Source organism: Coregonus lavaretus (assembly GCF_964263955.1).
Source record: "Coregonus lavaretus genome assembly, contig: HAP1_SCAFFOLD_967, whole genome shotgun sequence".
Classification (NCBI taxonomy): domain Eukaryota; kingdom Metazoa; phylum Chordata; class Actinopteri; order Salmoniformes; family Salmonidae; genus Coregonus; species Coregonus lavaretus.
Window position 1 is genome coordinate 85,850 of NW_028163984.1, and position 72,089 is coordinate 157,938.

At 45.7% G+C, this 72,089-nt stretch overlaps 2 protein-coding genes across 2 annotated transcripts in view; one reads left to right on the forward strand and one right to left on the reverse strand.

Moving 5' to 3' along the window:
• The first annotated feature begins 18,204 nt into the window (after positions 1-18,204).
• LOC311117600 (transcription termination factor 1-like) lies at positions 18,205-56,630 on the forward strand. The gene is made up of 11 exons (XM_084192538.1): positions 18,205-18,261; positions 22,636-23,675; positions 23,953-24,080; positions 27,064-27,249; positions 27,390-27,471; positions 28,650-28,780; positions 28,900-29,095; positions 32,761-32,853; positions 33,747-33,812; positions 54,959-55,044; positions 55,557-56,630. Exons 2-11 carry the CDS (start codon positions 22,831-22,833, stop codon positions 55,748-55,750), a joined length of 2,007 nt encoding a protein of 668 aa, XP_084048664.1. The 5' UTR covers positions 18,205-18,261; positions 22,636-22,830; the 3' UTR covers positions 55,751-56,630.
• A 14,493-nt stretch (positions 56,631-71,123) lies between these two features.
• LOC311117602 (gap junction Cx32.2 protein-like) overlaps positions 71,124-72,089 on the reverse strand; it is a gene marked incomplete at both ends in the record, with an annotated part of 1,224 nt that continues 258 nt past the window's right edge. The window contains one exon of the mRNA XM_084192540.1: positions 71,124-72,080. Coding sequence (XP_084048666.1) covers positions 71,124-72,080 — 957 coding nt within the window. The remainder of the gene's footprint in view (positions 72,081-72,089) is intronic.

Consider the following 72,089-nt stretch of genomic DNA (forward strand, 5'->3'; position numbering starts at 1 on the left):
CCAGCCCTGTCACCCACTGAGCACCGACCCACACCAGCTCTCACCCACTGAGCACCGACCCACACCAGCTCTCACCCACTGAGCACCGACCCACACCAGCCCTGTCACCCACTGAGCACCGACCCACACCAGCCCTGTCACCCACTGAGCACCGACCCACACCAGCCCTGTCACCCACTGAGCACCGACCCACACCAGCTCTCACCCACTGAGCACCGACCCACACCAGCCCTGTCACCCACTGAGCACCGACCCACACCAGCCCTGTCACCCACTGAGCACCGACCCACACCAGCCCTCTCACCCACTGAACACCGACCCACACCAGCCCTGTCACCCACTGAGCACCGACCCACACCAGCCCTCTCACCCACTGAGCACCGACCCACACCAGCTCTCACCCACTGAGCACCGACCCACACCAGCCCTCTCACCCACTGAGCACAGACCCACACCAGCTCTCACCCATTGAGCACCGACCCACACCAGCTTTCACCCACTGAGCACCGACCCACACCAGCCCTCTCACCCACTGAGCACCGACCCACACCAGCTCTCACCCACTGAGCACCGACCCACACCAGCTCTCACCCACTGAGCACCGACCCACACCAGCTCTCACCCACTGAGCACCGACCCACACCAGCTCTCACCCACTGAGCACCGACCCATACCAGCCCTGTCACCCACTGAGCACCGACCCATACCAGCCCTGTCACCCACTGAGCACCGACCCACACCAGCCCTGTCACCCACTGAGCACCGACCCACACCAGCCCTGTCACCCACTGAGCACCGACCCACACCAGCCCTGTCACCCACTGAGCACCGACCCACACCAGCTCTCACCCACTGAGCACCGACTATTTTGTTAACTGAATGCCTGCTCTTTAAGCAGACTCTATGGTAACGCTGTGAATTGCCAAAATATATATTTTTTGTGAATACATTTTGAAAACCTTTATGCGGTCTACTAGAAAGAAGTTTGCGATCGACCGGTCGGTCCTGGGCACCAATGCCCTAGACAATACAGAATACACTTGTATGACCTGCCAACTAACTTGCAAATCCAATTTATAGGCTAACGTTAGCTAGCCTGCGTCGCTAATATTATCAAATTATAACATTACATAACCAGCAGTATCTAGACAATACCCAATAAACTTGTATGAGCTATGACCTAACTAAGTTGTAATGATGTAGCTAGATAGTTATCTAGCTAGCTACGTTAACTTAGAAATGTCCTTGTTTTCCATGAAAAGATACATGAAATTAGTTTGAATAGGAAATATAGCAAAATGCATTGGAAATGTAGTCATTGACAAGGTTAGAAATAATGATTTTGTATTGAAAAAATAATTGTGTCCTTCAAACTTTGCTTTCGTCAAAGAATCCTCCATTTGCAGCAATTACATCCTTGCAGACCTTTGGCATTCTAGTTGTCAATTTGTTGAGGTAATCTGAAGAGATTTCACCCCATGTTTCCTGAAGCACCTCCCACAAATTGGATTGGCTTGATGGGCACTTCTTACGTACCATACGGTCAAGCTGCTCCCACAACAGCTCAATAGGGTTGAGATCTGGTGACTGTGCTGTTCACTCCATTATAGACAGAATACCAGCTGACTGCTTCTTCCCTGAATAGTTCTTGCATAGTTTGGAGAACTATGGGTCATTGTCCTGTTGTAGGAGGAAATTGGCTCCAATCAAGCGCCATCCACAGGGTATGGCATGGTGTTGCAAAATGGAGTGATAGCCTTCCTTCTTCAAGATCCCTTTTACCCTGTACACATCTCCCACTTTACCACCAAAGCACCCCCAGACCATCACATTGCCTCCACCATGCTTGACAGATGGCATCAAGCACTCCTCCAGCATCTTTTCATTTGGTCTGCGTCTCACAAATGTTCTTCTTTGTGATCGGAACACCTCAAACTTCGATTCGTCTGTCCATAAGACATTTTTCCAATCTTCCTCTGTCCAGTGTCTGTGTTCTTTTGCCCATCTTAATCTTTTCTTTTTATTGGCCAGTCTGAGATATGGCTTTTTCTTTGCAACTCTAGAAGGTCAGCATCCCGGAGTCGCCTCTTCACTGTTGACGTTGAGACTGGTGTTTTGTGGGTACTATTTAATGAAGCTGCCAGTTGAGGACCTGTGAGGCGTCTGTTTCTCAAACTAGACACTCTAATGTATTTGTCCTCTTGCTCAGTTGTGCACTGGGGGCCTCCCACTCCTCTTTCTATTCTGGTTAGAGCCAGTTTGCGCTCAACTAGTCTCAAGAAGGTCAGTTTTATTGCTTCTTTAATCAGCACAACAGTTTTCAGCTGTGCTAACATAATTGCGAAAGGGCTTTCTAATGATCAATTAGCCTTTTAAAATGATAAACTTGGATTAGCAAACACAACGTGCCATTGGAACACAGGACTGATGGTTGCTGATAATGGGCCTCTGTACGCCTATGTAGATATTCCATTAAAAATCAGCCATTTCCAGCTACAATAGACATTTACAACATTAACAATGTCTACACAGTATTTCTGATCAATTTGATGTCATTTTAATGGACAAAAAATGTGCTTTTCTTTCGAAAACAAGGACATTTCTAAGTGACCCCAAACATTTGAACGGTAGTGTATATATATATATATATAGTACCAGTCAAAAGTTTGGACAGAGCTACTCATTCTATTTTTTTTTACAACTATTTTCTACATTGTAGAATAATAGTGAAGACATCAAAATTATGAATTAAGACATATGGAATCATGTAGTAACCAAAAAAGTGTTAAACTAATCAAAAAATATTTTACATTTGAGATTCATCAAATTGCCACCCTTTACCTTGATGACAGCTTTGCACGCTCTTGGCATTCTCCAACTTCCCCTGGAATGCTTTTCCAACAGTCATATTCTGAGCACTTGTTGGCTGCTTTTCCTTCACCGCTATGATGAAACTGACTCTCATGAGGACCTCCACAGGAATGGAAGACCCAGAGTTACCTCTGCTGCTGAGGTTAAGTTTATTAGAGTTACCAGCCTCAGAAATTGCAGCCCAAATAAATGCTTCACAGAGTTCAAGTAACAGACACATCTCAACATCAACTGTTCCGAGGAGACTGTGTGGATCAGGCCTTCATGGTCGAATTGCTGCAAAGAAACCATTACTAAAGGATATCAATAATAAGAAGAGACTTGCTTGGGCCAAGAAACACGAGCAATGGACATTGGAAATTTGTCCTTTGGTCTGGAGTCCAAATTGGAGATTTTTGGTTCCAACCGCCATGTCTTTGTGAAACACATTGTGGGTGAGCGGATGATCTCCGCATGTGTAGTTCCCACCATAAAACATGGAGGAGGTGTTGTTATGGTGTGGGGGTGCTTTGCTGGTGTCACTGTCAATGATTTATTTAGAATTCACTCTTAACCAGCATGGCTACCACAGCATTCTGCAGCGATACGCCATCCCAACTGGTTTGCGCTTAGTGGGACTATAATTTGTTTTTCAACAGGACAATGACCCAACACACCTCCAGGCTGTGTAAGGGCTATTTGACCAAGAAGGAGAGTGATGGAGTGCTGCATCAGATGACCTGGCCTCCACAATCCCCCGACCTCAATCCAATTGAGATGGTTTGGGATGAGTCGGACCGCAGAGTGAAGGAAAAGCAGCCAACAAGTGCTCAGCATATGTGGGAACTCCTTCAAGACTGCTGGAAAAGCATTCCAGGTGAAGCTGGTTGAGAGAATGCCAAGAGTGTACAGAGCTGTCATCAAGGCAAAGGGTGGCTATTTGAAGAATCTCAAATTTAAAATATATTTTGATTTGTTTAACACTTTTTAAATTACTACATGATTCCATAAGTGTTATTTCATCGTTTTGATGTCTTCACTATTATTCTACAATGCATTCTACATATTTTGTTTTAAATAGAGAAACTTTATTATTATGAGAGGATGGAACTGTCAAGCCATGAGAGACGTTTCCTGAGAGATACAGCAGTCCCATAAGTGGGCATTCTACTCACACCAGAACAAAGTGGAATGGGGTTAAGTGTGATGATGATCTGTTGTAATGATAAACTATCCATCCGTTACATCTGTCTCAGAGACTTGCCAAGGACAACAAAAGGACTAGAATGCCCAAAACTATGTGCTTTCCTTTTTTCATTATTCAACATTGAGTGGTGCCATTAGTTTAATCTTTATTCAACTTGATTCAACTAATTATAACATATTCCACATGCTTGAGAAACAAATAAATTGACTTGACTTTATAGTGTTTAGCCTAATAATAATAATACACTGTTAGTGTAATAGATGACAGCAAACTGAACAGCTGTCATGGCCTTCTTCAAGTGTGTTCTCCTTTGTTCATTTCAAATGAATATGTATGAAAAATGTATGCACTCTGGATAAGAGCGTCTGCTAAATGACTAAAATGTAAAAATGAATATCAACATTTCCTTTCCCATTTCCTTTATTTCTCACTCAGGTTGAGATGGCAGACGTGCCTGCTGTGGACAGTCCACAAGGAATGGACTCCATGTCTGCTGGACTAACGTTCAGAACCAGAATAGAGGACAAGCCTCAGCCATTCCTGCTAATAATGTTTCCATATCTTGCACTACTCACCTCATATGTATATACTGCATTCTATTCTATAATATTCTACTGTATCTTAGTCCATGCCACTCTGTCATTGCTTGTCCATATATGTATATATTCTTAAATTCCATTCTTTACTAGTTTTGTGTGTATTGGGTATATGTTGTGAAACTGTTAGATATTACTGCACTGTCGGAGCTAGAAGCACAAGCATTTCGCTACACCCGCTATAACATCTGCTAAACACGTGTATGTGACAAATAAAATTGTATTTTATTTTATTTAAGTAGTCAAAATATGCCAGCAATGTTCTGGTTCACACTTCAGCACTTGTTCTGTCATATTGGGATGGTAATGCAGCCATTGGCCTGTCCAGACTGTCATATTGGGATGGTGATGCTGCCATTGGCCTGTCCAGACTGTCATATTGGGATGGAAATGCAGCCATTGGCCTGTCCAGACTGTCATATTGGGATGGTAATGCAGTCATTGGCCTGTCCAGACACATCTATTCTAACAAAAGGACAGGTAGCCTAATTGCCTCTCCAGGATAGTTTGGTTGACTTTGGAAAAGTGGGGGGTTTCTTTGGGGGAAGGTGCTCCCTTTCAAGTGTGCTCAGAGGAACCCTTTTTCTAGTGTGGGGCCTGACTATATCCACTGCACTAATCACTACACCACACTAATCTGACCAACTGCATCCAGCCTGAGTACAATGAGTGCATACATTTTTATTTTATTTTTTTCATACTGGCCCCCCGTGGAAATCGAACCCACAACCCTGGCGTTGCAAACACCATGCTCTACCAACTGAGCTACATCCCTGCCGGCCATTCCCTCCCCTACCCTGGACGACGCTGGGCCAATTGTGCACCGCCCCATGGGTCTCCCGGTCGCGGCCGGCTACGACAGAGCCTGGATTGGAACTGGTTTATCTCCTTCTATCCACTGCACTAATCACTACACCACACTGGTTTATCTCCTTCTCTTGTGTTTAGATTGTTGTTAGAACCCCGTGGCTCTAACCGTCTAGGGTGGATGGACAAGAGACCCGTCTAGGGTGGATGGACAAGAGACCCGTCTAGGGTGGATGGACAACAGACCCGTCTAGGGTGGATGGACAAGAGACCCGTCTAGGGTGGATGGACAAGAGACCCGTCTAGGGTGGATGGACAAGAGACCCGTCTAGGGTGAATGGACAAGAGACCCGTCTAGGGTGGATGGACAAGAGACCCGTCTAGGGTGGATGGACAAGAGACCCGTCTAGGGTGGATGGACAAGAGACCCGTCTAGGGTGGATGGACAAGAGACCCGTCTAGGGTGGATGGACAAGAGACCCGTCTAGGGTGGATGGACAAGAGACCCGTCTAGGGTGGATGGACAAGAGACCCGTAACATCATTCATGCAAATTAGAATGATGACATGGAACAGTGAGAACAAAAACTACACGACAACCATAAACTACCGTCAAACATAAAAGGTTTATTTTTGAACACACAGTAAAGGTTTGGGAAAAAGGGCTGAGCAGGACCAAAGAAATGAAACAATAGTGTAAAACACCCCTAAACTGATCTTGCCTGCCTCAAGAACCGCTAAGCTACTGCTAATCATACAAAAATTACAGTGGGTGGTCCGCTCAGGTCTAACTAGTGTTTTTAGACAATGTTCTTCCTACGGGTAATGTACGCCCAAGGGCAACTTGCTTAAATTCCCCTTTTCCCAGAAACACACAACAAAGTTACCAAACAGAGTAACCAGCAAATGAGTGCGTACACAAAACACAGGACACCACAGTATCCATACTCACATACGGAAATAGTCTCTAACAACAAACACAACTGACCGGCTTTTAAACAATGGGATGTGTGATTGAAAAACCAGAAACAGGTTATGCAATGCAGAGGAATGTCCACTGATTGGTCCACCTCAGCAATCAGCAGACGACACCCCAACGACCACCAATCAGGAACATAAAGGACACCTGTGATTAGGGCAGAAGGAGAGGAAAAACACAAAAAGACACAGGATCAAATCAAATCAAATCAAATTGTATTGGTCACATGCGCCGAATACAACAGGTGCAGACATCACAGTGAAATGCTTACTTACAGCCCTTAACCAACAGTGCATTTATTTTTAACAAAAAAGTAAAAATAAAACAACAACAAAAAAAGTGTTGAGAAAAAAAGAGCAGAAGTAAAATAAAATAACAGTAGGGAGGCTATATATACAGGGGGGTACCGGTGCAGAGTCAATGTGCGGGGGCACCGGCTAGTTGAGGTAATATGTACATGTGGGTAGAGTTAAAGTGACTATGCATAAATAATTAACAGAGTAGCAGCAGCGTAAAAAGGATGGGGTGGGGGGGCAGTGCAAATAGTCCGGGTAGCCATGATTAGCTGTTCAGGAGTCTTATGGCTTGGGGGTAGAAGCTGTTGAGAAGTCTTTTGGACCTAGACTTGGCACTCCGGTACCGCTTGCCGTGCGGTAGCAGAGAGAACAGTCTATGACTAGGGTGGCTGGAGTCCGTAACAATTGTATTGACTGGTTTAGATTGTATTGACTGGTTTAGATTGTATTGACTGGTTTAGATTGTATTGACTGGTTTAGATTGTATTGACTGGTTTATCTCCTCTTGTTGAGGGGACTGGAGGACTGGAGCGGGGCTGTTGAGGGGACTGGAGGACTGGAGCGGGGCTGTTTAGGGGACTGGAGGACTGGAGCGGGGCTGTTGAGGGGACTGGAGGACTGGAGCGGGGCTGTTGAGGGGACTGGAGGACTGGAGCGGGGCTGTTTAGGGGACTGGAGGACTGGAGCGGAGCTGTTGAGGGGACTGGAGGACTGGAGTGGGGAAACCCTGCCCTGTGTAGTGCACTACGTTTGACCAGAGCCCTATGGGCCCTAACTCTATGGGCCCTAACTCTATGGGCCCTAACTCTATGGGCCCTAACTCTATGGGCCCTAACTCTATGGGCCCTAACTCTATGGACCCTAACTCTATGGGCCCTAACTCTATGGGCCCTAACTCTATGGGCCCTAACTCTATGGACCCTAACTCTATGGGCCCTAACTCTATGGGCCCTGGTTAAAAGCAGTGCACTACACAGGAAATAGATTGCCATTTCGGACGCATTTTATGCTTCCAAAATGGCTGAGAAATTGAATAGTGTGGGAGAAAAATCACGTATTTCCCTTGTTTGTTTAATATTAATAGTTAACAATTAACATGCTTAATAATAGTAGAGACATTTCTTAACTACCAATGCTGTGCTTCTGAGAAAGGATGGTTCCCTCTAGCTCCCTGCAGCTGGTCTGGGCGTGTAGTCAAGGACATGGGATGGAGATAAACTGGAGGAACAGATAGACCTGTAATGTTTCAATTTCTCGTTGCTTCTGAGTAACCTGGTCACATGGTCAAGACAGAGAGCCTCAGAGTGACCACAGTTTTTCAGTTCATCCTGTCTTTTACTATCTTCCAAGGGCGCAGCTGTGTGGAGATATGGGCGGAGCTAACGTTATCACTTGTTTGTGTGCTATGACACGATACACATTGCCACAAGAACCAAATCAAATCACATTTTATTTACAACACGCGCCGAATACAACAGGTGTAGACCTTACAGTGAAATGCTTACTTACAAGCCCTTAACCAACAATGCAGTTTTAAGAAAAAAATTAAAATAAACTGTTAAGTTAAAAAAATAAAAAGTAAAATATAAAAATAGCTAATAATTAAAGAGCAGCAGTAAAATAAAATAACAGTAGGGAGGCTATATAGAGGGGGTACCGGTACAGAGTCAATGTGCGGGGGCACCGGTTAGTCGAGGTAATTGAGGTAATATGTACATGTGGGTAGAGTTAAAGTGACTATGCATAAATAATAAACAGAGTAGCAGCAGAGTAAAAGAGGGGGTGGTGGTGGGGTGGGTTAGGGGGGCAATGCAAATAGTCCGGGTAGCCATGATTAGCTGTTCATGAGTCTTATGGCTTGGGGGTAGAAGCTGTTAAGAAGCCTTTTGGACCTAGACTTGGTGCTCCGGTACTGCTTGCCGTGTAGAGAGAACAGTCTATGACTAGGGTGGCTGGGGTCTTTGACAATTTTTAGGGCCTTCCTCTGACACCGCCTGGTATATAGGTCCTGGATGGCAGGAAGCTTGGCCCCAGTGATGTACTGGGCCGTACACACTACCCTCTGTAGCGACTTGCGGTCGGAGTCCGAGCAGTTGCCATACCAGGCGGTGATGCAACCAGTCAGGATGCTCTCAATGGTGCAGCTGTATAACTTTTTGAGGATCTGAGGACCCATGCCAAATCTTTTCAGTCTCCTGAGGGGGAATAGACTTTGTCGTGCCCTCTTCACGACGGTCTTGATGTATTTGGACCATGATAATTTGTTGGTGATGTGGACACCAAGGAACTTGAAGCTCTCAACCTGTTCCACTACAGCCCTGTTGATGAGAATGGGGGCGTGCGCAGTCCTCTCCCCCCCCCCCCCCCCCCACCCCCCCGACCCCCTGTAGTCCACAATCATCTCCTTAGTCTTGATCATGTTGAGGAAGAGGTTGTTATCCTGGTACCACACGGCCAGGTCTCTGACCTCCTCCCTATAGGCTGTCTCGTCGTTCTCTGTGATCAGGCCTACTGCTGTTGTGTCATCGGCAAACTTAATGATGGTGTTGGAGTCGTGCCTGGCCATACAGTCATGGGTGAACAGGGAGTGCAGGAGGGGACTGAGCACGCACCCCTGAGGGGCCCCCGTGTTGAGGATCAGCGTGGCAGATGTGTTGTTACCTACCCTTACCACCTGGGGGCGGCCCGTCAGTAAGTCCAGGATCCAGTTGCAGAGGGAGGTGTTTAGTCCCAAGGTCCTTAGCTTAGTGATGAGCTTTGAAGGCACTATGGTGTTGAATGCTGAGCTGTAGTCAATGAATAGCATTCTCACGTAGGTGTTCCTCTTGTCCAGGTGGGAAAGGGCAGTGTGGAGTGCAATAGAGATTGCATCATCGGTGGGGCGGTATGCAAATTGTAATGGGTCTAGGGTTTCTGGGATAATGGTGTTGATGTGAGCCATGACCAGCCTTTCAAAGCACTTCATGGCTACAGACGTTAGTGCTACGCGTCGGTAGTCATTTAGGCAGGTTAACTTAGTGTTCTTGGGCACAGGGACTATGGTGGTCTGCTTGAAACATGTTGGTATCAACATATCAACAGTTGTACTCGCGCTGCCAAAATCCTCAACCATTGCTATTTGAACTTCCGGGATGGTTATAAGGCCCTCCCCGCCCTCCTTTCTGCAAATCTGACCTCGACTCCATTTTGCTCCTCCCTTCCTATAGGCAGAAACTCAAACAGGAAATACCCGTGCTAAGGACTATTCAACGCTGGTCTGACCAATTGGAATCCACGCTTCAAGATTGTTTTGATCATGCGGACTGGGATATGTTCCGGGTAGCTTCCGAAAATACTTTAGACGAATACAATGAAACGGTGACTGAGTTTATCAGGAAGTGTATAGGTGATGTTGTGCCCACTGTGAATATTAAAACCTACCCTGACAAAATGTGATTTGATTTATTACAGACTCAGTCAGGGACATGTTGAAAATGTCAGTGAAGACACTTGCCAGTTGGTCAGCGCATGCTCGGAGTACACATCCTGGTAATCCGTCTGGCGCTGCGGCCTTGTGAATGTTGACCTGCTTAAAAGTCTTACACACATCGGCTACGGAGAGTGTGATCACATAGTCATCCGGAACAGCTGATGCTCTCATGCATGCTTCAGTGTTGACTCTTTGCCTGTTTGATGGTTCGTCGGAGGGCATTGCGGGATTTCTTATAAGCGTCCGGGTTAGAGTCCTGCTCCTTGAAAGCGGCAGCTCTGCCCTTTAGCATCTGCGTCATCTGACCACTTCCTTATTAACCGAGTCACTGGTGCTTCCTCCTTTAGTTTTTTCTTATAAGTAGGAATCAGGAGGATACAGTTATGGTCAGATTTGCCAAATGGAGGGCGAGGGAGAGCTTTGTACGCGTCTCTGTGCGTGGAGTAAAGGTGGTCTAGAGTTTTTTTTCCTCTGGTTGCACATTTAACATGCTGGTAGAAATTAGGTAGAACGGATTTAAGTTTCCCTGCATTAAAGTCCCCGGCCACTAGGAGCGCTGCCTCTGGATGAGCGTTTTCCTGTTGACTTATGGCCTTATACAGCTCACTGAGTGCGGTCTTAATGCCAGCATTGGTTTGTGGTGGTAAATAGACAGCTATGAAATATATAGATGAAAACTCTCTTGGTAAATAGTGTGGCCTACAGCTTATCAAGAGATACTCTACCTCAGGCGAGCAAAACCTCGAGACTTCCTTAGTATTAGATTTTATGCATCTGCTGTTGTTTACAAATATACACCGCCACCCCTTGTCATACCGGAGTCAGCCGTTCTATCCTGCCGATGTAGCGTATATCCCGCCAGCTGTATGTTATCCATGTCGTCGTTCAGCCACGACTCGTGAAACATAAGATATTACAGTTTTTAATGTCCCGTTGGTAAGATAACCGTAATCTTAGGTCGTCCAATTTATTTTCAAATGATTGTACGTTGGCTAATAGGATTGATGGAAGAGGAAGCTTACTCGCTCGCCGTCGGATCCTTACAAGGCACCCCGACCTACGTCCACGATATCTCTGTCTCTTTCTCATGCGAATGATGGGGATTTGGGCCTTGTTGGGTGTCTGTAGAATATCCTTCGCGTCCGACTCGTTGAAGAAAGAATCTTCGTCCAATACGAGGTGAGTAATCGCTGTCCTGATATCCAGAAGCTCTTTTTGGTCATAAGAGACGGTGGCAGAAACATTATGTGGTCCTCTGTAGCTCAGCTGGTAGAGCACGGCGCTTGTAACGCCAAGGTAGTGGGTTCGATCCCCGGGACCACCCATACACAAAAATGTATGCACGCATGACTGTAAGTCGCTTTGGATAAAAGCGTCTGCTAAATGGCATATTATGTACAGAATAAATTACAAATAATGTGAAAAAACACACATAATAGTACAATTGGTTAGAGGGCTGTAAAACGGCAGCCAACTTCGCCGGCGCCATTTTACATAGAAAACAAGGTAGCTTCTGATCTGCCGGGGAGGGGTGGAACCAGCCATGACTAAGCATTTTTAGGTCCACTATATAAGACGTCAGCATTTCTTGTTCGTTGGGCTCTCAATGAATCACCTATGGGTGGGTCGATGACCAGCTTCGTTATTGCAATAATTAATCGATATCAAATAAAGATTGATTGTTTGAAGAAATGACAATCTCTCTCATGGATGGACATCATGAAAATGATCGGAGAGGTTGAGGGTAGAGGAAGTTCAGGAGTAAAAACAAACAAAATATTATTATTGTAAAATTGACTGTGTCCATAAAATGTATATAGTATGTATAAGCTGGAAGCAGAGGCCTGAGCGTTGTTGTTCACTAGTTTACTCCAATTAGGGAAGGGGTGGTGGGGTTGGAAAGTAACAAAGGGAAATATATATATTTTGAAGGATATGTATATATATGTATGTATATGTATTTATATGTATATATGTGTATGCATGTATATGTATATATATATAAAATCTAATGTAAAATGTATTAAATGTTCAATGTGTTTCCATCGCATTTTCAACTCTACCAATAGTTTTGTCACAAAAACTGTTGTGTTATAGCAAATGTGCCTATTCTGGTCTTGGCATGTGCTCTCTAGCCAACAGCTTTGAGATACAGTGTGGGAAGGCTAGTCTATATGATGAGATTATGTACAGTGCCTTGCAAAGGTATTAATCCCCCCTTGGCATTGTTCCTATTTTGTTGCATTACAACCTGTAATTAAAATAGATTTTTATTTGGATTTCATCTAAAGGACATAAACAAAATAGTCCAAATTGGTGAAGTGAAAAAAATAACTTGTTTCAAAAAATTCTAAAAAGTAAATAACAGAAAAGTGGTGCGCGCATATGTATTCACCCCTATGAAGCCCCTAAATAAAATCTGGTGCAACCAATTACCTTCAGAAGTCACATAATTAGTTAAATAAAGTCCACCTGTGTGCAATCTAAGCGTCACATGATATGTCACATGATCTCAGTATATATACACCTGTTCTGAAAGGCCCCAGAGTCTGCAACACCACTAAGCAAGGGGCACCACCAAGCAAGCGGCACCATGAAGACCAAGGAGCTCTCCAAACAGGTCAGGGACAAAGTTGTGGAGAAGTACAGATAAGGGTTGGGTTATAAAAAAATATCAGAAACTTTGAACATCCCACAGAGCACCATTAAATCCATTATTAAAAAATGGAAAGAATATGGCACCACAACAAACCTGCCAAGAGAGGGCCGCCCACCAAAATTAATGGACCAGGCAAGGAGGGCATTAATCAGAGGCAACAAAGAGACCAAAGATAACCCTGAAGGAGCTACAAAGCTCCACAGCGGAGATTGGAGTATCTGTCCATAGGACCACTTTAAGCCGTACACTCCACAGAGCTGGGCTTTACGGAAGAGTGGCCAGAAAAAATCCATTGCTTAAAGAAAAAAATAAGCAAACACGTTTGGTGTTCGCCAAAAGGCATGTGAGAGACTCCCCAAACATATGGAAGAAGGTACTCTGGTCAGATGAGACTAAAATTTAGCTTTTTGGCCATCAAGGAAAATGTCTGGCGCAAACCCAACACCTCTCATCACCCCGAGAACACCATGCCCAAGCATGGTGGTGGCAGCATCATGCTGTGGGGATGTTTTTCATCGGCAGGGACTGGGGAACTGGTCAGAATTGAAGGAATGATGGATGGCGCTAAATACAGGGAAATTCTTGAGGGAAACCTGTTTCAGTCTTCAGTCTCCCTAAGCATACTGCTAAAGCAACACTCGAGTGGTTTTGGAATGGCCAGTCAAAGCCCAGACCTCAATCCAATTGAGAATCTGTGGTATGACTTAAAGATTGCTGTACACCAGTGGAACCCATCCAACTTGAAGGAGCTGGAGCAGTTTTGCCTTGAAGAATGGGAAAAAATCCCAGTGGCTAGATGTGCCAAGCTTATAGAGACATACCCCAAGAGACTTGCAACTGTAATTGCTGCAAAAGGTGGCTCTACAAAGTATTGACTTTGGGGGGGGTGAATAGTTATGCACGCTGAAGTTTTCAGTTTTTTTGTCTTATTTCTTGTTTGTTTCACAAGAAAAAATATTTTGCATCTTCAATGTGGTAGGCATGTTGTGTAAATCAAATGATACAAACCCCCAAAAAATCAATTTTAATTCCAGGTTGTAAGGCAACAAAATAAGAAAATTGCCAAGGGGGTTGAATACTTTCGCAAGCCACTGTAATATGGGATCCAAGGGGGGTGAATACTTTGGCAAGCCACTGTAGTATGGGATCCAAGGGGGGTGAATACTTTGGCAAGCCACTGTATAAGAGCGAGAATCGTTTTATTTGTCAAAACAACAGTCAAGCATCGATCATCATGTCACCAGAATAAGACCCTCAACATTTATTGGAAAGGAGCATTACATTTACATTTACGTCATTTAGCAGACGCTCTTATCCAGAGCGACTTACAAATTGGTACATTCACCCTATAGCCAGTGGGTTAACCACTTTACAATTGTTTTTTTTTTTTTTATTGTTTTTTTTTGGGGGGGGTAGAAGGATTACTTTATCCTATCCCAGGTATTCCTTAAAGAGGTGGGGTTTCAAATGTCTCCGGAAGGTGGTGAGTGATTCCGCTGTCCTGGCGTCGTGAGGGAGCTTGTTCCACCATTGGGGTGCCAGAGCAGCGAACAGTTTTGACTGGGCTGAGCGGGAACTATGCTTCCGCAGAGGAAGGGGAGCCAGCAGGCCAGAGGTGGATGAACGCAATGCCCTCGTTTGGGTGTAGGGACTGATCAGAGCCTGAAGGTACGGAGGTGCCGTTCCCCTCACTGCTCCATAGGCAAGCACCATGGTCTTGTAACGGATGTGAGCTTCAACTGGAAGCCAGTGGAGTGTGCGGAGGAGGGGGGTGACGTGAGAGAACTTGGGAAGGTTGAACACCAGACGGGCTGCGGCATTCTGGATGAGTTGTAGGAGTTTAATGGCACAGGCAGGGAGCCCAGCCAACAGCGAGTTGCAGTAATCCAGACGGGAGATGACAAGTGCCTGGATTAGGACCTGTGCCGCTTCCTGTGTAAGGCAGTCAACGTGATGGCGAGATCATGGAACGGGCAGTCCTTCCCCGGGAGGAAGAGCAGCTCCGTCTTGCCAGGGTTCAGCTTGAGGTGGTGATCCGTCATCCATACTGATATGTCTGCCAGACATGCAGAGATGCGATTCGCCACCTGGTTATCAGAAGGGGGAAAAGAGAAGATTAGTTGTGTATCGTCAGCGTAGCAATGATAGGAGAGGCCATGTGAGGATATGATAGAGCCAAGTGACTTGGTGTATAGGGAGAAAAGGAGAGGGCCTAGAACTGAGCCCTGGGGGACACCAGTGGTGAGAGCACGTGGTGCGGAGACAGCTTCTCGCCACGCCACTTGGTAGGAGCGACCGGTCAGGTAGGACGCAATCCAGGAGTGAGCCGCGCCGGAGATGCCCAGCTCGGAGAGGGTGGAGAGGAGGATCTGATGGTTCACAGTATCAAAGGCAGCAGACAGGTCTAGAAGGACAAGAGCAGAGGAGAGAGAGTTAGCTTTAGCAGTGCGGAGAGCCTCCGTGACACAGAGAAGAGCAGTCTCAGTTGAATGACCAGTCCTGAAACCTGACTGGTTTGGATCAAGAAGGTAATTCTGAGAGAGATAGCAAGAGAGTTGGCTAAAGACGGCACGCTCAATAGTTTTGGAAAGAAAAGAAAGAAGGAATACTGGTCTGTAGTTGTTGACATCAGTGGGATCGAGTGTTGGTTTTTTGAGAAGGGGTGCAACTCTCGCTCTCTTGAAGACGGAAGGGACATAGCCAGCGGTCAAGGATGAGTTGATCAGCGAGGTGAGGTAGGGGAGAAGGTCACCGGAGATGGTCTGGAGAAGAGAGGAGGGGATAGGGTCAAGCGGGCAGGTTGTTGGGCGGCCTGCAGTCACAAGTCGCAAGATTTTATCTGGAGAGAGAGGGGATAAAGAAGTCAAAGCATAGGGTAGGGCAGTGTGAGTAGGACCAGCAGTGTCATTAGACTTAACAAACGAGGATCGGATGTCGTCAACCTTCTTTTCAAAGTGGTTGACGAAGTCATCCACAGAGAGGGAGGAGGGGGGGGGGGGGTGGGGGGGAGGATTCAGCAGTGAGGAGAATGTGGCAAAGAGCTTCCTAGGGTTAGAGGCAGATGCTTGGAATTTAGAGTAGAATTTGTCCAGCATCAAGCTCATAGATCATGTCATCACGTGATGATGGCTATATATCAATAAGGTGTTTCCACCGCCATTTCTAGCATGCAGTTATTAGGCTACAGATGAAATAAGTTATGATGAACTTCACAGGGTGGTGACAGTGTACAGTGATGCTAGATGCTCCTTTCCAATAAATATGGAGGGTCTTATTCTGGTGACATGATGATCCGTGCTTGACTGCTGTTCGACAAATACAAATAATCTCACTCTTTTGTCATATAAACGAAACATTTTTTGTGACAATATCATCAGTAGAGTTGAAAATGCGATGCAAACCCATTTAAATTGTACTTTTTTTTTTTGATACATGGGAATTGAATCGCAAAAGTTATTTTTATGTGCACTACGTAATCACGCACAGACTTTTATCAGCAAGTCAATTTGATGGCAACACGCATATTGTTTTTATGCAGATTTTAGAATATTAGCATTCAAATCTGTTCGCCAATTGGATGGAAACCTAGCTATTGTCTTGCTGGAAGATCCACTTGCGGTCAAGTTTCAGCCTCCTGGCAGAAGCAACCAGGTTTTTGGCTAAAATGTCCTGGTAGAGTTCATGATTCCGTTGACCTTAACAAGAGCCCCGGGACCAATGAAAGCAAAACAACCCCATAACATAAAATATTCACCACCATATTTTACAGTAGGCATGAGGTTCAAGGAACTGTAGGTCATTCATGCTGTGGGTTTCAAATAAATTGATGTGTGATGGATTTACTTTTGTAAAGTGTTTTATGTAAATACATGTTTTTATTTAATTTGAAAGATGATGTAATGATCAAACGGTACAGAGCATTATGGGAATCAGCAGGTCTGCTGTTCAAAGTCTTGTGATGTTTTCACATCATTAGAAACAATAATTATAAATGGTGTTGTTTTGGAATGTCTCCAAGGGTAATAGGAGAAGGCACTGACTGATGTTGTTGATAGATTAAAACATGTTTGCAGAAAATATCTCCATCAATTTGTCCAAGAACAAAAATATAAACGCCTACATGTAAAAATAAAAATCTTGATTTTACCGAGTTACAGTTCATATGAGGAAATCAGTCAATTGAAATAAATAAATTAGGCCCTAATCTATGGATTTCACGTGACTGGGAATACAGATATGCATAATATAATAATAATATAATACAGATACATTAATTAAAAAATGGGTCTCAGGATCTCGTCACGTTATTTTTGTGCATTCAAATTGCCATCGATAAAATGCAATTGCGTTCGTTGTCCGTAGATTATGCCTGCCCATACCATAACCCCACCGCCACCATGGGGCACTCTGTTCACAATGTTGACATCAGCAAACCGCTCGTCCACACAACGCCATACACATGGTCTGCGGTTGTGAGGCCGGTTGGACGTACTGCCAAATTCTCAAAAAACAACGTTGGATGCGACTTATGGTAGAGAAATTAACATTCAATTCTCTGGCAACAGCTACGGTGGACATTCCTGCAGTCAGCATGCCAATTGCACCCTCCCTCAAAACTTGAGACATCTGTGGCATTGTGTTATGTGACAAAAATGCACATTTTAGAGTGGCCTTTTATTGTCCCCAGCACAAGGTGCACCTGTGTAACGATCATGCCGTTTAATCAGCTTCTTGATATGCCACACCTGTCAGGTGGATGGATTATCTTGGCAAAGGTGAAATGCTCACTAACAGGAATGTAAACAAATTTGTGCACAACATTTTAGAGAAATAAGCTTTTTGTGCATAATGGAACATTTCTGGGATCTTTTATTTCAGCTCATGAAACGTGGGACCAACACTTTACATGTTACCTTTATATTTTTGTTCAGTGTAGTTAATTCATTTTGACCTAATGCTGCTCATTCATATTATTGTTTGAATCTTTTGGGAAGGAATGATTTACAGTTGACTCCTGATAAGCACACTTTATATTAGTGCAAACTCTGTTTTTCGGTCTCAATTCAATAACATTCTGTTTCCTGATGGCTGCATTCTCTGGTTCAGTGCACGCTGTCACATCAGTCCCAAGCCACTGCAGTTGTCAGGAGTCGCCTGTTTTACAATTTGTTGTCTATCAATTCAGTTCATGCAATACATGATCATCCTAGATCACCCTATTTCTTTCCTCACATTGTAGTCGTTCATTTATATTATTACTGGTGGGTCTGACTGTACGCTGTGGTAAAACCCCATCCACATGGGGGCGCTGTGATTTGTTGATGGACTCGCCACCCGCTAGTACATCAAACAGAAGAAGGCTACGGAGTGAAACTTAGTTTATTTTCCGGTTCAATCAGGTGTGTGCTTGTTTGTTTTTCTGTATGTGTTTTATCTCGGATTTACTTATTTAGCCAGCACTTGTGTTCGCTAGCAAGCTAGAGTCTTCGGATGAACTATCACGTGTAGCCAACCAGGCCAGCTAGCTAGGTAACTCCTCTGCTAGCTAACTCCTCTGCTAGGTAACTCCTCTGCTAGCTAGTTAGTTAGTTATCCTGATCACACGTGGCTGTGTGTTTGTGCATGTGCGAACAAGTGTTAGTGAACGTGTGTGCATGGGCGCCAGAATTCGTCTCAAAAGTGGGGGTGCAAAAATAATAATAATGTATTAATCCTTTTTATTTATTTTTTATGTAACCAAATTCTGCAATTCTACACTTTCTTCAGAATGAAAAAATATTTTTAGAACACATGTCCAGAAAACATTTATGCATTTATCTATATGCCAACAGTGGGCAACATGCCTACTTTATCATAACCATTACAGATAACAAGTCCTAATTGCGAGGCTGTAACCCCCCCCCCCCCCCCAAAAAAAACTGTTTTTGCATATTTCCAGAAACAAGATTAGGGGGGGTTACCAATTCTAAAGTAGCCAAAACTGCAGCTCGTTGTTGGAACATATATTTCAAACAACCAGTCAATTTTGAATGTCATAAAACTGATGTCATTTGGCAAGGAATGTAGCTTGTTGGAAAGGGCGGCAGGTAGCTTAGTGGTTAAGAGCGTTGTGCCAGTAACCGAAAGGTCGCTGGTTCTAATCCCCGAGCCGACTAGGTGAAAAATCTGTCGATGTGCCCTTGAGCAAGGCACTTAACCCTAATTGCTCCTGTAAGCTGCTCTGGATAAGAGCGTCTGCTAAATGACGTAAATGTGTATCCCATCAGTTAGATACAGTGCATTTGGAAAGTATTCAGACCCCTTGACTTTTTCCACATTTTGTTACATTACAGCCTTATTCTAAAATGGATTTTTTTTTTTTATCCCTCATCAATCTACACACAATACCCCATAATGAGAAAGCAAAAACTATTTTTTTAGAAATTTTTGCAAATGTATTACATTTTAAAAACGGATCACATTTACGTAAGTATTCAGACCCTTTACTCAGTACTTTGTTGAAGCACCTTTGGCAGCGATTACAGCCTTGAGTCTTCTTGGGTATGACGCTACAAGCTTGGCACACCTGTATTTGGGGAGTTTCTCCCATTCTTCTCTGCAGATCCTCTCAAGCTCTGTCAGGTTGGATGGGGAGCGTCGCTGCACAGCTATTTTTAGGTCTCTCCAGAGATGTTCAATTCCGGGCTCTGGCTGGGCCACTCAAGGACATTCAGAGACTTGTCCCGAAGCCACTCCTGCGTTGTTTTGGCTGTGTGCTTAGGGTCGTTGTCCTGTTGGAAGGTGAACCTTGGCTCCGGTCTGAGGTCCTGAGCGCTCAGGAGCAGGATTTCATCAAGGATCTCTCAGTACTTTGCTCCATTCATCTTTCCCTCTCGATCCTGACTAGTCTCCCAGTCCCTGCCCCTGAAAAACATTCCCACAGCATGATGCTGCCACCACCATGCTTCACTGTAGGGATGGTGCCAGGTTTCCTCCAGACGTGACGCTTGGCATTCAGGCCAAAGAGTTAAATCTTGGTTTCATCAGACCAGATAATTGTTTCTCATGGTCTGAGAGTCCTTTAGGTGCCTTTTGGCAAACTCCAAGCGGATTGTCATGTGCCTTTTACTGAGGAGTGGCTTCTGACCGGCCACTATATCATAAAGGCCAGAGATGGTTGTCCTTCTGGAAGGTTCTCCCATCGCCACAGAGGAACTCTGGAGCTCTGTCAGACTGACCATCGGGTTCTTGGTCACCTCCCTGACAAAGGCCTTTCTCCCCCGATTGCTCAGTTTGAGTCTTGGTGGTTCCAAACTTCTTCCATTTAAGAACGATGGAGGCCACTGTGTTTTTGGGGACCTTCAATGCTGCAGAATTTTTTTAGGTACTCTTCCCCAGATCTGTGTCTCGACGCAATCCTGTCTCAGAGCTCTGCAGACAATTCCTTCAACCTCATGGCTTGGTTTTTGCTCTGACATGCACTGTCAGCTGTGGGACCTTAAATAGACAGGTGTGTGCCTTTCCAAATCATGTCCAATCAATTGAATTTACCACAGGTGGACTCCAATCAAGTTGTAGAAACATCTCAAGGATGATCAATGGAAACAGGATGCACCTGAGCTCAATTTCAAGTCTCATAGCAAAGGGTCTTTATATAAATTAGGTATTTCCGTTTTTTAAAAATACATTTGCTACAATTTATACACCTGTTTTCTCTTTGTCATTATGGGGTATTGTTGGTAGATTGAGGGAAAATATAATTTCATAAATTTTAGAATAAGTCTGTAACGTAACAAAATGTGGAAAAAGTAAAAGGGTCTGAATACTTTCTGAATGCACTGTACATATTTATAGGCATTTATTTACGTAGGCCAAATGGGAACTTGTGTGCGCACTCAGGACACGTTTGTACCGGGAGCGGTCAGAACACAATTGAGTGTGGAACACAGGGAGAGGAACTGCGTGATGCTTGGCTTGGTTTCTTTTTTGTTTTGCCCCGCAAATGGAACAGTAGAGTCAAAGCAAATTACCGTCAAAAGACGACAAACTGTCAATATATTTCATGACAAAATGTCACTTGCCCATTCGGGCAGCCACAAAGTACATTCCACCAATTCGTTTTTTGTGATCTCTGGTTAAAGATCGAGTTGACGTCCGTCGAGACCCATAGCCATCCCTACCTCCGACATGAAAATGTTTCAAACTTGTCTGCTCTAGTCTCCTCTCAATATATATATATATATTTTTTATTTTTTTAAAAAATAAGACTAATAAAACAGCATAAAACCAGGTGTATCACAAAGCATGATCAAATTAATTAGCCAGCTACTGTAATTTTGAGAAATAGTTTGGTCGATTTTTATTTTATTTTGTATTTTTTTGTCAAATAAGAAGCTAGCTGGTAGCTTGCAAGCTAGTTAGCTCCCATGCCAATTTCAAGTCTTTCTAAACTAATATCTGACTAACTCGGAAATATGAATGTATTTCAGAATGAAGGTTACCTGGCTAGCGCATCATGTTTTGTGACATTATGTTAGCTAGCTATCCCCAGTTAGACAATGTGTTTTCACTTATTGCATCCGTGCTTGTTGTGTTCTCCCGGGTTTACGCTAGTTACCACAGCCACTAAGTCAATATATATATAAAAAATATTCTTCTTAATTTAAGGTTAGGCTAAGGCTTAGCAGTGTGGTTCATGTTAGGGTTAGGCTAAGGCTTAGCAGTGTGGTTCATGTTAGGCTAAGGCTTAGCAGTGTGGTTAATGTTAGGGTTAGGCTAAGGCTTAGCAGTGTGGTTAATATTAGGGTTAGTCTAAGGCTTAGCAGTGTGGTTAATGTTAGGGTTAGGCTAAGGCTTAGCAGTGTGGTTAATATTAGGGTTAGTCTAAGGCTTAGCAGTGTGGTTAATGTTAGGGTTAGGCTAAGGCTTAGCAGTGTGGTTCATGTTAGGCTAAGGCTTAACAGTGTGGTACATGTTAGGGTTAGGCTAAGGCTTAGCAGTGTGGTTAATGTTAGGGTTAGGCTTAGCAGTGTGGTTCATGTTAGGGTTAGGCTAAGGCTTAGCAGTGTGGTTAATGTTAGGGTTAGGCTAAGGCTTAGCAGTGTGGTTCATGTTAGGGTTAGGCTAAGGCTTAGCAGTGTGGTTCATGTTAGGGTTAGGCATAGCAGTGTGGTTCATGTTAGGGTTAGGCTAAGGCTTAGCAGTGTGGTTCATGTTAGGGTTTAAAATCACATTGTAAGAATAGGCATCCTTTATGACTTTGTAGCTGTGGTAACTAGTGACGACTGTTCTCCCTGATGCACTTGTTCGTTCATGAGCTGGCTGCTCGTTCTAAATAGTATAATCCAATCTGTTCAAAACAGTGGTGGGCGGGAGGGTAGCAAAACCTTCCAATGGGCATAACCATTCATATTGAGGAGACGGGGAGGTGGTGCTAAAATGCAATCTGTTAATTATTTACATAGATAAAGTGGACAATATCTATTTTAATACAGACTCAAAACATTACTAATCACTGAACATGACAAATTACCCAACGGATCATTTTCTCTTAGAAAAGTGGGGGTACAAAAACATATGTATGCACCCCTATTTTGAAAGTGGGGATACAACTGCTCCGTTTGCTCCATTGCTCAGGCGTGTGTGTTTTCAAATGAACATACATTAGAACAATGTCCTGTGTAATCGCGGGCTATTCTTTGGGTGCCGAAATCAGTAGTTTTTGATAATTTTATTTGACATCGAAGCTCCAGTCTGCCTGCAGGAAAAACATTGATATTGTCTTTGTGTTATAGATGGAGCAAATGGGTTATGCAGCTTCCACCATGTTCGGGACGACAACACCCGCAGAACGGGGAGAGTGAGATTCCCTTACTGCTTGATGTTTCCAACGTCCCCTCTTTTATTGAACTATTCTCATCAGTGGTACAGTCCAAAAGAAGAGGAGAGAGACTAAAGAACAGGAAGAACCTGCCGTTAAGGATGATCAAATGGAGAAGGATCTACCTGAACCTGAACACAAAGAGCAAACCGTGACGGAGTTGGAAATGGTGGACAACGAGAGGAAGAAATGTAAAAAGCAAAAGAAGAAAGAGAAGCGCGTGAATGTTCAAGCTGAAATGGAAAAACGAACTGAAGGGAAAACGAAGAAAAAGTCAAACGATCTTCAAACACAACGAGACGATGGAACGACTGTTGCTGAGGAGGCGATGAGTAGCTGGAGGAAAAAGACACACCATAATGACAGACGGACAGAAGACGGGATGGACAGTGGCCTCTCAGCGTCTGCAGTAGATGTCTCGGATGTAAGAGTGCCAGAGGAGGCCAGAAGGAGTAAGAAGAAGCACAAGAACAGACGAACGGAGCTTGGAGAGGGAGCGGAAAGCCGTCACACAGTTTTAAGATTAGCAGATGATCCTGAAATCATAGAACTATACACTGACACGGTTGAGGGAGGTGAAAATGTGGTAACGGAGCAACAGAACAATGTAAAGGAGAAGAGGAAACGAAAAAAGGAAAAAATTGGAGAGATTCAACTGAACGTTTGTCCAGATGAAACGGAGCTTCAGAGAAATGGAGCTGAGAGAAAATGGAAGACAATGAGGCTGACAACACAACCGGACGGAGGGTCTGCTGCTGTAGAGGGCAGCGGGAGGAAAAAGAGAAAACGCTGCAGAGAGTCCGACACGGGAATGGACCGTGTGCCCTCGACGTCTGATAACGGGACACCTGATGCTGGACCAGAACCTGAGACAGGGGAGGATGGCCCCCATACAACCATGGTTGAGACAAGGATCCAACACCGCAGACGCATCCTAAAGGAGAAACTCCTAAGGTCAGTAGAAAGGAACCTCGGACACTCGTTTAAGGGTGAATCTAGCATATTTTGAAGAGTGATTTCTCTTATTGGTGGTAGTGAACATAACCATTGACCGCAGGAAAACCAGACCTTTTGTGAATCATTGTGCGGTGTACCAGAGTTGAATCTGAAACCTCTTCCTGTGCAGAGAGGAAGCATTCCTGTCCTGCTCTGTCTACTCAGAGGTTTCAAAACACATGTTTTAGATTTAGATATTATGTTATTTAGATGTTCTCCCCTCCCTATGTTACAGTGAGAAAGAATGGAATGCTATGAATGAGCTCAAAGAGTTTATTCCCAATGTTGAGTCTCAGGCTGCTTGGAGGATCAGAGTGATGATAAAGTATGATCTTGATCGATTCAAGGAATTCCGAAGACAAGGTACGTTTATCACAGCGTGATGTAGCGAACATGTCCACATGGAAGCAATGTTATGTAACATGTTACTGTGTTGAGAGATGTTTGAGAAATTTGATTCAATTCTGAAAAAAAGGAAAATGTGATTTTCTCCCCCTTTAACACATGAATCCACATTCAGTGTTTTTCTTTGTTTTTGTTTTTTCAGCTGACTGAATGTATTATCATTTAGACCCAATGGGTTATGCCAGGCCTCCAGACTGACACCATTTAGTCACATTTTGCGGCCCTATAGGCGTCCGCGTACGGTAAAGCTTTAGACTTGGATGTGAGAGTTAAATGTTTTATTGGTTGCATTGGTGTGAGCTGCACCATCCACAGACAGTGGGGAGAACAAGTATTTGATACACTGCCGATTTTGCAGGTTTTCCTACTTACAAAGCATGTAGAGGTCTGTAATTTTTATCATAGGTACACTTCAACTGTGAGAGACGGAATCTAAACAAAAATCACATTGTATGATTTTTAAGTAATTAATTTGCATTTTATTGCATGACATAAGTGTTTGATACATCAGAAAAGCAGAACTTAATATTTGGTACAGAAACCTTTGTTTGCAATTACAGAGATCATACGTTTCCTGTAGGTCTTGACCAGGTTTGCACACACTGCAGCAGGGATTTTGGCCCACTCCTCCATACAGACCTTCTCCAGATCCTTCAGGTTTCGGGGCTGTCGCTGGGCAATACGGACTTTCAGCTCCCTCCAAAGATTATCTATTGGGTTCAGGTCTGGAGACTGGCTAGGCCACTCCAGGACCTTGAGATGCTTCTTACGGAGCCACTCCTTAGTTGCCCTGGCTGTGTGTTTCGGGTCGTTGTCATGCTGGAAGACCAGCCACGACCCATCTTCAATGCTCTTACTGAGGGAAGGAGGTTGTTGGCCAAGATCTCGCGATACATGGCCCCATCCATCCTCCCCTCAATACGGTGCAGTCGTCCTGTCCCCTTTGCAGAAAGCATCCCCAAAGAATGATGTTTCCACCTCCATGCTTCACGGTTGGGATGGTGTTCTTGGGGTTGTACTCATCCTTCTTCCTCCAAACACACGCGAGTGGAGTTTAGACCAAAAAGCTCTATTTTTGTCTCATCAGACCACATGACCTTCTCCCATTCCTCCTCTGGATCATCCAGATGGTCATTGGCAAACTTCAGACGGGCCTGGACATGCGCTGGCTTGAGCAGGGGGACCTTGCGTGCGCTGCAGGATTTTAATCCATGACGGCGTAGTGTGTTATTAATGGTTTTCTTTGAGACTGTGGTCCCAGCTCTCTTCAGGTCATTGACCAGGTCCTGCCGTGTAGTTCTGGGCTGATCCCTCACCTTCCTCATGATCATTGATGCCCCACGAGGTGAGATCTTGCATGGAGCCCCAGACTGAGGGTGATTGACCGTCATCTTGAACTTCTTCCATTTTCTAATAATTGTGCCAACAGTTGTTGCCTTCTCACCAAGCTGCTTGCCTATTGTCCTGTAGCCAATCCCAGCCTTGTGCAGGTCTACAATTTTATCCCTGATGTCCTTACACAGCTCTCTGGTCTTGGCCATTGTGGAGAGGTTGGAGTCTGTTTGATTGAGTGTGTGGACAGGTGTCTTTTATACAGGTAACAAGTTCAAACAGGTGCAGTTAATACTGGTAATGAGTGGAGAACAGGAGGGCTTCTTAAAGAAAAACTAACAGGTCTGTGAGAGCCGGAATTCTTACTGGTTGGTAGGTGATCAAATACTTATGTCATGCAATAAAATGCAAATTAATTACTTAAAAATCATACAATGTGATTTTCTGGATTTTTGTTTTAGATTCCGTCTCTCACAGTTGAAGTGTACCTATGATAAAAATTACAGACCTCTACATGCTTTGTAATTAGGAAAACCTGCTAAATCAGCAGTGTATCAAATCCTTGTTCTCCCCACTGTAGTCACCTTTACTCCTAATGTCCTGGTTTTGTAGGTATTTGGTAACAGTAATGTAATGAAAGCCTCTGGCCCTATACCTGTCACCTGCTGCTGGACAAAAAGCAGTGGCTATTATATTTAGAGACGATGTGTTTTGAGTTTCCTCTTACTCGGGTGGTGAATTAGCCACAAATAAATGTGCCTATGATATTAGATCACATAGAGATGTAGGCAAATTCATCTCTATTGAAAAAAAGAACATTCAGAACTTTCTGGAGCCCTATTTTAACAGTAAAATATAACTACTATAACCCAATTGTCAACCCACAATTCATCACTGGATTAGGTTGCACCTAATAACAAAATATCCTGAATCATGCATTTTTCTTGGTGTGTGACCAAATCATGGGCTGGTGCCACCAACTGAAAAAGTACCAGTGTTACAGGAGAACATGTGAGGGGCACCAGTGTTACAGGAGAACATGTTAGGGGCACCAGTGTTACAGGAGAACATGTTAGGGGCACCAGTGTTACCAGGAGAACATGTTAGGGGCACCAGTGTTACAGGAGAACATGTTAGGGGCACCAGTGTTACCAGGAGAACATGTTAGGGGCACCAGTGTTACAGGAGAACATGTTAGGGGCACCAGTGTTACCAGGAGAACATGTTAGGGGCACCAGTGTTACCAGGAGAACATGTTAGGGGCACCAGTGTTACAGGAGAACATGTTAGGGGCACCAGTGTTACAGGAGAACATGTTAGGGGCACCAATGTTACAGGAGAACATGTTAGGGGCACCAGTGTTACCAGGAGAACATGTTAGGGGCACCAGTGTTACAGGAGAACATGTTAGGGGCACCAGTGTTACCAGGAGAACATGTTAGGGGCACCAGTGTTACAGGAGAACATGTTAGGGGCACCAGTGTTACAGGAGAACATGTTAGGGGCACCAGTGTTACAGGAGAACATGTTAGGGGCACCAGTGTTACAGGAGAACATGTTAGTCTGGAGCCCTAGGTTAAGCCTCTGTGGAATCTTCTGTCTTTCTCAGGCATTTCCCTGCGAACTGGACGATTCAGTGCACAGGAGAACAAACAACTCATCAGGAACATAGACGACTTCCTGGCTCTCACAGGGATTGAGGATGCCTCTAAGCTCTTCCATACAAAGCGCTTCAAAGACGAAGCAAGAAATATCCAGAGGTTGAAGAGTCATCACAGTTTCCCTGAAAGAATAGGTGCGGTGTATTCCAGCCAGGTTCATAAGATAACTTGTTGTCAGATAAAGCTTCATCCCCACATTGTATCCCTGTTCTTTAGCGTTGTCTACAGTGATCTGTGAACTGATCTCCCTTCTCCCTAACCTGTGGTGTTCCAGCTGAAGGGATCCCAAGGCCTTGGCATAAGATCTATACTCGAGGTGGGAGGAAAATGTTTGATGGCAGCAGCTACAAGGGCAGGTAAGACGGGGCTGGTTACTTTAAGGGCAGGTAAGACGGGGCTGGTTACTTTAAGGGCAGGTAAGACGGGGCTAGTTACTTTAAGGCTAGGTAAGACGGGGCTGGTTACTTTAAGGCTAGGTAAGACGGGGCTGGTTACTTTAAGGCTAGGTAAGACGGGGCTGGTTACTTTAAGGCTAGGTAAGACGGGGCTAGTTACTTTAAGGCTAGGTAAGACGGGGCTAGTTACTTTAAGGCTAGGTAAGACGGGGCTGGTTACTTTAAGGCTAGGTAAGACGGGGCTAGTTACTTTAAGGCTAGGTAAGACGGGGCTAGTTACTTTAAGGCTAGGTAAGACGGGGCTGGTTACTTTAAGGCTAGGTAAGACGGGGCTGGTTACTTCAAGGGCAGGTAAGACGGGGCTTGTTACGTTAAGGCTAGGTAAGACGGGGCTGGTTACTTTAAGGCTAAGTAAGACTGGGCTGGTTACTTCAAGGGCAGGTAAGACGGGGCTAGTTACTTTAAGGCTAGGTAAGACGGGGCTGGTTACTTTAAGGGCAGGTAAGACGGGGCTAGTTACTTTAAGGCTAGGTAAGACTGGGCTGGTTACTTCAAGGGCAGGTAAGACGGGGCTAGTTACTTTAAGGCTAGGTAAGACGGGGCTAGTTACTTTAAGGCTAGGTAAGACGGGGCTAGTTACTTTAAGGCTAGGTAAGACGGGGCTGGTTACTTCAAGGTCAGGGAAGACGGGGCTTGTTACTTTAAGGCTAGGTAAGACGGGGCTTGTTACTTCAAGGGCAGGTAAGACGGGGCTTGTTACTTTAAGGCTAGGTAAGACGGGGCTTGTTACTTTAAGGCTAGGTAAGACGGGGCTGGTTACTTTAAGGGCAGGTAAGACGGGGCTAGTTACTTTAAGGGCAGGTAAGACGGGGCTAGTTACTTTAAGGGCAGGTAAGACGGGGCTAGTTACTTTAAGGGCAGGTAAGACGGGGCTAGTTACTTTAAGGCTAGGTAAGACGGGGCTAGTTACTTTAAGGCTAGGTAAGACGGGGCTAGTTACTTTAAGGGCAGGTAAGACGGGGCTAGTTACTTTAAGGCTAGGTAAGACGGGGCTTGACTGTGCTGTTTTTCTGACACTAAGCTCTTTATACTGAGCTAACATTTACGGACTTATTGCACCACTTGATTTGAATTCTTAGACGAAGGTTCAGCGAAGATGAACTTGACTCTTTGAAAAAACTGCAGAAGTTGTACGGCAACAAATGGGTGAAGATCTCGCAGTTGACTGGCCGAAGCGAAACGCCCCTTAGGAAGCGTTTTTCTCAGATGTGTAAGTCATTAGGAACTTGTGAATGAAATATAATGACTCTTGATCCACTTCTCCTTGGGACATTTGTTACCAGCGTTGTCTGAACAATGCTCCCTCTTTGTTTGGTGTGTGTTTTTCAGTCGCAAACTTAGGTTCTTGGAGCGAGGAAGAACTGAAGAGACTAATGGAGGCTGTTCGAGACCACCTGCTGGGACAGGCAGTGCCTGGCAGTGGACCTGCCACCATCAGGAAAGACAAGCTGTACAACCACATCCCCTGGTCAGATGTGTGCCGGAGGGTTAAGACACGCCACCGGGACCAGTGTAGAATGAAATGGTGTGTAGTTTTCATTGGTTACGGGGTTTCAGGGGTAACTGAAAGTGCAGAAATTACCATAAAATTCATTATGATCTGGGAGGGTGATTTAATTATTCACTTTTCTTCAACAATGTGACTATTGGATTTGTCAGAGTTTCAAGTTCTTTGGTGTCCACATCACCAACAAACTGGTCCAAACACACCAAGACAGTCGTGAAGAGGGCATGACAAAACCTATTCCCCCTCAGGAGACTGAAAAGATTTGGCATGGGTCCCCAGATCCTCAAAAAAGTTCTACAGCTGCACCATCGAGGGCAGCGTTGTCAGAGGAAGGCCCAAAAAATGGTCAAAGACTCCAGTCACCCAAGTCATAGACTGTTCTCTCTGCTACCGCACGGCAAGCGGTACCGGAGCGCCAAGTCTAGGTCCACCCGGACTATTTGCATTGACCCCCCCCCCCTCCCCCCCCCGTGTTTTAACACTGCTGCAACTCTCTGTTTATTATCTATGCGTAATCACTGTACCCCTACCTACATGTACATATTACCTCTATTAACCTGTACCCCCGCACAATGACTCGGTACCGGTACCCCCTGTATATAGCCTGTGTAGCCCAGTTGGTAGAGCATGGTGTTTGCAACGCCAGGGTTGTGGGTTCGATTCCCACGGGGGGCCAGTATGAAAATGTATGCACTCACTAACTGTAAGTGGCTCTGGATAAGAGCGTCTGCTAAATGACTAAAATGTAAAATGTAATTGTTTTTGTGTTACTTTTTATTTTGTTTTTTACTTTAGTTTATTTAGTAAATATTTTATTATAAACTCTTTCTTGAACTGCATTTTTGGTTAAGGGCTTGTAAGTAAGCATTTCACGATAAGGTCTACACCTGTTGAATCCGGTGCATGTGACAAATAACATTGGATTTGATAACGAGCAAATCAGATTTCAAATTCAATTTTGATTTTCACATGCTTGTAGACTAACGGTGAAATGCTTACAGGTCCTTTTCCAACAATGCAGAGTTAAAGATCAAATAAAAAATATTGACACGAGGAATAATGAGTAGAAAATAACATGGCTATATACAGGAAGTAGAAAATAACATGGCTATATACAGGAAGTAGAAAATAACATGGCTATATATAGGAAGTAGAAAATAACATGGCTATATATAGGAAGTAGAAAATAACATGGCTATATACAGGAAGTAGAAAATAACATGGCTATATACAGGAAGTAGAAAATAACATGGCTATATACAGGAAGTAGAAAAAAACATGGCTATATACAGGAAGTAGAAAATAACATGGCTATATACAGGGCGTAGAAAATAACATGGCTATATATAGGAAGTAGAAAATAACATGGCTATATACAGGAAGTAGAAAATAACATGGCTATATACAGGGAGTAGAATATAACATGGCTATATACAGGAAGTAGAAAATAACATGGCTATATACAGGAAGTAGAAAATAACATGGCTATATACAGGAAGTAGAAAATAACATGGCTATATACAGGAAGTAGAAAATAACATGGCTATATACAGTGGGGAGAACAAGTATTTGATACACTGCCGATTTTGCAGGTTTTCCTAATTACAAAGCATGTAGAGGTCTGTAATTTTTATCATAGGTACACTTCAACTGTGAGAGACGGAATCTAAAACCAAAATCCAGAAAATCACATTGTATGATTTTTAAGTAATTAATTTTCATTTTATTGCATGACGTAAGTATTTGATCACCAACCTGATTCTAAAATGGATTAAATAAAAATAAAATCGTCAATCTACCAACAATACCCCATAATGACAAAGAGAAAACAGGTGTATAAATTGTAGCAAATGTATTTTTAAAAAACGGAAATACCTTATTTCCATAAGTATTCAGACCCTTTGCTATGAGACTTGAAATTGAGCTCAGGTGCATCCTGTTTCAATTGATCATCCTTGAGATGTTTCTACAACTTGATTGGAGTCCACCTGTGGTAAATTCAATTGATTGGACATGATTTGGAAAGGCACACACCTGTCTATATAAGGTCCCACAGTTGACAGTGCACGTTAGAGCAAAAACCAAGCCATGAGGTTGAAGGAATTGTCCATAGAGCTCCGAGACAGGATTGTGTCGAGGCACAGATCTGGGGAAGGGTACCCAAAACCTTCTGCAGTATTGAAGGACCCCAAGAACACAGCGGCCTCCATCATTCTTAAATGGAAGAAGTTTGGAACCACCAAGACTCTTCCTAGAGCTGGCCGCCCGGCCAAACTGAGCAATCGGGGGAGAAGGGCCTTGGTCAGGGAGGTGACCAAGAACCCAATGGTCACTCTGACAGAGCTCTAGAGTTCCTCTGTGGAGATTGGAGAACCTTCCAGAAGGACAACTATCTCTGCAGCACTCCACCAATCAGGCCTTTATGGTAGAGTGGCCAGACCGAAGCCACTCCTCAGTAAAAGGCACATGACAGCCCGCTTTTGGAGTTTGCCAAAAGGCACCTAAAGGACTCTCAGACCATGAGAAACAAGATTCTCTGGTCTGATGAAACCAAGATTGAACTCTTTGGCCTGAATGCCAAGCGTCATGTCTGGAGGAAACCTGGCACCATCCCTACGGTGAAGCATGGTGGCGGCAGCATCATGATGTGGGGATGTTTTTCAGGGGCAGGGACTGGGAGACTAGTCAGGATCGAGGGAAAGATGAATGGAGCAAAGTACAGAGAGATCCTTGATGAAAACCTGCTCCTGAGCGCTCAGGACCTCAGACTTGGGCAAAGGTTCACCTTCCAACAGGTCAACGAACCTAAGCACACAGCCAAGACAACGCAGGAGTGGCTTCGGGACAAGTCTCTGAATGTCCTTGAGTGGCCCAGCCAGAGCCCGGACTTGAACCCGATCGAACATCTCTGGAGAGACCTGAAAATAGCTGTTGAGCGATGCTCCCCATCCAACCTGACAGAGCATAAAATTATTTGCAGAGAAGAATGGGAGAAACTCCCCAAATACAGGTGTGCCAAGCTTGTAGCTTCATACCCAAGAAGACTCGAGGCTGTAATTGCTGCCAAAGGTGCTTAAACAAAGTACTGAGTAAAGGGTCTGAATACTTATGTAAATGTAATATTTCCTTTTTTTTTTTTTTTTTTTATACATTTGCAACATTTCTAAAAACCTGTTTTTGCTTTGTCACTATGGGGTATTGTGTGTAGCTTGACAATGGGAAAAAATACATTTGTGGGAAAAAGTCAAGGGGTCTGAATACTTTTTGAAAGCATAGCCAAACTTCTGCCATAGCCAGTTGGCAAATATGCTAAAATGTCTCTCTTGCCAGTCAACCTTTTTAAGGGCAACTGTTGCAGTGGCTTTAATGAATGGATGGACTGCTAAGATTCTATGTTACGGATGTTAAACAGGGAAAGTATCAGAAATTATTAATATATGTAACACGATTTCCGTTCTGGGTTGACCCAGATGAATTGCTTGCTAAACTCTAGTTAAATAGTCGCCTCCTTATAACTCACCTTGTTTAAGGAAACTAAATAATTAGGTTGACTGTTTTTTTGCACGTTAAACAATTCTTGCACCATGAAAATGTCAGCCCTGTTTTGTTTCCACAAACGTTCAGATTCAGAACATGGTCCACCTTTTGAGGCGGAGGCTGCATCTTTTCTCCTACTTTTCCAGGTTGGGTATTCTGGCACACAAAATGACATATGGACGACCAGTATTCAGTGGAGGTGTGAAAACCATAAAGGCCAAAGTGGTTTTGATCAAAGCGTGAGTTTTGAGTTTTGTGATGATTTTCATTCAATAAATGCTATTGTAGATTTGTGTTTAGCTGATTTTCTTTTGAAGATTTATTAGCCCAGTTTAGTGACTTAGTAATGTGTAATAATATGATTTATTAGCCCAGTCTTGTGACTTAGTAATGTGTAATAATATGATTTATTAGCCCAGTCTAGTGACTTAGTAATATGTAATAATATGATTTATTAGCCCAGTCTAGTGACTTAGTAATATGTAATAATATGATTTATTAGCCCAGTTTAGTGACTTAGTAATGTGTAATAACATGATTTATTAGCCCAGTTTAGTGACTTAGTAATGTGTAATAATATGATTTATTAGCCCAGTTTAGTGACTTAGTAATGTGTAATAATATGATTTATTAGCCCAGTTTAGTGACTTAGTAATGTGTAATAATATGATTTATTAGCCCAGTCTAGTGACTTAGTAATGTGTAATAATATGATTTATTAGCCCAGTCTAGTGACTTAGTAATATGTAATAATATGATTTATTAGCCCAGTTTAGTGACTTAGTAATGTGTAATAATATGATTTATTAGCCCAGTTTAGTGACTTAGTAATGTGTAATAATATGATTTATTAGCCCAGTTTAGTGACTTAGTAATGTGTAATAATATGATTTATTAGCCCAGTTTAGTGACTTAGTAATGTGTAATAATATGATTTATTAGCCCAGTCTAGTGACTTAGTAATGTGTAATAATAATATTAGTAGTATATGCCATGTACTTTACCTTTCTGCGTAGTCCTGATTTACAGGGCCAACGGTAGTCTTGTTCTTGGTATAATGGCATATGAAACTGGCATGGTCAACAATTTTTATTTTGCGAATGTTGATTCAATGTCATTTCGACCTTTTCAGGTTGAACGCAATGCAGGTGGAAGATGCTTCAGATGTTGACTGGGAAGAAATTGCTCACACAATTGGGTAAGAGGTTATTATACACAGATTAAACTTTTGTTTTAGACCATGTTGCATTTGTTTTATTCACTGACAGAGGTTTATATTGCGTTAATATTACATTTAGATTCTCAAGTTTCTTAATACAACACTGAGATGTTGTAATTCAATACTAACTTGGTCAATAATCGTCAAAAGAACGGGGATCTGTACAGTACAAAGCAAAGCCTTTGTAGATGTTTGCTATCGTCTAGGAGTGGAGTACAACAGCACGTGGCAGGGTTAGATGTTTGCTATCGTCTAGGAGTGGAGTACAACAGCACGTGGCAGGGTTAGATGTTTGCTATCGTCTAGGAGTGGAGTACAACAGCACGTGGCAGGGTTAGATGTTTGCTATCGTCTAGGAGTGGAGTACAACAGCACGTGGCAGGGTTAGATGTTTGCTATCGTCTAGGAGTAGAGTACAACAGCACGTGGCAGGGTTAGATGTTTGCTTATCGTCTAGGAGTGGAGTACAACAGCACCTGGCAGGGTTAGATGTTTGCTATCGTCTAGGAGTGGAGTACAACAGCACGTGGCAGGGTTAGATGTTTGCTTATCGTCTAGGAGTGGAGTACAACAGCACCTGGCAGGGTTAGATGTTTGCTATCGTCTAGGAGTGGAGTACAACAGCACGTGGCAGGGTTAGATGTTTGCTATCGTCTAGGAGTGGAGTACAACAGCACGTGGCAGGGTTAGATGTTTGCTATCGTCTAGGAGTGGAGTACAACAGCACGTGGCAGGGTTAGATGTTTGCTATCGTCTAGGAGTGGAGTACAACAGCACGTGGCAGGGTTAGATGTTTGCTATCGTCTAGGAGTGGAGTACAACAGCACGTGGCAGGGTTAGATGTTTGCTATCGTCTAGGAGTGGAGTACAACAGCACGTGGCAGGGTTAGATGTTTGCTATCGTCTAGGAGTGAGGAGTACAACAGGACGTGGCAGGGTTAGATGTTTGCTATCGTCTAGGAGTGGAGTACAACAGCACGTGGCAGGGTTAGATGTTTGCTATCGTCTAGGAGTGAGGAGTACAACAGGACGTGGCAGGGTTAGATGTTTGCTATCGTCTAGGAGTGGAGTACAACAGCACGTGGCAGGGTTAGATGTTTGCTATCGTCTAGGAGTGGAGTACAACAGCACGTGGCAGGGTTAGATGTTTGCTATCGTCTAGGAGTGGAGTACAACAGCACGTGGCAGGGTTAGATGTTTGCTTATCATCTAGGAGTGGAGTACAACAGCACGTGGCAGGGTTAGATGTTTGCTATCGTCTAGGAGTGGAGTACAACAGCACGTGGCAGGGTTAGATGTTTGCTATCGTCTAGGAGTGAGGAGTACAACAGCACCTGGCAGGGTTAGATGTTTGCTATCGTCTAGGAGTGGAGTACAACAGCACGTGGCAGGGTTAGATGTTTGCTATCGTCTAGGAGTGTGGAGTACAACAGCACCTGGCAGGGTTAGATGTTTGCTATCGTCTAGGAGTGGAGTACAACAGCACCTGGCAGGGTTAGATGTTTGCTATCGTCTAGGAGTGAGGAGTACAACAGCACCTGGCAGGGTTAGATGTTTGCTATCGTCTAGGAGTGGAGTACAACAGCACCTGGCAGGGTTAGATGTTTGCTATCGTCTAGGAGTGGAGTACAACAGCACCTGGCAGGGTTAGATGTTTGCTATCGTCTAGGAGTGAGGAGTACAACAGCACGTGGCAGGGTTAGATGTTTGCTATCGTCTAGGAGTGGAGTACAACAGCACGTGGCAGGGTTAGATGTTTGCTATCGTCTAGGAGTGAGGAGTACAACAGCACGTGGCAGGGTTAGATGTTTGCTATCGTCTAGGAGTGAGGAGTACAACAGCACGTGGCAGGGTTAGATGTTTGCTATCGTCTAGGAGTGGAGTACAACAGCACCTGGCAGGGTTAGATGTTTGCTATCGTCTAGGAGTGGAGTACAACAGCACGTGGCAGGGTTAGATGTTTGCTATCGTCTAGGAGTGGAGTACAACAGCACGTGGCAGGGTTAGATGTTTGCTATCGTCTAGGAGTGGAGTACAACAGCACGTGGCAGGGTTAGATGTTTGCTATCGTCTAGGAGTGAGGAGTACAACAGCACGTGGCAGGGTTAGATGTTTGCTTATCGTCTAGGAGTGGAGTACAACAGCACCTGGCAGGGTTAGATGTTTGCTTATCGTCTAGGAGTGAGGAGTACAACAGCACGTGGCAGGGTTAGATGTTTGCTATCGTCTAGGAGTGGAGTACAACAGCACGTGGCAGGGTTAGATGTTTGCTATCGTCTAGGAGTGAGGAGTACAACAGCACGTGGCAGGGTTAGATGTTTGCTATCGTCTAGGAGTGAGGAGTACAACAGCACGTGGCAGGGTTAGATGTTTGCTATCGTCTAGGAGTGGAGTACAACAGCACCTGGCAGGGTTAGATGTTTGCTATCGTCTAGGAGTGAGGAGTACAACAGCACGTGGCAGGGTTAGATGTTTGCTATCGTCTAGGAGTGGAGTACAACAGCACGTGGCAGGGTTAGATGTTTGCTATCGTCTAGGAGTGGAGTACAACAGCACCTGGCAGGGTTAGATGTTTGCTATCGTCTAGGAGTGAGGAGTACAACAGCACGTGGCAGGGTTAGATGTTTGCTATCGTCTAGGAGTGAGGAGTACAACAGCACCTGGCAGGGTAGATGTTTGCTATCGTCTAGGAGTGAGGAGTACAACAGCACGTGGCAGGGTTAGATGTTTGCTATCGTCTAGGAGTGGAGTACAACAGCACCTGGCAGGGTTAGATGTTTGCTATCGTCTAGGAGTGGAGTACAACAGCACCTGGCAGGGTTAGATGTTTGCTATCGTCTAGGAGTGGAGTACAACAGCACGTGGCAGGGTTAGATGTTTGCTTATCGTCTAGGAGTGAGGAGTACAACAGCACGTGGCAGGGTTAGATGTTTGCTATCGTCTAGGAGTGAGGAGTACAACAGCACGTGGCAGGGTTAGATGTTTGCTATCGTCTAGGAGTGAGGAGTACAACAGCACCTGGCAGGGTTAGATGTTTGCTTATCATCTAGGAGTGAGGAGTACAACAGCACCTGGCAGGGTTAGATGTTTGCTTATCATCTAGGAGTGAGGAGTACAACAGCACCTGGCAGGGTTAGATGTTTGCTATCGTCTAGGAGTGAGGAGTACAACAGCACGTGGCAGGGTTAGATGTTTGCTATCGTCTAGGAGTGGAGTACAACAGCACGTGGCAGGGTTAGATGTTTGCTATCGTCTAGGAGTGAGGAGTACAACAGCACCTGGCAGGGTTAGATGTTTGCTATCGTCTAGGAGTGAGGAGTACAACAGCACCTGGCAGGGTTAGATGTTTGCTTATCATCTAGGAGTGAGGAGTACAACAGCACCTGGCAGGGTTAGATGTTTGCTTATCATCTAGGAGTGGAGTACAACAGCACGTGGCAGGGTTAGATGTTTGCTATCGTCTAGGAGTGAGGAGTACAACAGCACCTGGCAGGGTTAGATGTTTGCTATCGTCTAGGAGTGGAGTACAACAGCACGTGGCAGGGTTAGATGTTTGCTATCGTCTAGGAGTGAGGAGTACAACAGCACCTGGCAGGGTTAGATGTTTGCTATCGTCTAGGAGTGAGGAGTACAACAGCACGTGGCAGGGTTAGATGTTTGCTATCGTCTAGGAGTGAGGAGTACAACAGCACCTGGCAGGGTTAGATGTTTGCTATCGTCTAGGAGTGAGGAGTACAACAGCACGTGGCAGGGTTAGATGTTTGCTATCGTCTAGGAGTGAGGAGTACAACAGCACCTGGCAGGGTTAGATGTTTGCTTATCATCTAGGAGTGAGGAGTACAACAGGACGTGGCAGGGTTAGATGTTTGCTATCGTCTAGGAGTGGAGTACAACAGCACCTGGCAGGGTTAGATGTTTGCTATCGTCTAGGAGTGGAGTACAACAGCACGTGGCAGGGTTAGATGTTTGCTATCGTCTAGGAGTGAGGAGTACAACAGCACGTGGCAGGGTTAGATGTTTGCTATCGTCTAGGAGTGGAGTACAACAGCACCTGGCAGGGTTAGATGTTTGCTATCGTCTAGGAGTGAGGAGTACAACAGCACCTGGCAGGGTTAGATGTTTGCTATCGTCTAGGAGTGAGGAGTACAACAGCACGTGGCAGGGTTAGATGTTTGCTATCGTCTAGGAGTGGAGTACAACAGCACGTGGCAGGGTTAGATGTTTGCTATCGTCTAGGAGTGGAGTACAACAGCACCTGGCAGGGTTAGATGTTTGCTATCGTCTAGGAGTGGAGTACAACAGCACCTGGCAGGGTTAGATGTTTGCTATCGTCTAGGAGTGAGGAGTACAACAGCACGTGGCAGGGTTAGATGTTTGCTATCGTCTAGGAGTGGAGTACAACAGCACGTGGCAGGGTTAGATGTTTGCTATCGTCTAGGAGTGGAGTACAACAGCACCTGGCAGGGTTAGATGTTTGCTATCGTCTAGGAGTGGAGTACAACAGCACGTGGCAGGGTTAGATGTTTGCTATCGTCTAGGAGTGGAGTACAACAGCACGTGGCAGGGTTAGATGTTTGCTATCGTCTAGGAGTGGAGTACAACAGCACGTGGCAGGGTTAGATGTTTGCTATCGTCTAGGAGTGAGGAGTACAACAGCACGTGGCAGGGTTAGATGTTTGCTATCGTCTAGGAGTGAGGAGTACAACAGCACGTGGCAGGGTTAGATGTTTGCTATCGTCTAGGAGTGAGGAGTACAACAGCACGTGGCAGGGTTAGATGTTTGCTTATCATCTAGGAGTGGAGTACAACAGCACGTGGCAGGGTTAGATGTTTGCTATCGTCTAGGAGTGAGGAGTACAACAGCACCTGGCAGGGTTAGATGTTAGCTATCGTCTAGGAGTGGAGTACAACAGCACGTGGCAGGGTTAGATGTTTGCTATCGTCTAGGAGTGGAGTACAACAGCACCTGGCAGGGTTAGATGTTTGCTATCGTCTAGGAGTGAGGAGTACAACAGCACCTGGCAGGGTTAGATGTTTGCTATCGTCTAGGAGTGAGGAGTACAACAGCACCTGGCAGGGTTAGATGTTTGCTATCGTCTAGGAGTGAGGAGTACAACAGCACGTGGCAGGGTTAGATGTTTGCTATCGTCTAGGAGTGGAGTACAACAGCACGTGGCAGGGTTAGATGTTTGCTATCGTCTAGGAGTGAGGAGTACAACAGCACGTGGCAGGGTTAGATGTTTGCTATCGTCTAGGAGTGGAGTACAACAGCACGTGGCAGGGTTAGATGTTTGCTATCGTCTAGGAGTGAGGAGTACAACAGCACGTGGCAGGGTTAGATGTTTGCTTATCATCTAGGAGTGAGGAGTATAACAGCACGTGGCAGGGTTAGATGTTTGCTATCGTCTAGGAATGAGGAGTACAACAGCACCTGGCAGGGTTAGATGTTTGCTATCGTCTAGGAGTGGAGTACAACAGCACCTGGCAGGGTTAGATGTTTGCTTATCATCTTGGAGTGAGGAGTACAACAGCACGTGGCAGGGTTAGATGTTTGCTATCGTCTAGGAGTGAGGAGTACAACAGCACCTGGCAGGGTTAGATGTTTGCTATCGTCTAGGCGTGAGGAGTACAACAGCACCTGGCAGGGTTAGATGTTTGCTTATCATCTAGGAGTGAGGAGTACAACAGCACCTGGCAGGGTTAGATGTTTGCTATCGTCTAGGAGTGGAGTACAACAGCACGTGGCAGGGTTAGATGTTTGCTTATCGTCTAGGAGTGGAGTACAACAGCACGTGGCAGGGTTAGATGTTTGCTATCGTCTAGGAGTGGAGTACAACAGCACGTGGCAGGGTTAGATGTTTGCTATCGTCTAGGAGTGGAGTACAACAGCACCTGGCAGGGTTAGATGTTTGCTATCGTCTAGGAGTGGAGTACAACAGCACGTGGCAGGGTTAGATGTTTGCTTATCGTCTAGGAGTGGAGTACAACAGCACGTGGCAGGGTTAGATGTTTGCTATCGTCTAGGAGTGAGGAGTACAACAGCACGTGGCAGGGTTAGATGTTTGCTATCGTCTAGGAGTGGAGTACAACAGCACGTGGCAGGGTTAGATGTTTGCTATCGTCTAGGAGTGGAGTACAACAGCACGTGGCAGGGTTAGATGTTTGCTATCGTCTAGGAGTGGAGTACAACAGCACGTGGCAGGGTTAGATGTTTGCTTATCATCTAGGAGTGGAGTACAACAGCACGTGGCAGGGTTAGATGTTTGCTTATCGTCTAGGAGTGGAGTACAACAGCACGTGGCAGGGTTAGATGTTTGCTATCGTCTAGGAGTGGAGTACAACAGCACGTGGCAGGGTTAGATGTTTGCTATCGTCTAGGAGTGGAGTACAACAGCACGTGGCAGGGTTAGATGTTTGCTATCGTCTAGGAGTGAGGAGTACAACAGCACGTGGCAGGGTTAGATGTTTGCTTATCGTCTAGGAGTGAGGAGTACAACAGCACCTGGCAGGGTTAGATGTTTGCTATCGTCTAGGAGTGGAGTACAACAGCACGTGGCAGGGTTAGATGTTTGCTATCGTCTAGGAGTGGAGTACAACAGCACGTGGCAGGGTTAGATGTTTGCTATCGTCTAGGAGTGGAGTACAACAGCACCTGGCAGGGTTAGATGTTTGCTATCGTCTAGGAGTGGAGTACAACAGCACCTGGCAGGGTTAGATGTTTGCTATCGTCTAGGAGTGGAGTACAACAGCACCTGGCAGGGTTAGATGTTAGCTTATCGTCTAGGAGTGAGGAGTACAACAGCACCTGGCAGGGTTAGATGTTTGCTTATCATCTAGGAGTGAGGAGTACAACAGCACCTGGCAGGGCTAGATGTTTGCTATCGTCTAGGAGTGAGGAGTACAACAGCACGTGGCAGGGTTAGATGTTTGCTATCGTCTAGGAGTGAGGAGTACAACAGCACCTGGCAGGGTTAGATGTTTGCTATCGTCTAGGAGTGAGGAGTACAACAGCACGTGGCAGGGTTAGATGTTTGCTATCGTCTAGGAGTGGAGTACAACAGCACCTGGCAGGGTTAGATGTTTGCTATCGTCTAGGAGTGGAGTACAACAGCACGTGGCAGGGTTAGATGTTTGCTATCGTCTAGGAGTGAGGAGTACAACAGCACGTGGCAGGGTTAGATGTTTGCTTATCGTCTAGGAGTGGAGTACAACAGCACCTGGCAGGGTTAGATGTTTGCTTATCGTCTAGGAGTGAGGAGTACAACAGCACCTGGCAGGGTTAGATGTTTGCTTATCATCTAGGAGTGAGGAGTACAACAGCACGTGGCAGGGTTAGATGTTTGCTATCGTCTAGGAGTGAGGAGTACAACAGCACGTGGCAGGGTTAGATGTTTGCTATCGTCTAGGAATGAGGAGTACAACAGCACGTGGCAGGGTTAGATGTTTGCTATCGTCTAGGAGTGGAGTACAACAGCACGTGGCAGGGTTAGATGTTTGCTATCGTCTAGGAGTGAGGAGTACAACAGCACGTGGCAGGGTTAGATGTTTGCTATCGTCTAGGAGTGGAGTACAACAGCACCTGGCAGGGTTAGATGTTTGCTATCGTCTAGGAGTGGAGTACAACAGCACGTGGCAGGGTTAGATGTTTGCTATCGTCTAGGAGTGAGGAGTACAACAGCACGTGGCAGGGTTAGATGTTTGCTATCGTCTAGGAGTGGAGTACAACAGCACGTGGCAGGGTTAGATGTTTGCTATCGTCTAGGAGTGGAGTACAACAGCACCTGGCAGGGTTAGATGTTTGCTATCGTCTAGGAGTGAGGAGTACAACAGCACCTGGCAGGGTAGATGTTTGCTATCGTCTAGGAGTGAGGAGTACAACAGCACCTGGCAGGGTTAGATGTTTGCTATCGTCTAGGAGTGGAGTACAACAGCACGTGGCAGGGTTAGATGTTTGCTTATCGTCTAGGAGTGAGGAGTACAACAGCACGTGGCAGGGTTAGATGTTTGCTATCGTCTAGGAGTGAGGAGTACAACAACACGTGGCAGGGTTAGATGTTTGCTATCGTCTAGGAGTGAGGAGTACAACACCACCTGGCAGGGTTAGATGTTTTCTATCGTCTAGGAGTGGAGTACAACAGCACGTGGCAGGGTTAGATGTTTGCTATCGTCTAGGAGTGAGGAGTACAACAGCACCTGGCAGGGTTAGATGTTTGCTATCGTCTAGGAGTGAGGAGTACAACAGCACGTGGCAGGGTTAGATGTTTGCTATCATCTAGGAGTGAGGAGTACAACAGCACCTGGCAGGGTTAGATGTTTGCTTATCATCTAGGAGTGAGGAGTACAACAGCACCTGGCAGGGTTAGATGTTTGCTTATCATCTAGGAGTGAGGAGTACAACAGCACCTGGCAGGGTTAGATGTTTGCTATCGTCTAGGAGTGAGGAGTACAACAGCACCTGGCAGGGTTAGATGTTTGCTTATCATCTAGGAGTGAGGAGTACAACAGCACGTGGCAGGGTTAGATGTTTGCTTATCATCTAGGAGTGAGGAGTACAACAGCACCTGGCAGGGTTAGATGTTTGCTATCGTCTAGGAGTGAGGAGTACAACAGCACGTGGCAGGGTTAGATGTTTGCTATCGTCTAGGAGTGGAGTACAACAGCACCTGGCAGGGTTAGATGTTTGCTATCGTCTAGGAGTGAGGAGTACAACAGCACCTGGCAGGGTTAGATGTTTGCTATCGTCTAGGAGTGGAGTACAACAGCACGTGGCAGGGTTAGATGTTTGCTATCGTCTAGGAGTGAGGAGTACAACAGCACGTGGCAGGGTTAGATGTTTGCTTATCATCTAGGAGTGAGGAGTACAACAGCACCTGGCAGGGTTAGATGTTTGCTTATCATCTAGGAGTGAGGAGTACAACAGCACCTGGCAGGGTTAGATGTTTGCTATCGTCTAGGAGTGGAGTACAACAGCACGTGGCAGGGTTAGATGTTTGCTATCGTCTAGGAGTGAGGAGTACAACAGCACCTGGCAGGGTTAGATGTTTGCTATCGTCTAGGAGTGAGGAGTACAACAGCACGTGGCAGGGTTAGATGTTTGCTATCGTCTAGGAGTGAGGAGTACAACAGCACGTGGCAGGGTTAGATGTTTGCTATCGTCTAGGAGTGAGGAGTACAACAGCACGTGGCAGGGTTAGATGTTTGCTATCGTCTAGGAGTGTGGAGTACAACAGCACGTGGCAGGGTTAGATGTTTGCTATCGTCTAGGAGTGGAGTACAACAGCACGTGGCAGGGTTAGATGTTTGCTTATCGTCTAGGAGTGAGGAGTACAACAGCACGTGGCAGGGTTAGATGTTTGCTATCGTCTAGGAGTGGAGTACAACAGCACGTGGCAGGGTTAGATGTTTGCTATCGTCTAGGAGTGAGGAGTACAACAGCACGTGGCAGGGTTAGATGTTTGCTTATCATCTAGGAGTGAGGAGTACAACAGGACGTGGCAGGGTTAGATGTTTGCTATCGTCTAGGAGTGGAGTACAACAGCACCTGGCAGGGTTAGATGTTTGCTATCGTCTAGGAGTGGAGTACAACAGCACCTGGCAGGGTTAGATGTTTGCTATCGTCTAGGAGTGAGGAGTACAACAGCACGTGGCAGGGTTAGATGTTTGCTATCGTCTAGGAGTGGAGTACAACAGCACGTGGCAGGGTTAGATGTTTGCTATCGTCTAGGAGTGGAGTACAACAGCACGTGGCAGGGTTAGATGTTTGCTATCGTCTAGGAGTGAGGAGTACAACAGCACCTGGCAGGGTTAGATGTTAGCTATCGTCTAGGAGTGGAGTACAACAGCACGTGGCAGGGTTAGATGTTTGCTATCGTCTAGGAGTGAGGAGTACAACAGCACCTGGCAGGGTTAGATGTTAGCTATCGTCTAGGAGTGGAGTACAACAGCACGTGGCAGGGTTAGATGTTTGCTATCGTCTAGGAGTGAGGAGTACAACAGCACGTGGCAGGGTTAGATGTTTGCTATCGTCTAGGAGTGGAGTACAACAGCACGTGGCAGGGTTAGATGTTTGCTATCGTCTAGGAGTGAGGAGTACAACAGCACCTGGCAGGGTTAGATGTTAGCTATCGTCTAGGAGTGGAGTACAACAGCACGTGGCAGGGTTAGATGTTTGCTATCGTCTAGGAGTGAGGAGTACAACAGCACGTGGCAGGGTTAGATGTTTGCTTATCATCTAGGAGTGAGGAGTACAACAGCACGTGGCAGGGTTAGATGTTTGCTATCGTCTAGGAATGAGGAGTACAACAGCACGTGGCAGGGTTAGATGTTTGCTATCGTCTAGGAGTGGAGTACAACAGCACGTGGCAGGGTTAGATGTTTGCTATCGTCTAGGAGTGGAGTACAACAGCACCTGGCAGGGTTAGATGTTTGCTATCGTCTAGGAGTGAGGAGTACAACAGCACCTGGCAGGGTTAGATGTTTGCTATCGTCTAGGAGTGAGGAGTACAACAGCACCTGGCAGGGTTAGATGTTTGCTATCGTCTAGGAGTGAGGAGTACAACAGCACCTGGCAGGGTTAGATGTTTGCTTATCATCTAGGAGTGAGGAGTACAACAGCACCTGGCAGGGTTAGATGTTTGCTTATCATCTAGGAGTGAGGAGTACAACAGCACCTGGCAGGGTTAGATGTTTGCTTATCATCTAGGAGTGAGGAGTACAACAGCACCTGGCAGGGTTAGATGTTTGCTTATCATCTAGGAGTGAGGAGTACAACAGCACGTGGCAGGGTTAGATGTTTGCTATCGTCTAGGAGTGGAGTACAACAGCACGTGGCAGGGTTAGATGTTTGCTATCGTCTAGGAATGAGGAGTACAACAGCACGTGGCAGGGTTAGATGTTTGCTATCGTCTAGGAGTGAGGAGTACAACAGCACCTGGCAGGGTTAGATGTTTGCTTATCATCTAGGAGTGGAGTACAACAGCACGTGGCAGGGTTAGATGTTTGCTTATCGTCTAGGAGTGGAGTACAACAGCACGTGGCAGGGTTAGATGTTTGCTTATCGTCTAGGAGTGGAGTACAACAGCACGTGGCAGGGTTAGATGTTTGCTATCGTCTAGGAGTGGAGTACAACAGCACGTGGCAGGGTTAGATGTTTGCTATCGTCTAGGAGTGGAGTACAACAGCACCTGGCAGGGTTAGATGTTTGCTATCGTCTAGGAGTGGAGTACAACAGCACGTGGCAGGGTTAGATGTTTGCTTATCGTCTAGGAGTGGAGTACAACAGCACGTGGCAGGGTTAGATGTTTGCTATCGTCTAGGAGTGAGGAGTACAACAGCACGTGGCAGGGTTAGATGTTTGCTATCGTCTAGGAGTGGAGTACAACAGCACGTGGCAGGGTTAGATGTTTGCTATCGTCTAGGAGTGGAGTACAACAGCACGTGGCAGGGTTAGATGTTTGCTTATCGTCTAGGAGTGGAGTACAACAGCACGTGGCAGGGTTAGATGTTTGCTATCGTCTAGGAGTGAGGAGTACAACAGCACGTGGCAGGGTTAGATGTTTGCTTATCATCTAGGAGTGAGGAGTACAACAGCACCTGGCAGGGTTAGATGTTTGCTTATCATCTAGGAGTGAGGAGTACAACAGCACCTGGCAGGGCTAGATGTTTGCTATCGTCTAGGAGTGAGGAGTACAACAGCACGTGGCAGGGTTAGATGTTTGCTATCGTCTAGGAGTGAGGAGTACAACAGCACGTGGCAGGGTTAGATGTTTGCTATCGTCTAGGAGTGAGGAGTACAACAGCACCTGGCAGGGTTAGATGTTTGCTATCGTCTAGGAGTGAGGAGTACAACAGCACGTGGCAGGGTTAGATGTTTGCTATCGTCTAGGAGTGAGGAGTACAACAGCACCTGGCAGGGTTAGATGTTTGCTATCGTCTAGGAGTGAGGAGTACAACAGCACGTGGCAGGGTTAGATGTTTGCTATCGTCTAGGAGTGGAGTACAACAGCACCTGGCAGGGTTAGATGTTTGCTATCGTCTAGGAGTGGAGTACAACAGCACGTGGCAGGGTTAGATGTTTGCTATCGTCTAGGAGTGAGGAGTACAACAGCACGTGGCAGGGTTAGATGTTTGCTATCGTCTAGGAGTGGAGTACAACAGCAACGTGGCAGGGTTAGATGTTTGCTATCGTCTAGGAGTGGAGTACAACAGCACGTGGCAGGGTTAGATGTTTGCTATCGTCTAGGAGTGGAGTACAACAGCACCTGGCAGGGTTAGATGTTTGCTATCGTCTAGGAGTGAGGAGTACAACAGCACCTGGCAGGGTTAGATGTTTGCTATCGTCTAGGAGTGGAGTACAACAGCACCTGGCAGGGTTAGATGTTTGCTATCGTCTAGGAGTGGAGTACAACAGCACCTGGCAGGGTTAGATGTTTGCTATCGTCTAGGAGTGGAGTACAACAGCACGTGGCAGGGTTAGATGTTTGCTATCGTCTAGGAGTGGAGTACAACAGCACCTGGCAGGGTTAGATGTTTGCTATCGTCTAGGAGTTGAGGAGTACAACAGCACCTGGCAGGGTTAGATGTTTGCTATCGTCTAGGAGTGGAGTACAACAGCACTGGCAGGGTTATATGTTTGCTATCGTCTAGGAGTGGAGTACAACAGCACCTGGCAGGGTTAGATGTTTGCTATCGTCTAGGAGTGGAGTACAACAGCACCCTGGCAGGGTTAGATGTTTGCTATCGTCTAGGAGTGAGGAGTACAACAGCACGTGGCAGGGTTAGATGTTTGCTATCGTCTAGGAGTGAGGAGTACAACAGCACCTGGCAGGGTTAGATGTTTGCTATCGTCTAGGAGTGAGGAGTACAACAGCACGTGGCAGGGTTAGATGTTTGCTATCGTCTAGGAGTGGAGTACAACAGCACCTGGCAGGGTTAGATGTTTGCTATCGTCTAGGAGTGGAGTACAACAGCACGTGGCAGGGTTAGATGTTTGCTATCGTCTAGGAGTGAGGAGTACAACAGCACGTGGCAGGGTTAGATGTTTGCTATCGTCTAGGAGTGAGGAGTACAACAGCACGTGGCAGGGTTAGATGTTTGCTATCGTCTAGGAGTGGAGTACAACAGCACGTGGCAGGGTTAGATGTTTGCTATCGTCTAGGAGTGAGGAGTACAACAGCACCTGGCAGGGTTAGATGTTTGCTATCGTCTAGGAGTGGAGTACAACAGCACGTGGCAGGGTTAGATGTTTGCTATCGTCTAGGAGTGAGGAGTACAACAGCACGTGGCAGGGTTAGATGTTTGCTATCGTCTAGGAGTGAGGAGTACAACAGCACGTGGCAGGGTTAGATGTTTGCTATCGTCTAGGAGTGGAGTACAACAGCACGTGGCAGGGTTAGATGTTTGCTATCATCTAGGAGTGAGGAGTACAACAGCACGTGGCAGGGTTAGATGTTTGCTATCGTCTAGGAGTGAGGAGTACAACAGCACGTGGCAGGGTTAGATGTTTGCTTATCGTCTAGGATTGAGGAGTACAACAGCACGTGGCAGGGTTAGATGTTTGCTATCGTCTAGGAGTGGAGTACAACAGCACGTGGCAGGGTTAGATGTTTGCTATCGTCTAGGAGTGGAGTACAACAGCACCTGGCAGGGTTAGATGTTTGCTATCGTCTAGGAGTGGAGTACAACAGCACGTGGCAGGGTTAGATGTTTGCTATCGTCTAGGAGTGGAGTACAACAGCACGTGGCAGGGTTAGATGTTTGCTATCGTCTAGGAGTGAGGAGTACAACAGCACGTGGCAGGGTTAGATGTTTGCTATCGTCTAGGAGTGGAGTACAACAGCACGTGGCAGGGTTAGATGTTTGCTATCGTCTAGGAGTGTGGAGTACAACAGCACCTGGCAGGGTTAGATGTTTGCTATCGTCTAGGAGTGAGGAGTACAACAGCACCTGGCAGGGTTAGATGTTTGCTATCGTCTAGGAGTGGAGTACAACAGCACGTGGCAGGGTTAGATGTTTGCTATCGTCTAGGAGTGAGGAGTACAACAGCACGTGGCAGGGTTAGATGTTTGCTATCGTCTAGGAGTGAGGAGTACAACAGCACGTGGCAGGGTTAGATGTTTGCTATCGTCTAGGAGTGGAGTACAACAGCACGTGGCAGGGTTAGATGTTTGCTATCGTCTAGGAGTGAGGAGTACAACAGCACGTGGCAGGGTTAGATGTTTGCTATCATCTAGGAGTGAGGAGTACAACAGCACGTGGCAGGGTTAGATGTTTGCTATCGTCTAGGAGTGAGGAGTACAACAGCACGTGGCAGGGTTAGATGTTTGCTATCGTCTAGGAGTGAGGAGTACAACAGCACGTGGCAGGGTTAGATGTTTGCTTATCATCTAGGAGTGAGGAGTACAACAGCACGTGGCAGGGTTAGATGTTTGCTATCGTCTAGGAGTGAGGAGTACAACAGCACGTGGCAGGGTTAGATGTTTGCTTATCATCTAGGAGTGAGGAGTACAACAGCACCTGGCAGGGTTAGATGTTTGCTATCGTCTAGGAGTGAGGAGTACAACAGCACGTGGCAGGGTTAGATGTTTGCTATCGTCAAGGAGTGGAGTACAACAGCACCTGGCAGGGCTAGATGTTTGCTATCGTCTAGGAGTGGAGTACAACAGCACGTGGCAGGGTTAGATGTTTGCTATCGTCTAGGAGTGGAGTACAACAGCACCTGGCAGGGTTAGATGTTTGCTATCGTCTAGGAGTGAGGAGTACAACAGCACGTGGCAGGGTTAGATGTTTGCTATCGTCTAGGAGTGGAGTACAACAGCACCTGGCAGGGTTAGATGTTTGCTATCGTCTAGGAGTGGAGTACAACAGCACGTGGCAGGGTTAGATGTTTGCTATCGTCTAGGAGTGAGGAGTACAACAGCACGTGGCAGGGTTAGATGTTTGCTATCGTCTAGGAGTGAGGAGTACAACAGCACCTGGCAGGGTTAGATGTTTGCTTATCATCTAGGAGTGGAGTACAACAGCACGTGGCAGGGTTAGATGTTTGCTATCGTCTAGGAGTGAGGAGTACAACAGCACGTGGCAGGGTTAGATGTTTGCTATCGTCTAGGAGTGAGGAGTACAACAGCACGTGGCAGGGTTAGATGTTTGCTATCGTCTAGGAGTGAGGAGTACAACAGCACCTGGCAGGGTTAGATGTTTGCTATCGTCTAGGAGTGGAGTACAACAGCACGTGGCAGGGTTAGATGTTTGCTATCGTCTAGGAGTGAGGAGTACAACAGCACCTGGCAGGGTTAGATGTTTGCTATCGTCTAGGAGTGGAGTACAACAGCACGTGGCAGGGTTAGATGTTTGCTATCGTCTAGGAGTGGAGTACAACAGCACGTGGCAGGGTTAGATGTTTGCTATCGTCTAGGAGTTAGGAGTACAACAGCACCTGGCAGGGTTAGATGTTTGCTTATCATCTAGGAGTGAGGAGTACAACAGCACGTGGCAGGGTTAGATGTTTGCTATCGTCTAGGAGTGAGGAGTACAACAGCACCTGGCAGGGTTAGATGTTTGCTATCGTCTAGGAGTGGAGTACAACAGCACGTGGCAGGGTTAGATGTTTGCTATCGTCTAGGAGTGGAGTACAACAGCACGTGGCAGGGTTAGATGTTTGCTATCGTCTAGGAGTGGAGTACAACAGCACCTGGCAGGGTTAGATGTTTGCTATCGTCTAGGAGTGGAGTACAACAGCACGTGGCAGGGTTAGATGTTTGCTATCGTCTAGGAGTGGAGTACAACAGCACCTGGCAGGGTTAGATGTTTGCTATCGTCTAGGAGTGGAGTACAACAGCACGTGGCAGGGTTAGATGTTTGCTATCGTCTAGGAGTGAGGAGTACAACAGCACGTGGCAGGGTTAGATGTTTGCTATCGTCTAGGAGTGAGGAGTACAACAGCACGTGGCAGGGTTAGATGTTTGCTATCGTCTAGGAGTGGAGTACAACAGCACGTGGCAGGGTTAGATGTTTGCTATCGTCTAGGAGTGTGGAGTACAACAGCACGTGGCAGGGTTAGATGTTTGCTATCGTCTAGGAGTGAGGAGTACAACAGCACCTGGCAGGGTTAGATGTTTGCTATCGTCTAGGAGTGAGGAGTACAACAGCACGTGGCAGGGTTAGATGTTTGCTATCGTCTAGGAGTGGAGTACAACAGCACGTGGCAGGGTTAGATGTTTGCTATCGTCTAGGAGTGAGGAGTACAACAGCACGTGGCAGGGTTAGATGTTTGCTATCGTCTAGGAGTGGAGTACAACAGCACGTGGCAGGGTTAGATGTTTGCTATCGTCTAGGAGTGGAGTACAACAGCACGTGGCAGGGTTAGATGTTTGCTATCGTCTAGGAGTGGAGTACAACAGCACGTGGCAGGGTTAGATGTTTGCTATCGTCTAGGAGTGAGGAGTACAACAGCACGTGGCAGGGTTAGATGTTTGCTTATCATCTAGGAGTGAGGAGTACAACAGCACCTGGCAGGGTTAGATGTTTGCTATCGTCTAGGAGTGAGGAGTACAACAGCACGTGGCAGGGTTAGATGTTTGCTATCGTCTAGGAGTGGAGTACAACAGCACCTGGCAGGGTTAGATGTTTGCTATCGTCTAGGAGTGAGGAGTACAACAGCACCTGGCAGGGTTAGATGTTTGCTATCGTCTAGGAGTGGAGTACAACAGCACGTGGCAGGGTTAGATGTTTGCTATCGTCTAGGAGTGAGGAGTACAACAGCACGTGGCAGGGTTAGATGTTTGCTATCGTCTAGGAGTGAGGAGTACAACAGCACGTGGCAGGGTTAGATGTTTGCTATCGTCTAGGAGTGGAGTACAACAGCACGTGGCAGGGTTAGATGTTTGCTATCGTCTAGGAGTGGAGTACAACAGCACGTGGCAGGGTTAGATGTTTGCTATCGTCTAGGAGTGGAGTACAACAGCACCTGGCAGGGTTAGATGTTTGCTATCGTCTAGGAGTGGAGTACAACAGCACGTGGCAGGGTTAGATGTTTGCTATCGTCTAGGAGTGAGGAGTACAACAGCACGTGGCAGGGTTAGATGTTTGCTTATCGTCTAGGAGTGAGGAGTACAACAGCACGTGGCAGGGTTAGATGTTTGCTATCGTCTAGGAGTGGAGTACAACAGCACGTGGCAGGGTTAGATGTTTGCTATCGTCTAGGAGTGGAGTACAACAGCACCTGGCAGGGTTAGATGTTTGCTATCGTCTAGGAGTGGAGTACAACAGCACGTGGCAGGGTTAGATGTTTGCTATCGTCTAGGAGTGGAGTACAACAGCACGTGGCAGGGTTAGATGTTTGCTATCGTCTAGGAGTGAGGAGTACAACAGCACGTGGCAGGGTTAGATGTTTGCTATCGTCTAGGAGTGGAGTACAACAGCACGTGGCAGGGTTAGATGTTTGCTATCGTCTAGGAGTGTGGAGTACAACAGCACCTGGCAGGGTTAGATGTTTGCTATCGTCTAGGAGTGAGGAGTACAACAGCACCTGGCAGGGTTAGATGTTTGCTATCGTCTAGGAGTGGAGTACAACAGCACGTGGCAGGGTTAGATGTTTGCTATCGTCTAGGAGTGAGGAGTACAACAGCACGTGGCAGGGTTAGATGTTTGCTATCGTCTAGGAGTGAGGAGTACAACAGCACGTGGCAGGGTTAGATGTTTGCTATCGTCTAGGAGTGGAGTACAACAGCACGTGGCAGGGTTAGATGTTTGCTATCGTCTAGGAGTGAGGAGTACAACAGCACGTGGCAGGGTTAGATGTTTGCTTATCATCTAGGAGTGAGGAGTACAACAGCACGTGGCAGGGTTAGATGTTTGCTATCGTCTAGGAGTGAGGAGTACAACAGCACGTGGCAGGGTTAGATGTTTGCTATCGTCTAGGAGTGAGGAGTACAACAGCACGTGGCAGGGTTAGATGTTTGCTTATCATCTAGGAGTGAGGAGTACAACAGCACGTGGCAGGGTTAGATGTTTGCTATCGTCTAGGAGTGAGGAGTACAACAGCACGTGGCAGGGTTAGATGTTTGCTTATCATCTAGGAGTGAGGAGTACAACAGCACCTGGCAGGGTTAGATGTTTGCTATCGTCTAGGAGTGAGGAGTACAACAGCACGTGGCAGGGTTAGATGTTTGCTATCGTCTAGGAGTGGAGTACAACAGCACCTGGCAGGGCTAGATGTTTGCTATCGTCTAGGAGTGGAGTACAACAGCACGTGGCAGGGTTAGATGTTTGCTATCGTCTAGGAGTGGAGTACAACAGCACCTGGCAGGGTTAGATGTTTGCTATCGTCTAGGAGTGAGGAGTACAACAGCACGTGGCAGGGTTAGATGTTTGCTATCGTCTAGGAGTGGAGTACAACAGCACCTGGCAGGGTTAGATGTTTGCTATCGTCTAGGAGTGGAGTACAACAGCACGTGGCAGGGTTAGATGTTTGCTATCGTCTAGGAGTGAGGAGTACAACAGCACGTGGCAGGGTTAGATGTTTGCTATCGTCTAGGAGTGAGGAGTACAACAGCACCTGGCAGGGTTAGATGTTTGCTTATCATCTAGGAGTGGAGTACAACAGCACGTGGCAGGGTTAGATGTTTGCTATCGTCTAGGAGTGAGGAGTACAACAGCACGTGGCAGGGTTAGATGTTTGCTATCGTCTAGGAGTGAGGAGTACAACAGCACGTGGCAGGGTTAGATGTTTGCTATCGTCTAGGAGTGAGGAGTACAACAGCACGTGGCAGGGTTAGATGTTTGCTATCGTCTAGGAGTGAGGAGTACAACAGCACCTGGCAGGGTTAGATGTTTGCTATCGTCTAGGAGTGGAGTACAACAGCACGTGGCAGGGTTAGATGTTTGCTATCGTCTAGGAGTGAGGAGTACAACAGCACCTGGCAGGGTTAGATGTTTGCTATCGTCTAGGAGTGGAGTACAACAGCACGTGGCAGGGTTAGATGTTTGCTATCGTCTAGGAGTGGAGTACAACAGCACGTGGCAGGGTTAGATGTTTGCTATCGTCTAGGAGTGAGGAGTACAACAGCACCTGGCAGGGTTAGATGTTTGCTTATCATCTAGGAGTGAGGAGTACAACAGCACGTGGCAGGGTTAGATGTTTGCTATCGTCTAGGAGTGAGGAGTACAACAGCACCTGGCAGGGTTAGATGTTTGCTATCGTCTAGGAGTGGAGTACAACAGCACGTGGCAGGGTTAGATGTTTGCTATCGTCTAGGAGTGGAGTACAACAGCACGTGGCAGGGTTAGATGTTTGCTATCGTCTAGGAGTGGAGTACAACAGCACCTGGCAGGGTTAGATGTTTGCTATCGTCTAGGAGTGGAGTACAACAGCACGTGGCAGGGTTAGATGTTTGCTATCGTCTAGGAGTGGAGTACAACAGCACCTGGCAGGGTTAGATGTTTGCTATCGTCTAGGAGTGGAGTACAACAGCACGTGGCAGGGTTAGATGTTTGCTATCGTCTAGGAGTGAGGAGTACAACAGCACGTGGCAGGGTTAGATGTTTGCTATCGTCTAGGAGTGAGGAGTACAACAGCACGTGGCAGGGTTAGATGTTTGCTATCGTCTAGGAGTGGAGTACAACAGCACGTGGCAGGGTTAGATGTTTGCTATCGTCTAGGAGTGTGGAGTACAACAGCACGTGGCAGGGTTAGATGTTTGCTATCGTCTAGGAGTGAGGAGTACAACAGCACCTGGCAGGGTTAGATGTTTGCTATCGTCTAGGAGTGAGGAGTACAACAGCACGTGGCAGGGTTAGATGTTTGCTATCGTCTAGGAGTGGAGTACAACAGCACGTGGCAGGGTTAGATGTTTGCTATCGTCTAGGAGTGAGGAGTACAACAGCACGTGGCAGGGTTAGATGTTTGCTATCGTCTAGGAGTGGAGTACAACAGCACGTGGCAGGGTTAGATGTTTGCTATCGTCTAGGAGTGGAGTACAACAGCACGTGGCAGGGTTAGATGTTTGCTATCGTCTAGGAGTGGAGTACAACAGCACGTGGCAGGGTTAGATGTTTGCTATCGTCTAGGAGTGAGGAGTACAACAGCACGTGGCAGGGTTAGATGTTTGCTTATCATCTAGGAGTGAGGAGTACAACAGCACCTGGCAGGGTTAGATGTTTGCTATCGTCTAGGAGTGAGGAGTACAACAGCACGTGGCAGGGTTAGATGTTTGCTATCGTCTAGGAGTGGAGTACAACAGCACCTGGCAGGGTTAGATGTTTGCTATCGTCTAGGAGTGAGGAGTACAACAGCACCTGGCAGGGTTAGATGTTTGCTATCGTCTAGGAGTGGAGTACAACAGCACGTGGCAGGGTTAGATGTTTGCTATCGTCTAGGAGTGAGGAGTACAACAGCACGTGGCAGGGTTAGATGTTTGCTATCGTCTAGGAGTGAGGAGTACAACAGCACGTGGCAGGGTTAGATGTTTGCTATCGTCTAGGAGTGGAGTACAACAGCACGTGGCAGGGTTAGATGTTTGCTATCGTCTAGGAGTGGAGTACAACAGCACGTGGCAGGGTTAGATGTTTGCTATCGTCTAGGAGTGGAGTACAACAGCACCTGGCAGGGTTAGATGTTTGCTATCGTCTAGGAGTGGAGTACAACAGCACGTGGCAGGGTTAGATGTTTGCTTATCGTCTAGGAGTGGAGTACAACAGCACCTGGCAGGGTTAGATGTTTGCTATCGTCTAGGAGTGGAGTACAACAGCACCTGGCAGGGTTAGATGTTTGCTATCGTCTAGGAGTGAGGAGTACAACAGCACGTGGCAGGGTTAGATGTTTGCTATCGTCTAGGAGTGGAGTACAACAGCACGTGGCAGGGTTAGATGTTTGCTATCGTCTAGGAGTGGAGTACAACAGCACGTGGCAGGGTTAGATGTTTGCTATCGTCTAGGAGTGAGGAGTACAACAGCACGTGGCAGGGTTAGATGTTTGCTATCGTCTAGGAGTGAGGAGTACAACAGCACGTGGCAGGGTTAGATGTTTGCTATCGTCTAGGAGTGGAGTACAACAGCACGTGGCAGGGTTATTGTGGGGTGTGTGTGTAGGAATGCATTGCTGTGCGCTAACATCTCTCTCACGTTCGAAGGGGTGTTACTCCTTGCTACCTACAGATGCACTACCACAAGCTAAAAGTAGCCAAAGTTCCGCTGCGGGAGAGCATGTCCTTCTGTGGTAGGTGTAAACTGCTGTCATACACACAGTGTTTCCATCACTAGGTTTTTAGCATACGGTTGAGGTATAATATTATGCCATTTAGCAGACGCTTTTATCCAAAGGGACTTACAGTCATGTGTGCATACATTTTTACATATGGGTGGTTCCCGGGGAATCGAACCCACTACCCTGGCGTTACAAGCGCCGTGCTCTACCAATTGAGCTACAGAGGACCAGTTGAATAGTTGAATGCGAGTCACTATGATCAGTGACCGGTTACATAACTTCCGAGGGAGAGGAAGTGTAGTCCTGTTTTTAATGGCGTATTGATCTCCAGCACTATAAAAGTATACATATGTGAAAATGGCGTGTTTCTACATTCTGAAAGATAAGAAAAAGCTCCTTTAGGAAGCTCCACGTCATCACATGTAAAAAAAATACACTGGAAATCCTCTTTAAATATAATGATGAGGAAGATGTTGTTTGCTGGACACATTTACTGATTTAATGTATATGTGTTTTACTTTCAGAGATCATTGATTTCCTGTACAGTAGTGTTCTGCCCCAGTTTGAAGAGCTCCTCCGCCAGGTTCAGACGGAGTCAGGGGAGACTGAGTCCGGAGATCTCCGTCTGGTTCAGACGGAGTCAGGGGAGACTGAGTCCGGAGACGAGCCACGAGAGCTCTTCCTGCTCTCAGAGATCTTTGAAAATGAGGACGACTGAGATTATTACAGCGATGTTCAGAACAGATAATCAATACACAGAACACAGATCTGTCTGAGGCTCAATGACCCAGGGATTCTGGATGAAAAAGGGGCTTATGTGGTGGGCGTGGCAGGGGGGGCTGTCAGCGCGGCTGAATTTTAGAGACCCCCATCTTGGCTGTGTAGATAATGTCTTTGCATTTTTAAGCCAATTTCCGGCTATTCTACACATTTCTCCATGGAGCTGAGAAAAAATCTTTCAGTTTTAAAGCAAATGTCCTGAAGTTCTCTGCATTTTGTCTGTTATCTTTTGCTCAAACATAACGAAATTGTTACTGCTAAATTCCTTGTTTTTGGAATTTCAATTCTCCCTGACTGTCTTGCTTTTATTTTGGTGATTGTTACTTCTTAAAAGATTACATTATTAAGAAATATAGGTCCATTTATTTTAATTTCGACAAAAGAAAAAGAAATTGGCCTCCAGCTCAATGATTCCAATGACAGAAAAATACCTGTGATGCACTGTGGAGGTAGCAGGGTGACCCACTGGGGAGGTAGCAGGGTGCTCTTCTCAAGGAGGATCAATAACCCACTGGTGAGGTAGCAGGGTGCTCTTCTCAAGGAGGATCAATAACCCACTGGGGGAGGTAGCAGGGTGCTCTTCTCAAGGAGGATCAATAACCCACTGGGGAGGTAGCAGGGTGCTCTTCTCAAGCAGGATCAATGTCCCACAGGCCACAGAATTGAGGATTCAACTCATTCCTTGAGGTGGTTAACAACGATTTTTATTGAGTTTGGAGAAACCCTGTGACCAGCTGTGTAATGGTTTTGTTCTGTATTGTATTTGCTGAATATCTGACAGAATTGTTTTATATTTTAGAATAAATTGCTCTGTCTTGATTGGTGTCTTCATCCACTGTGAGTATCTTGTAAACCAAAGCCTTCTGCTGATCTCTTCGGCAGATTCTGTATGTAAACTGAATAAGGGATGGAATGATGTGATGAGGAGCGGCAGTGGCTAGAAGGCCGGTGACGACTCTTCTGATAGCCAACATATGGGAACAAATGTGAACCATGATGAAGACCAGCGATGAAGATACGTCTAGCGACTTGCCCAAGGCCCAGCGTAACGACTCGAGATTTATGACATTGTCTGGATGGCTGACCATTAATTTAGTCGATTCAAAGCCACGGAGAAGGTGTGTTTGACTCTTGTGATAGCCAACATACGGTCAGCCATAAACATCATATTATGAATCAAACGCACCTTATCCGTGGCTTTCTCCAGGGCGGGACGTTCCCACCGACCCTGAGAGTACGAACCCCGTAGGAGGCGTGAAGAGGGATGAAAACTTGAATCGACTAAATTAATGTTAATTAAATTGCCTTGTTTGGTTTGTTTCAAGAGTTCATAAAGAGCTGCGAATTTTAGTATGTTTCGTTGTACTGTAAATACTATGGATTTATTTTTACAGAGTTACTGTATGAAAAATGTATGCACTCACTAACTGTAAGTCGCTCTGGATAAGAGTGTCTGCTAAATGACTATAATGTAATCTGTTCGTCGGACGGTGGTCAGTTCATAGAGTGAGCTACACAGATGCTCTGGTCATTTTAATTGTGATGATTAGATTAAATAGTACGTGTGGTGTTTTTATGCCTTTTGTTTGTTTTGGCCAACAAAGCAAAGTTATGTTAATTAGACGATGGGGGTTATTGAGATCCGTCGTAGTTAAGGTTCGGTGTTTATACTTACAGTACCAGTCAAAAGTTTGGACACACCTACTCATTCAAGGGTTTGTCTTTATTTTTACTATTTTCTACATTGACTGAAAATATGTCTGGTGTTCAACCTTCCCAAATTCTCTCATGTTACCCCGCTCCTCCGCACACTCCACTGGCTGCATCAGAGGACCTGGCCTCCACAATCCCCCGACCTCAACCCAATTTAGATGGTTTGGGATGAGTTGGACCGCAAAGTGAAGGAAAAGCAGCCAACAAGTGCTCAGCATATGTGGGAACTCCTTAAAGACTGTTGGAAAAGCATTCCAGGTGAAGCTGGTTGAGAGAATGCCAAGTGTGTGCAAAGCTGTCATCAAGGCAAAGGGTGGCTATTTGAAGAATCTCAAATATAAAATATATTTTGCTTTGTTTAACACTTTTTTGGTTACTACATGATTCCATATGTGTTATTTCAAAATGTTGATGTCTTCACTATTATTCTACAATGTACAAATAAAGAAAAGAAGGATTACTTTATACTATTCCAGGTATTCCTTAAAGAGGTGGGGAAGGTTTTCAGTGACTCCGCTGTCCTGGCGTCGTGAGGGAGCTTGTTCCACCATTGGGGTGCCAGAGCAGCGAACAGTTTTGACTGGGCTGAGCGGGAACTGTGCTTCCGCAGAGGTAGGGGGGCCAGCAGGCCAGAGGTGGATGAACGCAATGCCCTCGTTTGGGTGTAGGGACTGATCAGAGCCTGAATGTACGGAGGTGCCGATCCCCTCACAGCTCCGTAGGCAAGCACCATGGTCTTGTAGCAGATTCGAGCCTCAACTGGAAGCCAGTGGAGTGTGCGGAGGAGCGGGGTAACATGAGAGAACTTGGGAAGGTTGAACACCAGACGGGCTGCAGCGTTCTGGATAAATTGTAGGGGTGTAATGGCACAGGCAGGGAGCCCAGCCAACAGCGAGTTGCAGTAATCCAGACGGGAGATGACAAGTGCCTGGATTAGGACCTGTGCCGCTTTCTGTGTAAGGTAGGGTCGTACTCTGAGAATGTTGTAAAGCATGAACCTGCAGGATCGGGTCACCGCTTTGATGTTAGCGGAGAACGACAGGGTGTTGTCCAGGGTCACGCCAAGGTTCTTTGCACTCTGGGAGGAGGACACAATGGAGTTGTCAACCGTGATGACGAGATCATGGCGCTAGCGGGCAGTCTTTCCCCGAGGTTCAGCTTGAGGTGGTGATCCGACATCCACACTGATATGTCTGCCAGACATGCAGAGATGCGATTCGCCACCTGGTTATCAGAAGGGGGAAAGGAGAAAATTAATTGTGTGTCGTCTGCGTAGCAATGATAGGAGAGACCATGTGAGGATATGACAGAGCCAAGTGACTTGGTGTATAGAGAGAATAGGAGAGGGCCTAGAACTGAGCCCTGGGGGACACCAGTAGTGAGAGCTAACTCTCTCTGGCTTTGTTGGCCAAAACAAACAAAATACATAAAAATAAATACATAAAAACACCACACGTATGACGAAATGTTGACGTTTTTGTTCACTTTGGTCTACAGCAAAGGTTTTTTCGCTTGTTCGTGCACACCAACTATTTTCTTGAGGCAAGCCGAAGTTCGGTAGTGGAAGGCCAGTGTTGCCAACTTAGCGACTTTGTCGCTATATTTAGCGACTATTCAGACCCCTCTAGCGACACATTTTCAAAAAAGCGACTAGCGACAAATCTATCGACTTTTTCTGGTGTTATTGGAGACTTTTGGAGACTCTGACGTGAAAGCACGTATCGTTCTTACTCTTCTCAACGAGCAGTGGGTGCTGCCGTGGGACCCACCCCACACCCCTGGGCCCCACCCCCGTCCCAAAGCACTCACAGGCGGCGCAGCAGTCCCTCCCAGCTGCAGTCAGAGCAGGAGATGTTCCCCCCTCTGCGTCCAGACTGCAAATGAATCTCGCATGCTGGAAGCCGCCACTGGCTGATCCCGCCCTGGCTGATCCCACCCTGGCTGATCCCACCCTGGCTGATCCCGCCCTGGCTGATCCCGTCCTGGCTTACATTCAGGGCAGGATGTAAATGTAGGGTATTTTTTACCCACTTTCTGTCTCTCCCACGACGTTATTCCTCTCTCCTAGAGCGTTATTCCTCTCTCCTACAGCGTTATTCCTCTCTCCTACAGCGTTATTCCTCTGTCCTACAGCGTTATTCCTCTCTCCTACAGCGTTATTCCTCTGTCCTACAGCGTTATTCCTCTCTCCTACAGCGTTATTCCTCTGTCCTACAGCGTTATTCCTCTCTCCTACAGCGTTATTCCTCTCTCCTACAGCGTTATTCCTCTGTCCTACAGCGTTATTCCTCTCTCCTACAGCGTTATTCCTCTCTCCTACAGTGTTATTCCTCTCTCCTACAGCGTTATTCCTCTCTCCTACAGCGTCCATCACAATTACATGCACATGGCCAATTATGCAAATTAGGTGATGACGTCATTTAGTGACTTCTTGTGACTTTTAGGACAGCCAATAGCTGCTCTCCTTACTGAGGAGTTGGCAACACTGCGGAAGGCTATGGCCCTTCGTCAGTGATTGGTCAACTGTAGGGGTGATGTAAGTTTCTTCTTGATTCAGCCCGAAACTCAACATTGCGAATGACAACAACGATAACTTCAAGAATCGCTTGGACGAGGAGGTAACATGCCGTCTTCACCAGAGGATGATGTATGTTGTATTTTCTATTGTAGTCGAGGAAAAGAGTAGCCATGTTTGCTAACAATAGCTAGCGCTAGCTACTTGGATGGCTAGTGGCTAGCTAGCTTAGCAGCATACTTGTCCAGGGAAAGCAAGCCAACCATCTAAACTAAAGATCTATACAACTTTTGAGCAAACATAATTTTGTCATAGAAAGAAAATCATAAGTTTCCCACATTGGTAACATCAAAGTCAATGTTTGGTAGCAAGGTCCAGCTAGCTAATCATTTGCATCATTATAGTCTATTGTAGTCTCGGTTCATGATATTTGATATGTTGTTTATTGATCATTTTGAATGGTTTGGATATGCGTACTAAATAGCCCTCTAACGTTCTTTTGTTGTTGTTTTTTCAAGGCACAAACATCAGTGAATGGGGACACTGCCTGTTCACCGGCCCCCAGCCCATCTGCTGCACTGAGCTGCAGTGCAGAATTGGAACCATCTCCATGCAGGACCTGGGCCACCTCCAAGAGCTACTCCACTGGCTTGTTCCTCAGCAGCAGCTGCAGTAGCAGGCTGGGAGGAGAAGGGAGAAAGACCTGCTGACTCAGTCCTTCACACATCAAATAAAAATAAATTGTCACATGCTTTGTGAACAACAGGTGTAGACTAACAGTGAAATGCTTCCTTAAGGACCTTTCCCAACAATACAGAGAGAAAGAAAATAGAGAAATAATAGAAAAGTAAAACATGTAATAATAAAAGTAATAATAGATACACAATGAGTAACGATAACTTGGCTATATACACAGGGTACCAGTACTGAGTCCATGATAACCTGGCTATATACACAGGGTACCAGTACTGAGTCCATGATAACTTGGCTATATACACAGGGTACCAGTACTGAGTCCATGATAACCTGGCTATATACACAGGGTACCAGTACCGAGTCCATGATAACTTGGCTATATACACAGGGTACCAGTACTGAGTCCATGATAACTTGGCTATATACACAGGGTACCAGTACTGAGTCCATGATAACTTGGCTATATACACAGGGTACCAGTACCGAGTCCATGATAACTTGGCTATATACACAGGGTACCAGTACTGAGTCCATGATAACTTGGCTATATACACAGGGTACCAGTACCGAGTCGATGTGCAGGGGTACGAGGTATCGAGGTAGATTAGTACACTGAACAAAAATATAAACGCAACAATTTCACTGAGTTACAGTTCTTATAAGGAAATCCGTCAATTGAAATAAATCCATTAGGCCCTAATCTATGGATTTCACATGACTGGGCAAGGGCTCAGACATGGGTGGGCCTGGGAGGGCATAGGCCCACCCACTTGGCAGCCAGGCCCAGCCAATCAGAACAAGTTTTTCCCCACAAAAGGGCTTTATTACAGACAGAAATACTCCTCAGTTTCATCAGCTGTCCAGGTGGCTGGTCTCAGACAGGTGAAGAAGCCGGATGTGGCGGTCCTGGGCTGGCGTGTTTACACATGGTCTGCGGTTGGATGTACTGCCAAATTCCCTAAAACGACGTGTTATCTGGCAACAGCTGGTGGACATTCCTGCAGTAAGCATGCCAATTGTACGCTCCCTTAAAACTTGAGACAGCTGTGGCATTGTGTTGTGATAAAACTGCACATTTTAGAGTGGCCTTTTATTGTCCACTGCACAAGGTGCACCTATGTAATGATCATGCTGTTTAATCAGCTTCTTGATATGCTACACCTGTCAGGTGGATGGATTATCTTGGCAAAGGAGAAATGCTCACTAACTGGGATGTAAACAAATTTGTGCACAAATATTCAGCTCATGAAATAAACACTTTACATAATTATAATTGGTCATTTAGCAGACGCTCTTATCCAGAGCGACTTACAGGAGCAATTAGGGTTAAGTGCCTTGCTCGAGGGCACATCGACAGATTTTTCACCTAGTGGGCTCGGGGATTAGAACCAGCGACCTTTCGGTTACTGGCACAACTGGCACAACTACCTTCACAAGTATGTGAAGGTAGTAACTCTTCTATGTGAAGGTAGTAACTCTTCTAGTATGTTTATTTTTTATTTAACCTTTATTTAACTAGGCAAGTCAGTTAAGAACAAATTCATATTTACAATGACAGCCTACACCGGCCAAATCCGGACGACGCTGGGCCAATTGTGCGCTGCCCAATGGGACTCCCAATCACGGCCGGTTGTGATACAGCCTGGAATCGAACCAGGGGGTCTGTAGTGACGCCTCAAGCACTGAGATGCAGTGCCTTAGACCGCTGCTCCACTCGGTCTGTAGTGACGCCTCAAGCACTGAGATGCAGTGCCTTAGACCTCTGCGCCACTCGGTCTGTAGTGACGCCTCAAGCACTAAGATGCAGTGCCTTAGACCTCTGCGCCACTCGGTCTGTAGTGACGCCTCTAGCACTGAGATGCAGTGCCTTAGACCTCTGCACCACTCGGGAGTGAAGGTAGTAGGAGTCGTAGCAGTAACTCTTTAACAAATAATACAACAAATATTGTGGTTAAACTCAAATATACTAATTGATAAAAAACCATTATTTTTCAACAAATCTTTTTTAAAAGTTATAATCTTTGTAAATGATATCATAAATTGGACTGTTGGAGTTATGTCACACATGCAACTAACAAAAATATATACAAATGTTTGCCCTACCCAAAATTTCAACCAACTAATTGCAGCATTACCGCAAAAATGGAAGAGGCAAGTGGAAGAGGGAGAACTTGTCTGTCGGCCCTGCATTAAAGACCAAAATTGGTTAAAGAAAATTGTGATAAATATAAAAGTATACCAGTTTCATTTAAGGACCAAAAAATGTACAGCTGCGCCATACAGGTTACAAAATATTTGGGAAGAGATTTTCGATGTGCCGATTCCACGGCACATGGTTTATGAACTGATACGCAAAGCAATACTGGATTCAAAACTTCGAATTTTTAAATTTAAATTATTATACAAAATTCTTGCAACCAATATAATGTTATATACAGTGGGGAAAAAATGTATTTAGTCAGCCACCAATTGTGCAAGTTCTCCCACTTAAAAAGATGAGAGAGGCCTGTAATTTTCATCATAGGTACACGTCAACTATGACAGACAAAATGAGAAAAAAACTTTCAGGAAATCACATTGTAGGATTTTTAATGAATTTATTTGCAAATTATGGTGGAAAATAAGTATTTGGTCAATAACAAAAGTTTCTCAATACTTTGTTATATACCCTTTGTTGGCAATGACACAGGTCAAACGTTTTCTGTAAGTCTTCACAAGGTTTTCACACACTGTTGCTGGTATTTTGGCCCATTCCTCCATGCAGATCTCCTCTAGAGCAGTGATGTTTTGGGGCTGTCGCTGGGCAACACGGACTTTCAACTCCCTCCAAAGATTTTCTATGGGGTTGAGATCTGGAGACTGGCTAGGCCACTCCAGGACCTTGAAATGCTTCTTATGAAGCCACTCCTTCGTTGCCCGGGCAGTGTGTTTGGGATCATTGTCATGCTGAAAGACCCAGCCACGTTTCATCTTCAATACCCTTGCTGATGGAAGGAGGTTTTCACTCAAAATCTCACGATACATGGCCCCATTCATTCTTTCCTTTACACGGATCAGTCGTCCTGGTCCCTTTGCAGAAAAACAGCCCCAAAGCATGATGTTTCCACCCCCATGCTTCACAGTAGGTATGGTGTTCTTTGGATGCAACTCAGCATTCTTTGTCCTCCAAACACGACGAGTTGAGTTTTTACCAAAAAGTTCTATTTTGGTTTCCTCTGACCATACGACATTCTCCCAATCCTCTTCTGGATCATCCAAATGCACTCTAGCAAACTTCAGACGGGCCTGGACATGTACTGGCTTAAGCAGGGGGACACGTCTGGCACTGCAGGATTTGAGTCCCTGGCGGCGTAGTGTGTTACTGATGGTAGGCTTTGTTACTTTGGTCCCAGCTCTCTGCAGGTCATTCACTAGGTCCCCCCGTGTGGTTCTGGGATTTTTGCTCACCGTTCTTGTGATCATTTTGACCCCACGGGGTGAGATCTTGCGTGGAGCCCCAGATCGAGGGAGATTATCAGTGGTCTTGTATGTCTTCCATTTCCTAATAATTGCTACCACATTTGATTTCTTCAAACCAAGCTGCTTACCTATTGCAGATTCAGTCTTCCCAGCCTGGTGCAGGTCTACAATTTTGTTTCTGGTGTCCTTTGACAGCTCTTTGGTCATGGCCATAGTGGAGTTTGGAGTGTGACTGTTTGAGGTTGTGGACAGGTGTCTTTTATACTGATAACAAGTTCAAACAGGTGCCATTAATACAGGTAACGAGTGGAGGACAGAGGAGCCTCTTAAAGAAGAAGTTACAGGTCTGTGAGAGCCAGAAATCTTGCTTGTTTGTAGGTGACCAAATACTTATTTTCCACCATAATTTGCAAATAAATTCATAAAAAACCCTACAATGTGATTTTCTGTAGAAAAAAATTCTGAATTTGTCTGTCATAGTTGACGTGTACCTATGATGAAAATTACAGGCCTCTCTCATCTTTTTAAGTGGGAGAACTTGCACAATTGGTGGCTGACTAAATACTTTTTTTCCCCACTGTATGTAGCTTGTTTTTGGTCGCAGGTCAAGGAATGGTTGCAACATTTACCTGGAGCTAACTCTGCAGATAGCACTTCCGGGTGATTTGAAAAGTCATAGTCAATCGATCAATAATATAATAATACTTTTAGCAAAAATGTTTATCTTTAATTTACAATCTGTAGAAACAATGAGAATAGAAGGGTTCAGAACTTTTGTGAAACATCACAGCACAGTTGAAAAATATATGGCAAATAGAAATCAAAAATGGATGGTGTTCAGAGATAGATGGGAGGTGTTCAGAGATAGATGGGAGGGGTTGAATGGAGCTGAAGGATGAGACTAAACACAAACAAAAGAAAAAATACATCGTGTCCGTAAAATTATATAGTATGTATAAACTGGAAGTAGAAGCCTAAGAGTTGTTGTTCATTAGTTTACTCCAATTAGGGGAGGGGTGGTAGGGTTAGGGGAAAATAATAAAGGACGATATATTTTAAAAAGATGTGTGTGTGTATATATATATATATATATATATATATATATATATATATATATATATATACACTACCGTTCAAAAGTCTGGGGTCACTTAGAAATGTCCTGTACTGTATATAAAAATGGAGGATTGGAAATGATGCAGACAATTACATTGATGGAATCTACAAACTATCTGCAGTATTAAAGCTGATCTACCCCCTAAAAATATTCATATACACTGCTCAAAAAAATTAAGGGAACACTTAAACAACACAATGTAACTCCAAGTCAATCACACTTCTGTGAAATCAAACTGTCCACTTAGGAAGCAACACTGATTGACAATCAATTTCACATGCTGTTGTGCAAATGGAATAGACAACAGGTGGAAATTATAGGCAATTAGCAAGACACCCCCAATAACGGACTGGTTTTGCAGGTGGTGACCACAGACCACTTCTCAGTTCCTATGCTTCCTGGCTGATGTTTTGGTCACTTTTGAATGCTGGCGGTGCCTTCACTCTAGTGGTAGCATGAGACGGAGTCTACAACCCACACAAGTGGCTCAGGTAGTGCAGCTCATCCAGGATGGCACATCAATGCGAGCTGTGGCAAGAAGGTTTGCTGTGTCTGTCAGCGTAGTGTCCAGAGCATGGAGGTGCTACCAGGAGACAGGCCAGTACATCAGGAGACGTGGAGGAGGCCGTAGGAGGGCAACAAACCAGCAGCAGGACTGCTACCTCCGCCTTTGTGCAAGGAGGAGCAGGAGGAGCACTGCCAGAGCCCTGCAAAATGACCTCCAGCAGGCCACAAATGTGCATGTGTTTGCTCAAACGGTCAGAAACAGACTCCATGAGGGTGGTATGAGGGCCCGACGTCCACAGGTGGGGGTTGTGCTTACAGCCCAACACCGTGCAGGACGTTTGGCATTTGCCAGAGAACACCAAGATTGGCAAATTTGCAACTGGCGCCCTGTGCTCTTCACAGACGTGACAGAGTCTGGAGACGCTGTGGAGAACGTTCTGCTGCCTGCAACATCCTCCAGCATGACCGGTTTGGCGGTGGGTCAGTCATGGTGTGGGGTGGCATTTCTTTGGGGGGCCGCACAGCCCTCCATGTGCTCGCCAGAGGTAGCCTGACTGCCATTAGGTACCGAGATGAGATCTTCAGACCCCTTGTGAGACCATATGCTGGTGCGGTTGGCCCTGGGTTCCTAATGCAAGACAATGCTAGACCTCATGTGGCTGGAGTGTGTCAGCAGTTCCTGCAAGAGGAAGGCATTGATGCTATGGACTGGCCCGCCCATTCCCCAGACCTGAATCCAATTGAGCACATCTGGGACATCATGTCTCGCTCCATCCACCAAAGACACGTTGCACCACAGACTGTCCAGGAGTTGGCGGATGCTTTAGTCCAGGTCTGGGAGGAGATCCCTCAGGAGACCATCCACCACCTCATCAGGAGCATGCCCAGGCATTGTAGGGAGGTCATACAGGCACGTGGAGGCCACACACACTACTGAGCCTCATTTTGACTTGTTTTAAGGACATTACATCAAAGTTGGATCAGCCTGTAGTGTGGTTTTCCACTTTAATTTGACTCCAAATCCAGACCTCCATGGGTTGATAAATTTGATTTCCATTGATAATTTTTGTGTGATTTTGTTGTCAGCACATTCAACTATGTAAAGAAAAAAGTATTTAATGAGATTATTTCATTCATTCAGATCTAGGATGTGTTATTTTAGTGTTCCCTTAATTTTTTTGAGCAGTGTATATTATAGTATGTGAAGGTAGTAGTAGTAGTAGTAGTAGTAGTAGTAGTAGTAGTAGTAGTAGTAACTCTTGAAGTACGGGTTAATGAACAGTATCTGTCTGTAGCCCTGGGTTAATGAACAGTATCTGTCTGTAGCCCTGGGTTAATGAACAGTATCTGTCTGTAGCCCTGGGTTAATGAACAGTATCTGTCTGTAGCCCTGGGTTAATGTACAGTATCTGTCTATAGCCCTGGGTTAATGAACAGTATCTGTCTGTAGCCCTGGGTTAATGAACAGTATCTGTCTATAGCCCTGGGTTAATGAACAGTATCTGTCTATAGCCCTGGGTTAATGAACAGTATCTACAGTATATCTACAGTATTTACAAAATAGCCTCCAACACTCTACTCAGCAAATTGGATGTAGTCTATCACAGTGCCATCCGTTTTGTCTCCAAAGCCCCATACACTACCCACCACTGTGACCTGTACGCTCTTGTTGGCTGGTCCTCACTACATGTTCGTCGTCAAACCCACTGGCTCCAGGCCATCTATAAATCACTGCTAGGCAAATCCCCGCCTTATCTTAGCTCATTGGTCACCATAGCAACACCCACCCGTAGTCTGCGCTCCAGCGGGTATATCTCACTGGTCATCCCCAAAGCCAACACCTCCTTTGGCCGCCATTCCTTCCAGTTCTCTGCTGCCAATGACTGGAACAAATTGCAAAAATCTCTGAAGCTGGAGACTCTTATCTCCCTCACTAACTTTAAGCATCAGTTGTCAGAGCACCTTACCGATCACTGCACCTGTACACAGCCCATCTGAAATTAGCCCGCCCAACTACCTCATCCCTATATTGTTATTTATTTTGCTCATTTGTACCCCAGTATCTCTATTTGCACATCATCTCTTGCACATCTATCATTCCAGTGTTAATACTAATTGTAATTATTTTGCACTATAGCCTATTTTATTGCCTTACCTCCATAACTTGCTAAATTTGCACACACTGTATATTATATGTATTTCTGTTGTATTTTTGACTTTGTTTTGTTTTACCCCATATGTAACTCTGTGTTGTTGTTTTTATCGCACTGCTTTGCTTTATCTTGGCCAGGTCGCAGTTGTAAATGAGAACTTGTTCTCAACTAGTTTACCTGGTTAAATAAAGGTGAAATAAAAAATAAAAAAATAAAAAAAATCTGTCTATAGCCCTGGGTTTGGGCTATAGGAGGGGGTTTGGGCTATATGAGGGGGTTTGGGCTATAGGAGGGGGTTTGGGCTATAGGAGGGGGTTTGGGCTATATGAGGGGGTTTGGGCTATAGGAGGGGGTTTGGGCTATATGAGGGGGTTTGGGCTATATGAGGGGGTTTGGGCTATAGGAGGGGGTTTGGGCTATAGGAGGGGGTTTGGGCTATAGGAGGGGGTTTGGGCTATAGGAGGGGGTTTGGGCTATATGAGGGGGTTTGGGCTATATGAGGGGGTTTGGGCTATAGGAGGGGGTTTGGGCTATAGGAGGGGGTTTGGGCTATAGGAGGGGGTTTGGGCTACAGGAGGGGGTTTGGGCTATAGGAGGGGGTTTGGGCTATATGAGGGGGTTTGGGCTATATGAGGGGGTTTGGGCTATAGGAGGGGGTTTGGGCTATAGGAGGGGGTTTGGGCTATATGAGGGGGTTTGGGCTATAGGAGGGGGTTTAGGCTATAGGAGGGTACTGATGGGTTTCCTCAGAATGTCAGCAACAACAGTATTGGCAGGCGTTATAGGCAGGCCTTAGGGGGCCTGGCGCGACCTACCGTACCTCCTTGCCCGTCCAAATAAAATATTGAAATATTGATCATTTATTTGACCGAGACGCGCGCCGACAGAAAGACTCACCAATCTCAGATAAAACATCTAAGCAACAAACAGCACCTCTCTCTGTATGTGTAGACCATGTATCTGATGCTGTGTGGACAGTGAAACAGCACATTTACATTTACATTTACATTTTAGTCATTTAGCAGACGCTCTTATCCAGAGCGACTTACAGTTAGTGAATACATTTTTTTTATACTGGCCCCACCTCTCTCTGTATGTGTAGACCATGTATCTGATGCTGTGTGGACAGTGAAACAGCACCTCTCTCTCTCTCTCTCTGTATGTGTAGACCATGTATCTGATGCTGTGTGGACAGTGAAACAGCACCTCTCTCTCTCTCTCTCTGTATGTGTAGACCATGTATCTGATGCTGTGTGGACAGTGAAACAGCACCTCTCTCTCTCTGTATGTGTAGACCATGTATCTGATGCTGTGTGGACAGTGAAACAGCACCTCTCTCTCTCTCTCTCTCTCTGTATGTGTAGACCATGTATCTGATGCTGTGTGGACAGTGAAACAGCGCCCCTCTGTCTCAGTATGTGTAGACCATGTATCTGATGCTGTGTGGACAGATAGAGTATGGCATGTCAGTTCCATGGGTTACATACAGTAAGACAGACGGGTGCTGTTTCGCTGCTCGGATGCTTTCTCCGGTCAGATAGTTTCAGCCATTGTTCGGATGCTAGAATTATTTTGGACCAAAGTGCGAAGCGAAACTACTTTTTTAAGGGATTTGTTTGACAATCAGATGAAAACAACATAACTGGTTGTGTTCATGTCACATTAAAAGCTAATATAACATAGGTTATTTGTGACGAGCTTCCTATTGGTTGATTCTGATACCTCCCAAGTGGGAAACTCGGGATCCGACTCTTGCGCCTAGGTTAGCAAGTCAGACGTTTCCCAGTTCCGACTAGCACATGAACGTGGCATCAGCACACCTTCAACTCAGTGCAGAGGGCAACATGTTAATATGTGACCCTAGAAAGTTTAAGGACGTTAAATTGAACCATTTGGGCTATATGAGGGTACTATTGGGTTCCCTTAGAATGGGGTCAGACGGGCAGGGTAACACTGCTGTTGGCACAAAGCGTACGAACGTCTCTGCAAGATATTCTGTTACAAATAAACACTGCCTAGTTGTTTTACGAATAGTTAATTATATAACTAAATATGCTTTATTTTTCATTGTAATCAATCAATTTCAACAAACTGGCTTGTTGTGGTTGTTATATTTTACATTAATGTGAATATGTCTGCGACCCAAATGGTCCCTGGTCAATAGTAGTGCACTATATAGGGAATAGGGTCAATAGTAGTGCACTATATAGAGAATAGGGTCAATAGTAGTGCACTATATAGAGAATAGGGTCAATAGTAGTGCACTACATAGGGAATAGGGTCAATAGTAATGCACTACATAGGGAATAGGGTCAATAGTAGTGCACTACATAGGGAATAGGGTCAATAGTAGTGCACTACATAGGGAATAGGGTCAATAGTAATGCACTACATAGAGAATAGGGTCAATAGTAATGCACTACATAGGGAATAGGGTCAATAGTAGTGCACTACATAGAGAATAGGGTATCATTTGGGACAGATGGTTAAAGTGCATCCAGGGTTAATATTATTCTGAAGAAACACATTAAACATTACATTTTCATTCAAAAAAATGTTTTACTTGTTTTACTTGGTTCAATAACTAAAAGTCGAATATATCCGCTTTTTCTTCAGTCTGAAATGCACAAAAACGTTCAGTAATAGTTGTATTTAATGTCCTCTAGTCCCATAGACACCAGGAGGGTTTCTGAAAGAGTTTAAGATGTTGTTGTTTGTCATCTAATATGAAACAAAAAGGTCCTTCATAGATCGTGTTTTACAACCGTAACAGTCAATTTATTTGTCCTTCATAGATCATGTTTTACAACCGTAACATTCAACGTTTATTTTTGTGTCCTACAAATATCAAACCCCCCCAGTGAGTCAAAGCTCTGCCATCCACCAGGCCGCCGGGGGGGGGCACAAGGGACTGCGGTCTGTTGGACACATCTGTGAGTCCCAAATGGCACCCTATTCCCTATATAGTGCACTACTTTTGACCAGAGCCCTGGACTGTCTTAGGTTGTCATAGGCCCTGGGCCCTGGTCAAAGGTAGTGCACTACATAGGGAATAGGGTGCCATTTGGGTCTCAACCCTAAGAATGCCTTTCAAGCGACATAAGACCCTGGGCAGCAACCTAAGACATGGTCTCAGCAACCTAAGCCCCTCTCAGATCTTCAGATCGTCTATTCTGGTCTTGTTGCCGTGTTTAGCAGCGTGGTGTCCAGCCCGGGGTAGAGATGGTGAACCTGGCTCCGACCCCCCGCACGTTCCTCCTCCTTTCTTCCCTTTCAGGTGGTCCGGCTGGCTGCCGACGCTCCTCTCCACCGACAGGTTGTCCCTGTTCTGCTTGTTGTGGTAGGGCTGGTAGGTGGAGTCCGTCTCCTCGGATAGAGGGGACATGTTATAGCTGGGGACAGGAGGGTATGCTGGCTGGACCTGGTAGGCTGGCTGGGCCCCGTGGTAGGGGTCGTAGCTGGGAGTGTAGGGCAAGGCCTCCTCCGCCTCGCTGGGCTCCTTGGAGTCTGAGCTCAGATCCTCCCGGTGGTACTTGATACCCTGGCGACACTTAGTGGACCCCAGGTGGTACATCTCTATCAGGTTGAGGAACAGAGACAGACTGGCCACTCCTAGCATGAAGATGATGAAGATAGTTTTCTCTGTGGGTCGGGAGATGTAGCAGTTGACTGTGTTGGGGCAGGGCGAGCGGTCGCAGGTGTACATGGGCTGCAGGTGGAAGCCATAGAGTAGGTACTGCATGACGAGGAAGCCCACCTCGAACAGCGTCTTGAAGATGATGTTGAACACGTAGGTCCTCAGTAGTTCCCCCTTCAGTCGAACCCTACCCCTGTCGTCCCTCACCGGGGCCTTACAGGCGTTGCTCTCCGACAGGGGGGGTTTGTCCCCGGCCCGCTCTGCGTCCTTCTCTCTCTGCTTCTGTTTCTCCTCCATCCTCACCAGGTGTAATATATGACCCAGGTAAATGAGGGTGGGAGTGGAGACAAAGATGATCTGGAGGACCCAGAAGCGGACGTGAGAGATGGGGAAGGTGTAGTCATAACAGACGTTCTCACATCCAGGCTGCTTGGTGTCGCAGGTGAACCCTGACTGCTCGTCCCCCCACACCTATCAGGA

Excerpts from the sequence above, each read along its gene's own strand:
- LOC311117600 (XM_084192538.1), top strand. The coding sequence starts at position 22,831 with ATGGAGAAGGATCTACCTGAACCTGAACACAAAGAGCAAACCGTGACG. Across the intron at positions 23,676-23,952 it reads CTAAAGGAGAAACTCCTAAG|TGAGAAAGAATGGAATGCTA; the intron begins GTCAGTAGAAAG and ends CCTATGTTACAG. Across the intron at positions 33,813-54,958 it reads GAAATTGCTCACACAATTGG|GGGTGTTACTCCTTGCTACC; the intron begins GTAAGAGGTTAT and ends TCACGTTCGAAG.